Below are 72,089 nucleotides of genomic sequence, written 5' to 3' on the forward strand. Positions count from 1 at the left end.
TGACTACATTTGATATTTTTGTCCTTTTACACGTTTTTGTCCATTTAACCTCCGCCCGATCAGTTTACATGATTTAATTTCTGGGAAATAGATGGCTTTACATCAGTGTTGGGTTTAGAGCTTTTATTGACAACAGCAGGAGAAGTTAGAAGTCAGGAACATGAACTCTACATGTGTTCAGTCGTCATGTCCTCATATTGTTTTAAGCTGTGAAGGACATGAGTGTGTTTAAGAAGAAGTCCTCATATGGTAGGACCAGTGATTGTAGTGTGTGTTACAATGTCCTCATATTGTTTTAAGCTGTGAAGGACATGAGTGTGTTTAAGTAGAAGTCCTCATATGGTAGGACCAGTGATTGTAGTGTGTGTTACACTGTCCTCATATTGTTTTAAGCTGTGAAGGACATGAGTGTGTTTCAGTTGCCTTCTTCATGTGGTTGGACCAACAACTCTAGTGTGTGTTACACTGTCCTCATATTGTTGGTAGCAGAACTGTACAGTGTTAAGTTTCTTTAGAATCTGGTATAAGGAAGTCGGATCCTTCTGTAATAATGTTCACTGCTACAAATATGATCTGTAGTTGATCATCTAGTCGGGATTTATACTAGAGAATGTTTCTGACGTTATATTGTTGTCTTTTGTTGCAGACACCAAGTGCTGAGGTCCTGTCTCAGCCTCATACAGACCAATCGGTGAGTGACTTACCCACTTCATTCTTCCAACAGGTTACACATCATATTTTTGTATTTGGTATCAAGTATATGTGTCAGATGGGCCTAGTGCATAAATGAAATGTACTTTAATTGTATTAAAACAATCAGTTTCAGTCAAAGTTAACCAAAATCAACATTAGCATTAGGAGAAAGTAATTGTCTATACCAGGGTTTAATCCCAGTCCTCGAGAGCTACTGTCCTGCAGCTTTTAGATGCATCCCTACTCCAACACAGCTGAATCAAATAGTTGGATTACCAATTCGGCATGCCATCAAGTCTGGCAAAGGCCTGATAACGAGCCATTCATTTGATTCAGGTGTGCTCGAACAAGGACGCATCTAAAAGCTGCAGGGCAGTAGCTCTCGAGGACTGGGATTGGGCACCCTGGTCTATACCATTTGTTAGTCCAAACTTACCCTTAAAGCATCAGCTTGATCTTTATTCTGACTACATTTGATATTTTTGTCCTTTTACACATGCTTTTGTCCATTTAACCTCCGCTGATCAGTTTACATGATTTAATTTCTGGGGAAATAGATGGCTTTACATCAGTGTTGGGTTTAGAGCTTTTATTGACAACAGCAGGAGAAGTTAGAAGTCAGGAACATGAACTCTACATGTGTTCAGTCGTCATGTCCTCATATTGTTTTAAGCTGTGAAGGACATGAGTGTGTTTAAGTAGAAGTCCTCATGTGGTAGGACCAGTGATTGTAGTGTGTGTGTTACACTGTCCTCATATTGTTTTAAGCTGTGAAGGACATGAGTGTGTTTAAGAAGAAGTCCTCATATGGTAGGACCAGTGATTGTAGTGTGTGTTACAATGTCCTCATATTGTTTTAAGCTGTGAAGGACATGAGTGTGTTTCAGTTGCCTTCCTCATGTGGTTGGACCAACAACTCTAGTGTGTGTTACACTGTCCTCATATTGTTGGTAGCAGAACTGTACAGTGTTAAGTTTCTATAGAATCTTGTATAAGGAAGTCGGATCCTTCTGTGAATAATGTTCACTGCTACAAATATGATCTGTAGTTGATCATCTAGTCGGGATTTATACTAGAGAATGTTTCTGACGTTATATTGTTGTCTTTTGTTGCAGACACCAAGTGCTGAGGTCCTGTCTCAGCCTCATACAGACCAATTGGTGAGTGACATACCCACTTCATTCTTCCAACAGGTTACACATCATGTTTTTGTATTTAGTAATCAAGTTTATGTGTCAGTTGGGCCTAGTGCATAAATTAAATGCACTTTGATTGTATTAAAACAATCAGTTTGAGTCAAAGTTTCCCAAAATCAACATTAGCTTTACTTCTTTGTGAAGATCTTAGGAGAAAGAAATTGGCGTACCATTTGTTAGTTCTAACTTTCCCTTTAAAGCATCAGCTTGATATTTATTCCTACTAAATTTGATATTTTTGTGTTTTTGTGTTACATTGTCCTCATATTGTTTTAAGCTGTGAAGGACATGAATGTGTTTTGTAGCCTTTCTCAATTGGTAGAACCAACAACTCTAGTTTGTGTTACATTGCTCCTTTAAAGTGCTCCAGTAGAAAGCAAGGTTTAAGAACATTTTGTATTCACATTATAAACTATAAACTAGAATATTTTCTATCTTTTCTTGCATTCACATTAAGATATTTTCTTTTGTTTCCATTTATGACAGCTGGGAAGGTGAGAAGCAAGTGGACAAATGATGAAGTAAAGGTTGCTGCAAAGTACCAGGTAAAAGGAATGTGACTGCTGCTTCCAAGCAGAGCCGGCAGCTCGTAAAGGCAGAGACTGGGTTGCCATAAAGTACTACATCCACAACAGGATCATTGCATTAAAAGAAAGATGCAAGGAAAAAAAAACAACCAAGAGAGATACTTTGTTGCTTCCACAGTTATGTCAATATTGTAGTTTTCTGTATTGCATTGTTCTTACTCATAAATCTGTGGTTTATGCTGGGTGCTTTTTCAATTAAATGATAAGAAAGGCAGATAATGTTCCACGTTTTATTGACATGAACATTCACTACAAAATGAATTAATGCATTACAATATTAAGACTTAAAAAGTAGACTGACCACATTTGACCTATGTCTTTTTTAAGTCTCTACACAGCTCATATTTACTGTTTTATTAACACATAAATGTCTGATATTTCTGTCAGAAGTTACCCGACTGGTGAGCATTACTATTGTGCATCCATGCCTATTATATTGTAATCTCAAAAGGAGCCAAGCTTAAAAATACAGAACCTACCCTTACCTGGTCCTTATAAGTCATATATACTTGAAAATTATGTGTTTCCATGGGCTTCACAATTCACCTAAACATGAAATATCAGTGTGTGACCTTATGGTACTCATAAGTCACATAAACCTGACAGTGTCCTCACAAGTAGCATTAAATTCAGGTTTGACCAAAATTTCACCCTAGCCAAAATCTCAACAGATGGGCGTGTTCCTGGAAGCATGGGTCAAACTTTGTGTGATTCCCATGCCTCTAGGACCTTCAGAAAGGCACGTTCCCATTTGTCACATTTTGTCATAGGTCCTGATATTTCACGAAACACGTATGTGTGTGTGTGTGTGTGTGTGTGTGTGTGTGTGTGTGTGTGTGTGTGTGTGTGTGTGTGTGTGTGTGTGTGTGTGTGTGTGCAAAGCCAACACATTTGTTCCTGATGTGCCAGGCACACATCCCATTAAGCCTCCGCAGCCCATATGTAATTTACATCACAAAGACAGCATCCTTTCCAATTTGACGGTGCTGGATTTGAAATGTTTCAGAGCAGAACAAACTGCAGATTTAGCAAAATGCTGCTGTGTGCTGAGTTGTTACTATCAAAGCTAGGGCTGGGAGACATGTGCAAGCCAATTCAGCCTTAATTTGCCAAGTCTAAAAGCTCAGCAGAGGAAAATGCTCTTTAAGACTCTGCCATGGCTGATGTTTTCAATTTATCCCTTATTTTGCCCAAGTCCTTTTGGCCTCCTTCAGCATTAGCTTGAGATAAACTGAAGGAAAATAAACTTGTCATTCTGAAACTGTCCCCTCAATCAAAAAACATCAAGGGATTGTTGAGAAAGGACGGACAAACAGCTGTTCCTATTAGTCTTTTTTGAGCAAGACTCAGAGGGGATGTCATAAAAACACCAGAACTACCAGTTAAAGGTTACATGTGGTCAGTAAAAAAGAGAGAGAGAGAGAGAGAGAATGCCCAAGTCTTTGTATTTCTTATGTCAGTTCTCCTTCATACATCTGCTCTCAACTGTAATTTTTTATTTCCGAAAAATACAAATGCCAGCAGCTTCTAATTCAATTTGTATTATGTTTCTTTAACTTAAATTCATATCGTCTTCTTTAGTATTCCTGAAACTGATTTTTTTCAGAATTTTCTGTTTTAATCAGCATCCAAATCTTCAGTTGTTGACTTTCTGACTGTTTTGTATTTTCTTGTGAAAAGTCCGTTTGTCAGAGGTCAATGCCTTCTCATACTACTTGCCAAAAGTTTCTTAAACTGAAACTTTTGTTTCTCTGTTGTTTTGTTGACAACAAAATTGTCCTAAATGACAGATATGATCGACAAATATAATAACTTTTGTTTCTTGGCTGCTCTGGATGCTTAGCCTAGCTGTGAAGTCACAGCACTACAAACTATTCATCACACTGTCCCAGGAATGTGCATGTATTTATTTGATGATGCAGAAAATGCATAAAAGTCTCTGCTGGAATTGCAGCTACTAGAACTCACACCTAAAGCCTGGCTATGTTGAACTTCCTTTTTAGTACACCTCTTATGCTGTACAGGTTCAGCATACCCAGGATATCTTATCCACATTCACTTACCCTAACATCGGCACTCATGCTGAGCAGTCACATGAAGACGGTTATCATCAAATGATGATTAAAAACAAGCAAAAAACACAATACAGAATTGCAGGATGTTGAATACACAATATGGTCTGAAAGCCAGTAAAGTAATAATGGATCTGCAGCTGTTACAGACAGATTAAAGTATTCAAAATACAGTATAAATGTGTGTGCACTTTATACAGTATGGCAAATATTGCTGAAAAAGTATTACTATATTAATGAAGCTCATTTCTAAGAGTTATTGTTGGAGAATCTGACAGGTTACAGTGAAGTAATAATGGATGTTCATGATATAGTTTAAGCATAGGCTACAGGCTTGGGAATTTGGTATTAGACTTAGAAGTACATGTAGCTTTCCTCTTTTAGGATCAGCGTTAATGTGTATAGGACAAGCAGTTTTAAAATGTTTTAAAACTGCTTTCAGCCAACAGGAAAAAAAATTCAACGAATAAAGCTACATTTATATTTTGATATTTCTTACTGATGCTCATCGGTGAAAGACTGTCACGGTCCTGGGTCTTATGACCCAGTGTTTTGAGTTTAGTTTATTTGGATGTTTATATGATTAAGCTCATGAGTTTTTCTAGTTCTTTGTTATTAGATTCCCCTTGTGTCTTCCAACCCCTGTTAAGTCTCCCTGCTCTTCATGTGTTTCATGTCTGTGTCTTACGTTGTCAAGTTCTGGTTGTCATGTCTCGTCCTCATTAGGTTTCCTATTTTATTTTGAAGAGATCTTGTGTTTGTATATTATGGTTTATGTTTTAAGTCCTTTGTTGTACTGTCTTTGTTATTCCCTAGGTTTCAATTATGGTTATCAAAAGTTTAGTTCTTAAGTTCTGTCATATGGCTTCCCTGTGTGTTCCATGTTGCCTACTGTGCCTTTCTGTACCATGTTTCAGGTTCTTATGTTCTGTCTCCCAGTTGCTGTTAAGTTACATGTCTAGAGTTCAGTCAGTGTGTTTCCTGTTTTACTTTGAAGGTCCGTGTCTCATGTCAGTGTTTCTAGTTTTATTTCCCTTGTCTCGTCCAGCCTGATTACTCCCAGCTGTGCTCTCCTTCTGTGTCTCATTCCTCGTTATCCCTCTGTGTATTTAAGTCCTGTGTTTCTCTTTGTCAGTGTCGTAGTCTCCCTCATGGCTGTGTTTTCCTGTGTGTTAGTTAGCCATGTCCCAGTTTAGTTTTGTTATATTTTTGTGCTAGCCTGCAATAAAGCAGTGTTTTGAGTTCACGTTTGTCTCGGTGAGTTTTGCGTTTGGGTCCTTCTCCTGCCTGCACACAGCCGAAACATGACAAAGACAAAGGGACTATTAAAAGGATGCTATTAAAATGTCCACACTGATGTCCAAGGGATCTTCCAGGAACACTGGTGCTAGTTTCCTGAGAACTGATAGGTCCATATGTGGTGATTTTGCACCTGTTGTTCTCTAATCTCAAATGTAACCTGCCCTGGAACAATTTAGGTGTCCAGCATAAATCCCCATGGTGTTGAACCTCAGTAAGATGTGAATCACCTTTGTAAACCCCAACGATAACCCTGAAGGTATGTGGATAAGCCCATATCCTGCTTGAAGCACAAGCCTCTGCTTTCGCCTTAATCCTGATCGATGGCCAAGACTAGGCTTCATTATTTCTACTGTTTCTTTCGGTAGCTGTTTTCACATGAACTCTGGACAAGCTCAGGAGAGTCAGATCAGGACCAGATCAGCTACCCTCTCTTATGTATTGCACAAAATATAACACAGTCAGGAAATAGCCTGCTATACAGCTCAAGATAGTGCTATTATGTGAGGGTAACTTACAGATGTGATGGTAACTTACAGATGTGATGGTAACTTACAGATGTGATGGTAACTTACAGATGCGAGGGTAACTTAAATGCCACTAGTAGCTGGTTTGCATGCTAACTTCAGTGGCCTAACATGATATGTAGTTCTTTACATTCTCTTTTAAGTATTAAGTAAGTTTTAACACCATTTTTAAACAATCATTTTGTCCTTTTATGAATTCACTGGTATTTATTCAAAATGTGTTTTGTTATTTTTTTATCCTGTTCTACAAGGAGACGTCTGGCCATTCAAAAGGCATACTCACTAAGAACAGAACTCCACTTATGTGGTTTGACCACACGTCTGTGGTCACCGAGCGTTCACGGCACATCCCACCCAATTAGGGTACGAGTCCTGATGGCCGTCCTTTATACGGCCTCCTGCTCTCGGCATTTCCCTGAGAAAAGGAGCAGACAATTGCATAGTGTTAAAAACACACACAGTCTCACACACTTGAATGTGGCACCAAAGGCCACAAGCACTCCAGCCCGCCCTCTCTTTTCTCAGCATCCCATAATATATACAGTAAACACATGTCCGGCCCCATACGGGAGCTGAAACTATAGCAACAGGGTCACATACAAACCATGCTCTTGACAAATATATGAAAGAGGAGATGGATTGAATGTGCTTGTCAAGCAGGAAACAGGGAGTGAGAAGGAGGACACAGGAGGGCAGCCATTTTTGCCTTTGTTTGGGAAAGCATCTATTGAGTGGCATTTGGTGTCATGCCAGATTCTCTCCTCCACAGATGGGCACAAAGTAAACTGGATTAGTCATTGAGAGGGCTTTCTCCCATAAATGACAGCCAAGGAGAGCTGAAAACTTCAAACGCATTCAGGACGTGTCTACCTAAAAAAACGTCGTTTATTCAAATGGAAATGCCTTTATCATCACTCTCTGCAGGCATCCATAGCTTTCTGACTGTATGTGCTGTATGTTGTACATCTGAATAGATGAAGGATTAAAATGGTCAAGAGGGGAAGTGAACAGAGAGATTTCTCCACCTTTTGTTCAGCCAAGTCCTTCTTGGTCCTTAATCTTTGTTTTACTTGATCTTCTAGACTGACGCTGTCTGAGAGCGCAGAAAGTGCTGTGCTATTTTAGCACGCTGCTTTAAAGCCTTAGCTGCAACAATCTGTCTGATTTGTAAATAAGAGTAGTGATTATTACACAATGAGAATCATGGTATAACCTTTAAATGCATAAAACTCAAAATTACATTTCAAATATCTCATTTTTCTTATGTATCCCAGAGAAAAAATACAATTTCGTATGATCAAAAACTTAACTGTGCTTCATTTCCAGAGTAATTCTAGTTCTAATCTCTGCTTTTTGCAAGTACTAAATAATAAATCAAAAACTAAAATCTCTAAATCAAAATCTGCGCTTTAGCCAGTTTCATACATCTACCACAGCTCAGAAATGTTTTCACATATTCGCCAATGCAGTAGCGTGTAACAACGCATATAACCTGTACATTACACATTTTTTTAACCTTCGACTTCCTTTAAACAAACTCTGTGTGGTGTCTGATTGTGCACATGTGAGAATATGTCAGGTAACTGTTCAGTTAACTCAGCACCCGTTTTCTCTTCCGTCTCTGGCCCACTCTAACCATGCAGCTCCTTCTCCGTAACCAAATGTGGAATTTCCAGAAATGAAATTCATCTGAAGCTGACCAGCTCCTGTTCTGCGCTATGTGTGGGAAAGGATAACTTTGGACGCTGTCCCATCCTGATTCATCTGATGATGTCCAGAGTACATGTATGTAAATGGTTTTGGAGTTTCTTCTCAAACGGAGACATGCTTTGAGCAATACCTCACTATCTAAATAAATGAATTTCGCTTGTCAATATACAACACTAAACATTATCATTAATAAAATATTGTACATCTGAGGCTGACAGGGATGTTATTAGGCTTTATCTTGGTTTAAATTCAAAATCCATCCAATTTGAGCCATTTAACTCCAATAAATTTCTATTTTTATGTGGGACAATTTTACAACAACAAGGTAAATGTCTCTGAATGTCCCCTTCACTTTAAATAGAAACATTTGTATGACAGAAATTATTACAACCACTCAGGGCAATTCTATTTTGCACCGGGTAGCTGTTATCTCAGGTACTTGTGCCCTATTAAGATACCTTCCCATGTGTTTTTGAGCCATCTCCCTTCAACTATATTAGCCAACCTCTTTACCTTCAACCTTTTAGCTACTTTTAGCTACACCTACAATAATCCCACCACAGTTTCTTCAGAAATTGCATTTATGCTTTTATTTCCACATGTTTAGATTATTTTAATACATATTATTACAAATTTTACTTTTATCTAGCAAGTGACATGCTTTAGGTTTGAGTAGTTTAGGTTTGAGTAGTTTTCCACCCATATACATAGTTCCACTTCATTTCTGTGCTGTCATAGTTCAGCTGTCTGCAATGTTGTGCACTAATCCACTGTTTTATTAAAGGATTATTTCAGCCGCTTGTAAGAATATTTGTATCACTGATTAATGAAAACGTCATCTTGTTTAATCAGTCCTCAGCAAGAGGTGTGTGTCTGTGTGTCTGTGTGTGTGTGTGTGTATGTGCGTGTTTGTTCCTCCTAAGGAGCCAGCTGCTGAAGCTCAAGGCAGAAATGTGCTAACTGATCCAAGAACCCCTCCCAAAAAGTCACACCCATCCCCCCCCTCCCGCCTCTAGCTCCCAAACACCTTAAACCTCCATTTTATCCTGTTTACAGAGCCCACAGTTTCACACCACCACCATAAACACACACACAGGACACACACGTACAAATCCAGTATATATAAAAGTTTTTCATTAAAAATACAAATCTGATCCAGAGTCGCGATGCTATAAATCAGAATATACTGTAAGCTAACTACAAATACAACCAGTCTTTACTCAACGCCCCTTTTTATCCAGCAGCTGATATTATATTTATGCTCTTGAGAATCTTTCCCCATGTTGATGAATGTGTGTTTACATGGCACATTTTGAGCGCTCATACCGCCACAGCTGTGATTGTGATCTACTGTTTATCTAAGTCTAGTGGAGGAAAACCTTTCATCTGCTCTGCACCAATAAAATCAAACTCAGCACCAGACTCAAACTGCTGGACAAACACAATAAACTCTCGACCACAAAGGAATCTCCTAACATAGATCCTAACAGGAAAGTCGGGATCTGCCGTCACACTGGAGATTAGTGCAAAGATTAGTCTGTGTTTATTTGGCTTCAATTTTACATGGAAAGGCATGAAAGACATTAATAACATATTTGCATGAGTCTGCTTTAAGTGCTGTGACACACCTGGTGATGATAGATTGTTAATTTTCCTCTGAATCACTTTAAACTCTGGTGCTAAAATAGGACAGTATATGTATATTATTCTCTGTGGTTCTACTTTTATTCCTAATAAGATTTTAATTAGTGTTTATTTTTTTCTTCTAAGACTGTGTTATCCTGCAAATCCACTACAAACCACAAATGGAAGTACGGCAGGAAACCAGTAAGCTTTGACAGAGAGCAAAAGATATTTTGATGTTTTTCTACTCTTGCTAAAACCCCATTGGCTCTTAAATAACCACATCCTCCCATCCTGGCAGAGTTTTACAATCGCATTTACAGTGCAAAGGAAAAAGTTTATTGCACCTAATAATCTTTATTTGGACCCGTTCAAATAGGACGGGCTCGCATGTATGGCATGTGGGGCCTGATGGAGACAATCCACCAAGACCAAATACTCATCTGCTCCCCGTCGCATCCCTCATCGTGGCAGCCATTCAGGCAAGCTCGTCTATCAGGACCGGACCAGAACAAAGACCTGGCAGCTCTACCTCTTGTAACCCTATACAGGGACATGAAACGCTGACCTTTGATCCCACGTGTGATACAAGTGACAGTGTTGTCCCACAGGTCAGCAGTAAACGTGCCAATCGCATTCCCAGTCTCCTCTGCAGCAGCACTCCTGTGGCATGTTAGCACTCGAGCGGCTAAAACACTTCTGACATTTGTTTTGTGACTCACTAAATACAAGTCTCGGTGTTGTGATGAAAGGATTAACAGGATTTAGCTTGTGGGGGGGCGGGGTGTAACTAAGCTAACTTGTAAATGTTAATGATAGCCAGAAACATAATATACTTATTTTACTTAATACTTCCTACAACAAAATGCTACTGCATCCTCAAATCAGCAGTTTTGAAATTTAAGCTAGTTAAGTGTGCATGTTAAAGAGGTGGAGCACATAACAACACTGAGCTTCAAAGTTTGATCAAATCAAACAATTTGGGTTGAGACGAACGAATAAATAAACAAATTCAGCAAATAATGTGTTACCCATAAGTAATAATTTTCTTTTCACACTGTGCAAGTTTTTACACATGTAATGTAAAAGTATTAGTGGCCACTATTTGTTCTTTGTCTATATTTTCCTAAATTTGTTCATGTTTTATTCTCAAAAAAATCATACATTCTCTAAATCCATTTAAAAAAAACTATCAACATTGTTCTTGGTCAGTTTTTTTCCCAGACGTTACAACTTTGCAGCCTTTTTGCAAAATGTGATAATAAAAGCAAGTCTCATTTTTTCTCCTCCTTAATATATAACAGCCCACGTATCCACTGCTGCTTTATCCCTAAATAGAAACTATTTATTAGCAAGAAGGCACAAAAACCAAACAGACATAGTTAGAGCTAACTCTTTCATACTCTCCTATGTTAACTCCAACCAGGCAACTCAACGCTCTGTTTTGTTCCATATCAAGATTAACAGGTGGAAGATTCGAATGCATTATATTATACTTGTTAATATTATGTGGTTTGTAAATGAGTTAAAATAAGCAACCGTGTCGCTGTTTCTGAAGGATTTTTGCTGATGATCAGGACGTTTTTAATGCTGTTGGAACAAAAACAAAAATCTATTCATCTTAGAAAAACTTTTCTAGCCTAATTATAAAATAGCATTAGTAATTGTGTGATTAAGGCAGAGCATCCATATAGATAATAAAACAGGTATCTCTCTCTATGACCGTAAGCTTGTAATTGAATTCTGTGTTACTTGGGTCATAAAACAATAAAAGAAATGTGTTGTTTGTGCTTTCAAAGATAAGTAAATTCCTCTGAGGTAATTATATGTTTGTCTCTTCACAGCTCGGTTTCATCTCCCCGCCGGTAACGGCAGTTGTATAGAGTGACTCTCTGGTTAACTGTAAACACTCTCTCAGGTTTATAGCTTCCAGCAGGCCGCAGTCCTGCGAGCAGTTTCTCAGCCCGCCGCAGTGGTTAAGGCCTGTAAACTGCGGGGGAGAGATTTCAGGGTATGAATTGACAGGCAGTCTGTAGCTGTGCATGGTTTTATTACTGCTAATGGTGGTCGAAGACTGCACATGAGGGCGGGTGGGAGTTGTTGAACCATCTCCAACTCGTCTGACAGAAAAGGTGTTACGTTCTGGCATGAAGGCCAGTTTCAGTTTACCGGCTCCTGGATTCAGTGCAGGAAAGGACACAAAACATGTATAATCACAGGGATGTTTGCACACACATACAGACACACGTAACGCACAGACTAACTGCATAGCATCTGCACCCCTATTACATGCTACACTCGTAGCTGATTTCCTCCAGATGAAGCTGGAAAAACCTCCATCAGATCATCAAAGTTTTTCAGAAACATGTGTCCGAGCTTTATTTGCTCACTTTGTTGCAGGATTCCTGCCACTAGGGTTGTTAATGTGTTTCACCTATGAGTATGTAAGTATGTGTGTTAAAAAAGTAAGCTATTCTGAAAAAAATTATATGGATTATATTTTTACCTCAAAAGTTAAATAAATAAATGAAGAGATAAAAACTCATGTGAAGAAAGAAACTGGCACGGTTAACTTTGGTCATCAAAAAATGAAAAATATTCAAATCTACTGAAAGCTTCTTATCTATGATATTGATCTAGTGCTTTGTATTATTGTAAGATGAAACTCATTCCAGTTACTGATGACTGTGTTGGTTTAGCATTTCCATAAACAACATGCTGATTGCGGTTCGTTCCCAGAATCGAACCAGAATCTTTGATCAACATCAGCAAATTCTGAGAAAGCGTTCAAGAAACTCCTCGGTGAGAAGGAGCAGATCCTGACCCACTCGTACACACTGCGGTCATAATTTATCACACAATGTATTTAGTGAATAAAACAACCAAAAGAACATTTATTTCTTGGGGATATATGTGGTAGATTTTTTGTAGTTGATGATGATAATCTACTTACAATAGAATTTTCTATCCTTGACTACATTTTAATTAAAAACAGCACAAAAAGACTCACAGTTCATCACTTAATGGATCTACATTTTTCTTAAACCAGGTTTTCTTTTTACTAACAACTTTACAAACATGAAGTCTACTAATAGTTTCTTCACCGAGAAAACAATGAAAGTCCCAATAAAGACATGAAGCAGACGTCATGGACAGGAGCCCAGCCAGATGACAGAGAGTCAGCAAGAGGGAAAATGAGAAAGAACGACAGCCAAAGTGATGCATGGAGGAAAAAACAGGGCGGAGAGGGTGCAGCCTGAGTCCCAGCAAACAAATACACCACAGGCAGCTGACATATAAAACAATATTAGTCCAAATGCAGAAAGAGATGCTTCCAGCAAAAATCTACAGTGACTGGGGAGAAATGCTTGTACTCTGTATGCATGTGTGTGGCAGATGGCAAGTAAAGGTGAAGAGAATACACTGAAAAATGGAAGAGGGGAAGGAAAAGTACAACAGAGAAGATTAAATAGACACAATGAAGCAATGAAAGCGAGAGAGGCTGAAAAAAATAGCCAAAATTAGTGAAGAGGCGAAGAGAATAGCCCTCAGACTTTCTCCTTGACTCGCAGCCAAACGCATTTACAATCGAGGAAGTTTCTACTGACTGGCTGCCGCTCCCTCCTTCTCCTGCCCTGGCTTCCCTCCCTCCTCTCACGCTGGGACCCCCCCCTCTATAGAAAGTGGGACTCCGTCTCCTGCTCACTTTCTCTCGCCCGTCTGAAGATTTAACACAGCGCAGAGCGAAGCTGGCGGCCACAGTCGTGCCCTGGATTGTAACAGAGAAAGAGAGCAAGCCCTCCTGCAGCCTGCAAGCCCACCACCATGGACGTCAAACTGATGGCACTGCTGGCTCTGCTGGCCGTGGCCACACATGTTCCGACCTCCAACGGTGAGTCCAGCAGAGGGACAGCAGCCTCTATCTTTACTTTAAACGCTTCAGGAACATTGCTGACAGCATCATTTAGACAGATTTTGGCTAATTTAAACGTTTAAGATTCTGGAGCTTGCGACATTTATATTTTTCTTATTGGCTGTTTAGAACAGCATTTTTCTGGATTAAGTTTATGTTTGTTAGGTTATGTCAGCATTAATTTTAATTGTTTATGATTGATAAGTTGCAGTCGTGGTAAATCCCTTATTGCAAGACTGTGAAATTCCAGTTCTTCGATCACCTGCTTTCCTTCTACGTCGATAAATATCTAGACAGAAAATTGGGTAACAGATTGAAATGTTATTATAAAATTATTTATACATTAATTAAATAGCTACAGTATAACTTAAACTCTCTGGAGAGTAAATGAAGTACAAAATAAAGGCTTTTTGGTTGTTGTTGTTTAGGACAGGTGCCGAGTCATTGCGTTTTGCTTTGCTAGTTTTTAAAATTATTATAATTTTGCAGTTTGTATTTCGGTTTGTGGAAACAAGCATATATTTTTATACATAATTAGAAAATTAAACTTGAATGAAAATATTTCCCTACTGCAAGTTCTTGTGTGGGACGCTAGAAGAGAATATGTAGAGAATATACTGATATTAATCAAAATCTAAAAGACGGAAAAACAGCCTTTTTAAACAAAATGTTTATAAGAATTTGTTTCAATTTTGGGCAAATATCTTATATCGGAGGTGGACTGCTGCCACCGCATTGACCCCACATTTACCTCCCACATTTAACCTTGGTAGGGAACAAGACGGGTGTTGAGTTCCCCAGCAGGATTTATCCTAAGCGTATCGTTTCTGCTCCACTAAGAGCTCAGATTGAATATTCAAGAGTTAGACCTAGACATGTGTATTTGCCTTTGCTCACTTCATCCTTATAATTAGTTTCTAATTAGGGATAAATCAGTGGTGGACACATGCTTCTGGCCCCAGTGCTGCATCCTGCATAATGATCCCTTAGTTTGCATGAGAAAAGACCCTGAATGGGTGCGAATCATTAGAGCGATATTACTGAGGATTTAGGCATTTGGGACAGGACATTTGCTGTTTCTTTATGAAAAAAAAGAATACACTGAACCTTGTAAAAAAAAGAGCTTTATTATTGATGCACCTGATTTTAAGATTTCAATTACATTTAATTATATGTTAATTGTAGGTTTGAGTAATTTGGACATTTTTTTGTACAGGCAGGGCATGGCTGATGTAAAGAATCAGCTCTGTGAAATTTTGTAATTTCTTAAAGCACACTTTGATGCATTTTATTTCCATTCAAAGCCCTCTATAATGATGCAATTAAAGGCTATTCGGCTGGTTTCTTTTTAACTTTTATTGCCAGCCAGGTTTTCCTTCATCCTTTCCCTCATTTTTAACAACCCTCATCTTTTCTTTCATTTGAAAACTTTTAGGGAAGTATTTAGTCTTATTACTGTGCATCTGTAGTCCTCGGGGGCACCGACAAGCCTCCATGGACTCACATTGTAATCATTTTAAGAATGTACCTCATAGAGGCCGTCTGAGCTGCAGAGTGCTTTCATAAAAGAGGTGAATATTGGAAATTGAATGTTGAGGACCCTTCTCCTTTAGAGTGGCTTGGCTGAATGCTCCAGGAGTGAAAAGCTAAAATTCTGCAAGCGTGTGTGTGTGAGAGTGTGAGCGAGCGGGTGGTCAGAAAGGGCTAATCTCTTTTTAATGAGGATGTTGTTCACAGACATAGGAGGTAAATTTATACATTCCCATGCTTTGTTAAGATTTGTTACAGTAGATTAAACATGCCTTTAATTTGTGTGTGAATGTGTGTGTGAATGGGTGAATGACTGGATATGTAAAAGCGCTTTGGGGTCCTTAGGGACTAGAAAGTGCTATATAAATACAGGCCATTTACCATGTTTAATTTGTCCAACGAGGTGAAAGGTACGCTTAATCGCAACCCAAATGAATCAGAACCTGCTGTGCTTGGATTTGATTTAAGTTGATGTAGGTATTTAAATCCTCACTTGAACCAAAATGACCCTTTCTTTTGTTAAAGGGCAATGAAATGAAATATCAGATACTGCTGCTCATTTCATCCACTGTGATCTGAATAAGTTTTCTTTGGCAAGTTAACAGAATCATTTATCTTGAAGTCCAACGTCTGCCACACACTGCCCTGCAGAGCTCCACATGAGTGATGCTGAATGTGTCTCTGTGTTGGCTGATTTCTCCTTTGTTCACAAAAAGCTTGTTAGGCTTTTCTTGCTCTTACATATTGAAATAAGGCAGGTGCAGCTTTGTCTCTGGATTTGTCTTTGGATCCCAAAGCAAATTTTTGTCCCGTCTTTCAGTTTTCAAATTCCTCTTCCTAACTCCTTCCTAAATATATAGTTGTGTGAATGCCAGAGCTTAAGAGTGCAATGTTGCAGAATAGGAACAGTCAGTACTTGTTAAGGTTTTTAACAGCCAGGTCTCTTGAGATTTTGTTGCATTTTCTAAGCTTCATGCTAATTTGTAATCTTCCTTGTCCTCTGTTTGTAGCAAAGCCCATCAGTCTGGTTGAGCGCTGCTGGTGTCGATCCACTCTCAACACGGTTCCCCAGCGCTCCATCAAAGAGCTCAAGTTTCTCCACACGCCCAACTGCCCCTTCCAAGTCATGTAAGTAGATGAGTCTCATGTTGCAGGGGTGATTAACTTCAAGAAATGTGTTTCCTGGTGTAATTATCTGATGACTGTTTGAATGAGTCTGTCACTCCTGTGGCCTGTTTAAGTGGATTCTTTTAGATTTCAGTGTGTCAAGGTTCATTTTTAGGCTGTAAAAAGCAGGATAATGTAAAGTAACCATTTTGTGATAGATTAGCTCAGTACGTGATATCTGTGCTGTGCTTTTGCAAGTGAACCTGTTCTCCTCAAACTCCCAGACACAGTCACAGTCACAATAACCAGATGTGGGAAAACAAAAAAACAATATAGGAACACAATAAAGAATTTAAACGACACTGGCATGCATTACCTTCTCTGTTTAATGAACTATACAAATAATATATATACATATTAGTGTAATGCCAGTAAGAACAGCGCACACATATCATTCAAGACCAGTTCATAACAGTGAGTACAAACTACAAAAGGGCTGTGTTTGAAGTGTAAGCTATTTTGGGGTCTATCTAAGTCTATCTATAGTCCTCTTTAACAAGAGGAAACAGAAATAAATGTAATACACTGCTGATGTGTGAGGTATGTGTGAGATATGGTGTTAATATCCTTCTAGGCTTTCCTGAGTGAGTGAGCGGCTGACTTTAAAACAACACAATCCACTCAGAGAGAGGAAAGCGCTAACGGTCAGAGCTCGAGGGGCCATTTATGTTTAGCAAAGGAAGCAATAATTAAGGGTCAAAGTGATTACCTTTGTATTTCTGCTGACCCTTGTGTCCCTCATCTACTTTTTTTTTTTTCATTTCCGCCTGAATCTGGTCAGCAACGTTGAGAATAATTTCTCTGGTCTGGAACACATTAACAAAAGAACCTTCCTTAATTTGTTAGCTATGGAAAATCTGGACGGCAGAAGCCTCAAGGCCAAAAGGCTAAAGGACTGGAGGCTTCTTCCACAAAGAAAGGAGGGGCTGGTGATGGTTGGAAGGGGTAACCGAATGGCAAAGGTCAGGAAGGACAACCAGTCCTGTGGCTGGGCTACAAACTCCCTCTAACCTCCTCCAGAAAACTGCCAGAGGAGTCAAGAAGTCATTCAGACAAGGAGCCCGCAGAGCGGCGCTCCGATATCTCTATTGAGGAGCATGAAAGAAAGTCGGTAACATAACACCCTCTTTCACCCGCAAAAACTCCTCCCCTTCTCCCACTGTGTGCCCTCATCCCTTCACCCTAGCTTGACAACAACCCTCCAAACCAGGCCGCCACGCTGTTGGTATTAACTTGCTGTGAAGTAATTGCTACCTGCTGCTTGTGGAACTCCGGCCCCCAAATTCCAGCCAAGTCAATTAGGGTTTAGGTTCTCAGTTGGTCATCCAGACAGGCAGACAGATAAACAGGATGAAGTGAGAAACATCAAAATAACAGACAGCTTCCGAGCTGATGAGCTGGCAACCCCTAATAAAACAAAAAAGTGTGTGTGTGTGTGTGTGTGTGTGTGTGTGTGTGTGTGTGTGTGTGTGTGTGTGTTTGTGTGTAGGGAGGGAGGGCGACCCCATGAGAAAAAGCAAACACAGATCCAGTTACGGAGCTGTTTGGCCTCCTGACGTTTGAAGGATTCGGGATCAGGCTTGTGCTCCCGAACTGCTCTTTTAAGTTTGAGGGGCCATTTGCTCATCTGCCTCTAAATGCAGTGAGGAATAAGGGAGGTGGTATATCAGAGGGGCAAGCAAGAGAGGGGGGCACAAACTGAATATGAAAGCAGTGTTTAATTTACAGAGATGTGTGACATGAGATGGAGGGTGGAGAACGGGGAGCAGCGGGGCGCTACACCTCTGAGCTGTTAACTCTCATGCACGACCTTTTGCCACAGAGGTGTGATATCCACATGTTTGGAGCAGGGTAAGACCCTGTTGCGTGCCCCCTGCGATCACCCCATTGGGTCCGAAACTCACCCAGAGTCAGTGACTGACAACAGAACAAATCCTCTCCTAAATGTCTGGCTTAGCTCTCTATTAACAGACCAGACATCAGCACACACTCTGTGACCACCCTGCAGCACCCCTGAATCCTGAGGGGGAAATAATCTGGGAAGAAAAATTCAATAATTCAAGAAGAAAAATGTCTGTTTTTCTGAGTATTACAATTGTATATTTTACTTAACATAAAGTGTTGACGGTCAAGCAACATTTCACGTTCTGTAGGGCTAATTTTGATAGACTTCTAGTTTATTTAAATCTGAAGTCATTTAACAAATATGTTTAAAAACCTCCACAAAACAGACGTGTTAACATGTGCACCCAGAAAAGTACCTGGAATAAAAATTTAAAGCAACGTTTTTGTTTTTTAAGTTACACACATTGACATCTGCCTTCCCAAAAAGACTAATATTTAAAAACTCTGTCTTCAAGAGGAGCATAATCAGTGAATTACAGACAAAAACAGAAACAAAATCAAATAAATAACCAAACCCCAGACTTAAACAGTAGTGGGATTATATATATATATATATATATATATATATATATATATATATATATATATATATATATTGAAAAATATAGACTTATACCATAAGTTTCACCCTATACCACCAAAAAGGATTTATGACTGGTAGCGAAAGTGACTGATTACTTAAACAAACCTCTGATGTTGCACCTTTTAAAAGTCTTACATGAAACCAGCCCAATCAAAAGGCCTTCCCACGTATAAAGTTTGTGTCAGACTATGTGTGAAGATGTTTAGTGTGCAGTGCAGAGACAGCTTTACAAGTCATACAGGGCGGTGTGATCGGCGATACCAGCCTCCCCCCTTCAGCCGTCCTTGAGCAGAAACAGCGAGCTGTGATTTTTCACCGCCGAGCAGACGGTGACAGCCTGTTATGTGTAGTAATCCTCCAGCTTTGAGCTTGGATGTGTTTTTAGATGTGCAGAGATTTTTAGAGCTTATCTGAGGTGTATCTGAGCTCAACCCCCGTAGACCTTTTAATCCTGGCATGTTTTGCTCATTTCACTTCTGATTTATTTAACAGCCGATAAACCATAAACAGTGAGGGGCTATTTTTGTTCCCATTATGGTTAAAAAAAAGTGCTGGTTAGCTTTTAAAAATGCTTTAAGAGTTTTGTAGCTTTAGTAAAAAACTTAGATTTACTGATTTATTTCCAAGAGACAAACTAAAGGTATATACATTGCTATTAATCTATATTAGCCATAAATCAATAATATTAGGTAGCACAGCCAAGGAGCACCTATTTAAATGCTATAAACAAGGATGTTAGGTTGTGCTTCCCACTGAATAATAACGCTTGATTTGTTGTCATTGCGCAAGGACTGTACCCTGAACACAAGAGAATCAGAAAAGGAGGCTGGATGAGCTTCTTGAGGAATCCATTAAAATGCCGGTCACACTTTGTTGAGGTTACTGAGAGGTCTTGTTACAGTTTGGTTAACCGCACAGCCGAAGAAAAAGATAAAGCCTCTGTACTGTACAACACTGCAGGATGTCGAGCTACACAAGAGGGCCAAATTTGAAACTGCAACCCTTACATGTCCTTGAAAGTGATTTATTGCCTCTGAGTTTGCTTTGGGCTTAAACACTTTGATTCCTCGTTATCTCTCTTACTCCTCTTTTATGTGGAAACCAGGATAAGTGTGGAAAAAATGTACTGCAGAAGCAAATGTAAACATGCGGAGAATGTGGCAATACAAAGCCATCGCACTGCCTGCACCCCACTTTGAAAACCAAAAGTTGGGACAGGACAGTTTTGGGGGAGTTTTTTTGTTGTTTTTATTTTTAAAAACTTGCTTGTATTCTGGTAATATATAGTTTTTTTTACTAGTAGAGTTAATGCCAAATTATTGTTGTTTTTAAGCTGTTCCTTAGCTTAAATAGTTTCTATGGCTCTCCTTTTTTTGCATTTTTCACCTCCTTGGGCAGCTAGCTACCAGCATGTGCACAGGTAGACACATTAAGGGGTGTTTGGTTCCTCTCTCAGGAAATTTTGAGTATCAGAAACTTTATTTCCTGGATTCTGGTGAATTTTGTGGAACTAATTTGTACCTATTGTTGCATCAGTTTCTGGTGGAGGTGTTTCTGGTACCAGGTAATTTTTCAACATATAATGCAACAAAATGCAACAAGACTCAGATGCATTCTGTACTGCTTTCAAATAACGTAACTTTTATCATTTAATATTATCCTCCCTGATATTACACATCTATCCTCTGTCTTTAATCTGATTAAAGGTGGCCCAAGTGATAAATTCCTTTGTTTTAACTTATAAACCCCTGTTTATAATAGCTCACACAGATATCCTTCCCCCCATGTTCCAAACCTTGTGCACATTCAAACAATGTCTGTGATGCTTTTAAGGAATCAGCAGTGTTATTTAGTTTGTCTGAAAACAAGAAGGTCACGCAACATTTCCTTAAGATTAGAATCAGATTTGGCTTTATTGGCCAACTATGTGTACACATACAAAGAACTGGGCTCCGTTTTTTCTTGGCTCTCAGTTTAAACAGAATAGACAAACAGACAGTACATACAACAGCAACATGACACAGACAATAACACCATGTTGGTGGTACAATGGTGCAGAGTGCAACACTGCTGGAATAAATTACAGAATAAATAAAGGATGGAGAACTGGTTATTAAATGTACAGTATAAACACGGGAACTTGACAGTATATAGTATTTAGATATGTACAGCAAAGTGTATACAGAGCGGGCTTTATGTAGTTAGCAAACTAGCAGCAACAGTCTTAGTTATCAACATACCAGGAGACACTGTGTTGCTGCTGAATTAGTTCAGCACTGTTGCCTCACTGAGTAAAATTACAGTGTTTCTAAGTAATTCCTGTGCTTCCTTCCTTCATGTTTTCATTGGTGGAGATTTCCCCACATCCTACCTCAAATCTACACCTTGAGCTTCTGGGTGAACAAATCTGCTCCCCATTTTTCCAACTAGTGCAGTCAGAAAAAGAGGCTTAAAGTCAGCCAGTCAAAACAGCTTTGTTTTCAAGGTTGCTTCATTTTGGCAGAACGTGTCGCGTAACCAAATCAATTCATGCTTTTTTTCTTCCACAGTGCAAAGCTGAAGAGCAACAGGGAAGTTTGCATCAACCCTGAGACCAAATGGCTGCAGCAGTACTTAAAGAATGCCATTAACAAGTAAGAAACCCCCTCTATCTATCTACGAATGGCATGAGCATCGCTGACGAAGACAGAAATGAAATATGGTTCCCTTCTCCTCTAAGTTTAGAGCTTGCAAATAAACCAATGTTAAAAAAAAAGGCCGTTTCTCAGTTTCCTACTGACAATTAGTCTCTGAAATTGGTGACATGGTTGATGTAAGCCAGTGAGTTATTATCTGTGAAATAATGAGCATCAAGTAAGACCAGAGATAAATCTACCACTGGTATGTCTGCTTCCTATTTTCTCATAAGCACATCTGAGATAGTCAGCCAAATCAGAGCACTTACGTTAACTTTAAAACTTTACACATAATTATCATCACGAATTGCATATCTGTAAAAGAACGCTTCTGGTTGGGGACCAGCACAACGGGACTAAAAACTATTGATGAAAACTGCAGTAGCTGTTTCACTTTTTAATGGGCTATGCTGTAAATATGTGCCTTTCACATAAAAGGAAAGAACTGCTCCCAACATGTCTGGTGGTGATTATCGTCAGGCTGCATGCCTGCTTCTTTAAACAGTATAAACACTTAAAGTGCACAATGTGAAACAAACAATAAAGGAATATCTGAGGAGTTACAAGACATTGTTTATTATTGTAGCGAAGGACTTCTGTGACTGCAGATTTTTTTTTTAAATGTAGTCTTATTATAGGCATTGTCGTAGTTCACTGAAGCTGGGATGTGGCGCAGCAGCAAATAATCTGTCATACCCAAATATCAGCCTTTCGTGTCGCTCATGGGATTCTGCATGTTAACCTCTTAACACGTACCAGATCTTCTCTTAGACTTGGTGTTAATGCTAGGGATATCTTTATTTTTAGTAACCTTTAAAAACTAAATGCCTCTTTAACATGTAGCTAAATGCATCCTAATCCAGCTGGTGGAAGTACGAGAGGTTAAGAGTTGAATATGCGTCACACATCATAACTGTCAAGAAAAACTTTCCACTTGTTGGCTCAAAAACCATGATATTATAGCTTTTTTCCACCAGGCATTTTAAGCTGACAATTGAGGTTTTACATCCACCACTGTTATGGGTTCTGTTTTACTTTTATAGCCATTTTTACACTATATTCAGGAATTTAAAGCACATCAGTAGCCAAGTATTAATCAGAAGAACAGCATTCAGCTCTACTTACATAATTAAAACCACATATTTCTAATGATCAATTAGTCTTTTAACATGACAAATTTTTGCATTGGGGAGCAAAACGTGCCATTAGATCACCCTGTTTGATGCTAAAAAGAGCCTCTGAACTCCAATCTAGGCATTTCATTAAACAAAAACATAAATGATTTACTGAATGATTCACTTCATGATTAACCGGTCAATCTGGTAAAGCCAAAAGTTTTGTAAATGGTCTCCCATTGTTCCAACTTCACCTTTAGCCAATGCAAACTGCCTCGGGGTTGCAAGTGATGCTTCCCAGACACCATAATTCAAGCATGGCAAACACAAGCTTATAAAATCATCAGAGAAGTGAAAGATTTATGATTATAGTTAGGCATATATAATACTGCACCAGAAGGTTTTACAAACTTCCTGATCTGTCTTCTCTCATCGGACATAATTACATTTCCCTCATATGCACTTTTATATGAAAATGACCAGAAGTGCACACGAGACTTGGCATGAGAGTCGTGTTAAGTGTTATTTTATTCTAGAGGTTCTCAAAATAGGCAATAATGAATGGAAAAATCCTTTTTTATACTAATGTGTTCTTACAAACACCAGAAACACCCAAAAGATGTAAGCTGAAAGAACATAAAGTGAGTTAGATATAAGATATTCGGTGCTTATGAGAATGTGCCTTGTAAGAGCGCATTTGTTCATATATCCCCCTAAAATGAAACCAAAAATTGATCTCCTTTTAAGAGCCTATATTAACCAAATTGAAGATAATGTGTTTAGTTCCAAAACTTACATTCATATATGATGCTCTCTGAAAAAGGCCAAAAACAACTTGCTCATCCTTTATACCAGTGATGCCCAGCTCATTCCAAGAGGAGATGAATTTCAAATGACTAAAGTCACATAAAACTGGATAACATGTTTTTAACCTGTGGCTCAACAATAACCCATTATTTGTTCTCATGAATTTTTAAATGTAAATATGTAAATATAACTGTGCCAGCTAAAATGAAGTTGTTTTCAGTTACATAAACTCATCTTAATACCTTCTGAATCTTTCTCCAGGGTGAAGAAATCTAGAAGACGCGCTAACAAGATCAACTAAAAGACGAGGGGAGTCCTGTATGTCATCCAGCCTGGTATTCCCAGGTTGAACCTCTGTACCTCCCTGTCACTGCTATGGATGTATGCACACATGCTGTATGTACCGGTCCAACTCTCTGGACAGCTTGCAGAAGCTGCACTCCATCCCCAGCACCATCCACCGATCCCTCGGGACGTCCCAGTTGTTTCCCATTCACCTTATCCGCAACAAATCTTAGCACCAAGTGCAATCTCACCTTGGAATGACGGACACATGTTGATGTCAAAAATATGTGCTGAGTACTGAGTGAATGGCATGGGAGAGTGTGTGTGTGTTTGAATGTTGCATACATGAACTCTGATTGTGTGCCTGTATATAATATTTTCTTGCTTCACACAGCTATAGAGGAACAATTCTACCTTTCTGTCTCGTGCAAGGCTTTGTGAGTAATGCCACCATCATTTCAAGTCAGATTAATTTTTAATAAAAGCTGCCGACTGAGGAAAAACATTCAGATCAGCTTCATTGGAAGAATTGCGGTTGGGACTTTGTTGCCAGTTCCTGCCCTTTTATGTCAAAAAATGTGGTTTGGAAAAATGAAGAAGTGTCAAATTTGAAAACATCAAAAGTAATGTTTCCACATCAAATTGATATCTGCTCAGAATGATATGATTTATTATTCTAGTTTTAATATATTCATTACTCAAAGAAGGATTTTGGATGTAGGCTTTCCACACATAAATGCAGAAGGCCTGTTTTGATTTGAAGCGAAAGTGGCATTACTCTGAGAGTGAAGGCTCATGGGATAGATTCAGGGGCTGGCAACTGGGGAAACCATCCACAAGCTTTAGTTAACTGTAACACGCAGAGCTCGCTAGCACAGGTCTAGTTGTTTTGAGCTTGATGCAGGAATAAAGAGGAAGCTCACACAAACTACTAAAACGCACGCACTGATCCTATGGTGCTATATGTTCAGTTTAAGGGAGTCAGAGCCATTGACATAACTGTTTTTAGTGATGATTTTATGCAAGATGGGATGTCGAGAACCTCAGTGTCTTAAATAAAACGCGATATGTTTTGAAATAAAGGCTCAAAGGTCTGTTGTTGGAAGTGAAAATGAAACGGAAAGCCTATTCTAAGCTGACGTTAAGGCCGCACTGTACTGATAAAGACTGTAAAGAAATGAAACACTAATCAGTGCATCCCAAAAAGTTGGTCCTGTTCATCTGGACGTCTGAAGAAGTCACTTGGATGAGTGACGAAATGTTTCTCCCACTGAAAACTCTACATCCACATGAACAGAATCAACTTTTGGGGATTTCCTTACCAGGATGACTGAGCATGGATGAAAACACTAATCAATGCAGCTTTTGTTTTTAGCCAATTGAACTTATTGGTTAAGAGAGACCAAATATTTATGCACCACAAAGAAGCAGATGAATTCTATTTCATGGATTTTTAGGTAAAATAGGTAGGACGTCATTACAATTTACACTTTGTCAAAAGGACCAACAGAAGAAGTTAGATGCAGTGTTTTCATACCAACACCTGTCCTTAGTAGGAATGAAAAGCTACTAAATTGTCCAAATAGCTGAAAGATGAATGCCTCAAAAGGAATGCTCACGGTGGCAAAAGAACATTTTTAATGATCAGTTATTTTATATATATGTGAACCACTTTATGATCAAGTGTTTTTTTTTTTAAATGTAATTGTTTTATTTTTATATTGAATATAATCTTACAAAATGTTTTTAAATAAATGTACAGCAGGCAGAAGCTACTAAATGAAGGCCGTTCATTAAAGTGCTAGAAACAGTATCTGACTTCATTTTTGAGGATTCATTCAATATTTCACATATATGTAAAAGTCTGTAAGTATGTTATGCACAGTATGCGATACATATATTAATATAGCTTGCATTTTCTTTAGAATATAGAAATGCTGAGCAACTTAAATGTTGCCGTCTTGAGTTTATTGATATTGTTTGCTTATCAGCTGCAGAGCGCGTGAGCTGAATAAAACCCAATCCAGCCTGCAGTGATTGAAAACAAAAGCCACAAGTCAGGAAACTATTCAGCTCAGCCCACCATTTGTCCCCATCAGCCTCATGATTTGAGTTTTTTATAGTTTTACTTAAGTTGATATATGATGTGTCAAAAGAACCGCTGAGCCAAAACAGAATAAAGACTAAGAGTTTAGATCAGCCAGCATGTGCTTTCAATCTGGACACTCCCAGCACCCCACAGGCTTTCTTTTCAGGTTCACTCGACTGCTCCCACGCCGCAAAATTGCTTTGTTTTGTTTTGGGTTTCTTTTTTTCCCCCCCATAAATTGCTATGGAAGTCCAAGTGCTTGTGGTCATTGTTATCGTCTATCGTCTTGTGTTTTTTATGGTCTATTTACTGACTGACAGGTTACTGGTGGTAATCTTATCAATTTGGAGCTAATGGTGCAACAATCCTGTAAGTGTAATTCATTTCTCATTACTCTAATGACCAAGAATCTTATATAATTATACGAATTTGCGTAAACACCATTGCTCAATAAAAGTGTGCTGTTTTCCAAACACACTGATATGAAAAGATAAAGGTTAGTGTGTTAAACCACAACCCAGTTCATAATTAGTAGATTAAATATTTCACCTATCTTTAAAAAAAAGTCCAGATTTTTCATTTATAATGTGATTATTATCTAAATAGCAGGACTAACTTTGTTAAACTAATAAGAAATATGTTAAACAAACCTTCAACAGCACATGTTCTACGTCACTCCCGATTTACCTTATTAAGATTCATGTAATGTAATAAGTATTTAGTTGTATTAAATAGACTTTAAGTGCTGTTAAATTAGTCCCGTGGCCCTGTGGGAAACTTGACACCTGTGCGGTGTCAGAGCCGCTCTCGCTAACCCATCAACGGAGCATAATTTGTGGGATCAAATATATATCAGGCAAAGCTGTGTTCCAACACCGTCATCACTGTGCAATTATATTTTTCAAAGAAGCTTTTTGTTTTTTTGTATTTAGACCAGATATATATTCAGGGTCGCATTTACTTGCCATTAGTGTGTTACTAAAATAACTGAAGTGTGTTTTACTAAGGTCCCCAAGACAATGTGAAATGACTTCATTTCTTTTGAGGCAGCTTCTGACACATGTTCTTCTATACATAAGATGTATTAGAGTATTACTCTGTATTTTCACTGATTGTAAACCAAGAGGCAGTATTTTAGCTTTTATATCAACCCTTTTTCAATAAACCTATATCAAATAAAGTGCAGTTATACGTGTATTTCTCATCAACAGTGATTCTTTGTGTTTATTGTTCATTTAAAGCTGCATTATGTGATTTCTGAACAATAGTGAGGTGGAGCTGGAGCCACGTCAGAGCTGAGATTGTGTCCCCACAGATAAAGCTTAGCATTCACTCGTCTTTTTGGCTGTTTCACCTCTTTTAAGCAGCCTGTTCAATGCGGGACTGATGCGCTGCTCTTCTGCCTCACCCAACAATCCACCTCTGTTAAAAGTACTGAGATGGATTGCGGGGCATTGTTGTTGCAGCTTTAAGCCTGCAGAGCTGAACTGATGTCTGTATGAAAGGGACAGCTGGTGTGACGGAGTCGCCACACTAGTCACCAGCAAGACCTCTGATGGATCTGAAAACAATTCAGCCAGAACCAGCACTGGGATGATTTTGTCTGGTGCAAAATGAACGAGCAGTGAAGTGAAATATGAAAGTTATTTCAACAAAAATAGTATTACATGGTTGTTTCAGGCTGGAGGTTTACAAAAGAACAAAGAGCTTGGAGTTGTAGAGTAAATAAGAAATGAATGTCACTTCAAGACAGTTAGGATTTAAAAATTGAATGATGATTAGAAACTCGAGTGTAAAATTGGAAAACACAATGATGTGAAAAAATGAAATTTTAACCAAAAAGATGAAATGTTTGCAATTACGTTATGCATGATGATTATCCATGAGTGCTACTGAAAAGTTAAAAAAAAAAAATGTTTGTTTGTTTATTTGAACACATGACTAATTTTGTAGATGTTGCCTATGAACTATGCAGCATTTCTGTTTGTCTGTTTTAAATAGACAATATAAGCAATCATAGCAACATAAAAATTATGAAAACTGTGCAAAACCCCAACAATAGTGTGACATTATTGCAGTGCAAACAAATACAGTCTGAGGTTAGTCCTGTAAAATCTCATTTAATCTAATGGTGTCAATTTCCAGCGGGCAGGAGATAAAGAAGTTGTTGGGTAAATTTTAATTTTGCTGACTGGTTGAATGTGTGCATTAGATACATTAACTTAATCGGTGAAGGTCAGAACCAATTATGCTCCACTTTTCTCTTATGCCTGATTTAGACTTCTGCAGGGAGCCTTTGAAGAGTCTGTGACATAACCCAGATAAGTAGCCAACGTCATTACCCACAGTTATACTTGCATGTGGTTGTTGTAGTGTGGTCATGTACTGAGGTTTCATATGCAGACAAACTAAAATGCCGGGACTTTCTCCCTCCTGACCCCTCATTCTTTGTTATGGTCAGTTTTGTTTTGGGTTTTTTTTTTTGTAGGCAAACATATTTGTCCCTCAGGTTTTCCACTTCTTCATACATTGCCTCACATCCATTTTGGTAGTTGCCACAATGTGCCTCCAGGAAGCTGCTGACATTTGTGAATTCTCACATTTACACAGTGATTATTAATCTTTATAATGGGGCGATGATCGTTATTCTTTCACTGATAAATTAAAAGCTTTGATGGAAAAAGTAGCTGCAAATGCACCGGAGTGATCGACAGCACTGAGCAGGCCAATCAAAACAGCTGGCTGCGTTAACCCAACGTAGTTACATTTCTTGGGAGGTGCATCTCAGGTTAAGTGGAAGGTTACAGCGTAAAGGTCAAAATGGATTTCCAGTTACGCTGTTAGTTATGAGGTAGATTTCCTGCAGAAGTCTAAATCAGGCATTAGCGTGACTGTCCGATGGCTGATGACGCCCATTTTCAGTTGCTTTAAATGTCTAAAGTATCTGAAGTATGTCACGAAAATAGGTTCTGAGATGTAATTGCAGGTGTTCAGATTTGCCCTTCTCCGTATGTCTAAACCAATTTGACTAACAAATTTACAATACATATTACTTGTTGTTCTTAGAGTATTTAAAAGTAGAAAGGGAGGCAGAGACTTCGGCTTTTAGGACCCCTCTTGTGTTGTGTGTATTAACTGTATTGTTAACAAGTAATTATGAGACGGTGCATTTCAAGTCATTTTATGGAGTAATGGAACGAGTAGTGTAACAAATTGCTTTCTCTGGCGAGTATTTAAGTAATGTACCTCATTATTTTTAAGATTTTAAGTCCTGTCTTCCCCTCTCCATCCCAACAGGTCGCGGCAGATGGCTGCCCCTCCCTGAGCCTGGTTCTGCCGGAGGTTTCTTCCTGTTAAACGGGAGTTTTTCCTTCCCACTGTCACCAAGTGCTTGCTCACAGGAGGTTGTCTGATTGTTGGGGTTTGCTCTGTGCTATTGTAGGATCTTTACCTTTTAACATAAAGCACCTTAAGGTGGCTGTTGCTGTTATTTGGTATTATATAAATCAAATAAAATTGAAATGAATAAAATTTACTGAGTCCTGCATCTGGCAACCTCTCCTGCCTCTTGCCCTATGGTACCCTAGGGAATAGGCTCCAGCCCGCCCACCCCCTGATAAAGATTAAAGAATGGATAGATGGATGAATGGGTGAATTTACTAATAAGTACAATTGCGATGGTCTCATTCATCTGAATACGTATCTCCAAAAGTTGATTCTGTTCATCTGGACGTAGCGTTTTCAGTGGGAGAAACGTTTCGTCACTCATCCAAGTAACTTCTTCGGTCTCAGCTGACTGCAGGTTTCCCCAACCTTATAAACATCTGAATACATACTTATTAGTATTTTTTAATTGCAAGATGAGTTCTCAGCATAAATACAAGATATAACTAGAATGTGTACAGAAATGTCCTTTCAAATTGAGAATTTTTTTCTCAACAACTGTCATAAGTAGTTACTCGCCGTTTGATGCTAATATTAAACGGCAGCACCACACCTGAGACAGGTGGAATAAGATGAACCACAGACCACATAAATCCTCTCTCAGTGGAAAAAAATAAACACTAGAGACCAGGCTTCCTGTTGCAGGTCCACAATTTAACCCGCTCAAATGGAAAAGCAAAACCAGAACCACACACAAACAGCCTTGCATTGCCTAAAACAACCACTTTTAGTCTCAATGAATAATGCAAAGGGACTATCATTTAACATTTTCCACCTTACAACTGAAAAATGCTCTGAAAATTTGGATAGCGATAAAGAGGAGCACGGCGCATGTAATGCCCATTAGCATCCCGGTCTGATATTTTAATACCTGAGGTTTCAGAAGTATTCTTTTGTGCTGGTTCATTACTCATTTGCAGCACCAGGGAGCCCGTGTAGCTTTAAAAAGCTGTCAGCTCTAATAAAGTGGAACCATGTAGAGCGGATTAATTTCATGGTGCAGCTCTCGCCTCTGACCTCTGTGTAGATACATATGAGGAACATGAGACATGGTTTGGACGTGAACCAAGCGGTTTAGAGGGTCATAGTTACATGTTTGGGCCTTTTGGGCACATTCAGAAATGATTATGGGATTTTTATACTGTGCTTACTCAGCTGAGACCCAGGCACAATGGAGGTGGTTGACATATGAACAGAGATTTTTATAAAGATGTATTGGTCTCATTCAACCCAGCTAAAGAATTTGACAGGGTTTTTACACCAAGAAAAAAAAAATCTAACCAAACATTAAGCGGCCTCAGGTCAGCGTGTGAGATATTTTTTAATAAAGTTAGATAAAACATTACTAGCCAGTTGTGACTCATAAAATGTGTCCAGCAGGCTAATTAAATTCTGAATCAGACATGCATTGTCCAACCAAGAACAATAAAAGCACAGATTGATGGAGAGACATAGCAATAGATGAAGCAGTAGAGTAAATGTTGACTCAAATGGTTCAGGGAAAAGTGGACCTCACATACAGTTCAAGGAGGCACTGAAGGATTTTTGACATAGTGAACAAGATACAACGAACCAATTAAACCAATTAAAACTGTATATAACATCTGTAAGTGACACAGGAACTGAACTGACTCGAGTTCATGAAAATTTTGAAAGTGAGGACAAAAGATTTTTGCACTTATTTGTACCTGCTTCTCTACCATTCTCTTGTTTCACTGCACCCTCCCTTCTGTCTTCAGTAGCATAAATAGCTGTGTGGAGGGATATTAATCAGACACCGCTGTTTGTTTTTGATAATGCTGACGTATGCTGCTATTCCTTTACTGCATTTGCGGTAAATATGATGTTCAGTGAAACAGCTAAAATGTAAATATCATGACCTTCACACAACAGCAACCACATCAAAAACAGCACTCAGCATACAACAGCCTTCAACTCCAATCACCTCAGACAGAGAACATAACCAGGCTGGACAACAAATTGCTCGGCTGATTTGGTTTCGGAGGTTGCAGGTAATCCAGCGTGGTTTGAGGTTCTCATCTATTCATCTTTGAACAACTTAATACCCAACCAGCCAAGCTGGAGTTAATAGGAAACACGTTGGCTATAAATCCACTAGTGTGTGTGTGTCTATGTGTGCACGTGCATGTCTGTGTGTGTCTATGTGTGCATGTGCTGCTGTATGAAAAGAAGGCCAGAGAAAATGAGACATCATGGACGTCGTGCTGAAAGATCCAGTAAACATGCAGCACTGACTAATTAGCACATTTAGAGGCTAAATGCAATATACATCCAAATAAACACACACATGAATGTGTGCACTTTGATGTGCAAATGTAACTAAATACAGTGACCATAAAAATATATAAATGTGCTTTTCACTTTCTTCTCAGTAGTTAAACTTAAAGCATATAAAAAATGCTTCTCTTGTATCTGTGTGATAAATAGAAAACTGAAGGAGGCAGTTAGCTTAATTGGGCTTAGTGTGAAGTTAGCAATCGGAGGAAACTTGGCTCCATTCAGATTCAAAAGTTTATTTTATTTTATTGGAAGCTATGTGTTGGACAGGTGCAGTGACTAATAGGAGTCTTGTTATCATCTTCAACTTGAAAGGACACCGGTGGAGCCGTTAGCTTTATAGATGTTTTTTATAGATGTTTTATAGATGGTTCTTTCCTCTTTTCCCCCCTGTTACTATGCATCCCTACTGTCGTCTCGGAAAATCACACTAGCTGTAGCATTTTGCAAAACATCAACAGCTTTCAACCACAACTAATCAACATCAAAACCTGATGTTAAAGTACTGAATGATGTGATTTGTAGATGCAACGGTTTCTTAGAGTGATGAGGAAGGCTTACAGTTAAGTAGTCAGGTTTTCTCATAACTGTATCTAAATCAGTCTTCATCAGAAAATCTTTTTATTAAAAAAAAAAGTTTAACATTAGATATACAACATTCCATGCAAAGCAACAGTACACTGCACACTCCTGTGATTCCTTAGTAACCTGTGCTTGACTGCCTCGAGTAACTGATTGTGTCGCGACCCCCCCCTCGATGTCGCGCAAGCCTTAGTTACCCCTACAGACAATCGGCTCCAGGCCTAAATGCACAAAACCAACAAGCACTGCCTCCAAAAGACTGACGATGTTTGAACAACCGACAGTGCCACTGTGTAGGGAGAGCAATAAGGATGAAAGAGTCCACCATTCCTCCTGCCACAGAAACCACATATCCCACAAGACATTTCTTCACTATCAAATCGAAAGGCATTAGCGTAAACAGCTCGAGGGGATTCTGGAATGTCCTCAAATCCATCATGGCTGAGTTCTCAGTGTTTCTTTAACCTTACAGGGAAGAAAAAGGTCACCGGCATCACTTGCAGAAACAGGTTGATCACTCTTTCTATACAGGGACATCCCTTATGAGAGACAAAGGAAAGCAGAGGAAGAAGAGGAGAAACGAGAAGAATATAATCATTACTTGTCAGCAATGACTTCCAATTGTTCCACAGCAAAGAAAGGGATGTGATACATCTTTGTTTATTAGCATATTCTGGAAAAAAACAGCCCCAAAAGAGAAAAAAGGATGTCATCATTCATGGCTCATTTTAGAAGACATCACGTACAAAAGGCTCACAATGACCCCCGTTAAATGAGTCGTTTCACTGTGATGCAGGACTATGCAGACTGTGTCTTTGTTGCCTGGTTATCAGACTCCTCCTCTGGCATTCAGCAGACAAGCATCATTAACGGAGTGAAGAGCTGACTTCTCAGCTATTTCCTTTTGAAGGCAGAAATGCCCTGCAGGCAATTACTACTGAACCACCACTGATTTCACTGCAAAAGGATGCAAACAGTTCCACGATTTAGTCGACATCTGAGACATAAACTTGCTTAGCGTTTACATGCATTTGAAAGTGCCATTCATAGTTTAAGAATGTAAAGCGTTCTTTTTGGCCCATATTAGAGCTCATTGTTTGCTTTAACCCTGCAAATAATGAGCAAACACATTCACATTTTCATCAGATGGCAACAGTAACAAATGTTATTTTTAGTGTGTGTTATAATAACAAGATGACATTTCAATACTTTACATTCCAATATGATTTCAGTGGAAGTACTACGCTGTTCATTTTATGTTACAGATCACCAAAATTGGACAATAGAAAATTGGAAAAACATTGCCTGGTCTGGTAAGTCTTGATTTCTGCTGTGAGATTCAGATTCAGATGTTAGAGAGCTGAATTTGGCATTAACAGCTGGAAACCTTGGCTCCGTCCTGCCTAGTATCAATGGATCAGATACAAAAGCACAGATGTGTGTAATGGTTTGTGGGGTATTTTTTCACACGCTTTAGACTCCTTAGCACTAGTTGAGCATCATTTAAACACCACAGCTGACCTGAATTGTGTTGCTGGCCATAACCATCCTTTATGACCTTGTTCTGATGGCTACTTCCAGCAGAAATATGCACAAAGCTTAGATTATCGCAATCTGGTTTCTTGATCATGACAGTGAGTCGTGTAATTCTCAGTGTAAAACTCAGTGTAATTAATTGGCCTCCACAGTCATCAGATCCCAGTCCAGTGGAGTACCTTTGGGATGTGGTAGAACGGGAGATTCTCATCTGACAAATCTGGTTTTAAATTCCTGTTATTATTTTAAGTGAAAACTCACCCGTGTGAATAAAATATGATGTCTTTGCTCATTATTTGTGTTTGTAAAAAAAAGAAAAGAAAAGAAAAATGATCACCTTATTTTCACTTTATTTATAGTTGAAACTCTTTTAATCTTTTCCAATTCTAAATCTCAAGAATGTGATAAAAGATGAACTTCACATTTTTTCTTCTACTAAAAAAGCAATTTCTTACAGTGTGAATGCGCAAGAACATTTCAGATCCAACCTTTTGAGAGCAAATTTTCTCTGAAGTCTGATGAACCACTGAGAACAGAGTTCAAGCAAGACTGCCAACATTTCTCAGAAGCACATCATAATTTGCTCCAGGTCTTAAACAACACGGGCTCTGCTTTTTCTGAGATTCCTTCTTGTTTATCATCACTCTTTTTGTATTATTTAACTCACAATCTGTTGTGCTATTGAGTTTCTAACAGGATTGCAACTTTCTGACAGGGTCAGATATGATGTCAATTTTGTCTGTGGTGCTTTAAGAAGCTCTCCAGCTCCTCATCAGATGCCGTGGACGCTGCAGTCTTTCTGCTGAAAGACAGATTTTCTTTATTCTTCTTCCTTTTCTTGAGGCTGAAATGTTTTAAATGCATGGAAAGAAATGTTGTACAAGACTTAATGTAATTCCCCTTCTTAAGTAATCGGTAACTGCTATTTTGAAATGTGTTGCAAAGGTAAACCTTTAAGTGGCTTGGACTTGAGTTAGATCTGGTTTAAAGCCAAGTTAAATGAATGTTAATGTTACTGAATGTGCCAATTCCTGTAAAACCAGAAATCGGAGCAGTGTAACGACAAGCTTGATTTTTCCTGCACAGTTTTCTAAGGCTTTGGAACATAAACAGGCACCCAGCATCTTATTCTCAGTGTGGTTGTTGGAGTGCGACATCAGATTATATTGGACTGGACTTCTTTGGCTGACCCTTGAGAGGTTAGGCTTTTCTCATACCCAGTATGGAGCTCTGACTGTGAACTTGCTATACTTGGGAAAAGGGCAAAGTGAAATCCTGACATGTGTTCCATAAGTTTAGGTCTCACATGGCCTCATTTTGTAGGTGTGATGTTAAATACAGTGTATGGACTCCTAGGCAGGACGCAGATACCAAAGGAAGTGACCAGATGTAAACACATATAACAAAGCTGCCACTGGAGACCTACCAGTTATTTAATCAACTCAAATCAGAGTTCAACACATGTTGTTTTTTCATCTGGTATTACTGCTGTGGTTTGAGCTGATCTAATCAGAGCTGTAGCAGGAGCATCAAATTTAGAGATGCAGGTTTGTTAACTGGAAGGTCACCAGTTCAAATTCCCCGGAGAAATGTGGGTGGAAAACACACAGACACTTCTCCATTACCTCATCAACAATACTTTAACCCCATCTACAGCACAGCTGGTCGGGAGCCAGTGTGTGTGTCATAAAGGACGGCAGCCAGGTGTGCATGTGCTGAAAAATAATGATGAAGGCATCAAAACAATTTCCTAAAATGTAAGAAACCTTTACATTGTTGACTATTCATGATGGTGGGGTTGTGTTGCACTGAATAAAATATTTCCAAACTCAGAGAAACAGACCACAGATAACCAGGCAACGTATGCAAATCGCAAGGGTGGGTCTTCCTGTACTGTCCAGGCTTGTGATGTGCAAATGTCTTGAATGTACTGTTGGTCTTTCCCAAAGAGACTGACTGAAGCTGTAGGGATCACACTGTAAAAAACACCCACGTCTGAGGCAAAAATCCAGCATGACAAAGACACCATTATAACATATCTCATATGAAAGCGCTATTGGTATGTACACACAGGCACAGCTGTAGTGTGTTTTATATTACACCCAAAATATCACAAAAATTAGAAACCTAATTTTCAAAAAGTTGGGACACTTTCTAAAAATACGATAAAAACTCAAAACTGTCATTTTCAATTTGATTTTCAATTCAGTTTTATTTATATAGTGCCAAGTCACAGCAACAGTTGCCTGAAAATGTTTTTATTAAATACCCCGATTTGGTAAATAACTTTGACTTTCATTTAACAGGCAAATGAACAAAGAGTGTTTTCAATAAACTCAGTTCTATTTGATAAACATAAACACATTTAGAAATTGATACTATGTTCATTTTGTCACTCGTTCCATCTCAGACAAGCTTGGAACAAAACAAAAAAAATTCGCTGACGCTAACATTTCTGCGTGTGTTTCAGCTGGGTGGCTGTGCTGCCCTTCCATCGGAGCACTTGTTTGTTGTTTTGCTTTGTTGTTTTAATTTGTTGTGTTTGGTGGTTATCCTGGGTGGGGGTACGCTTCAGGGTTTGGTGGGAGACTGTACCCCTGGTCTGCTGCCTACCCTTGAGTTTGCGTTTAAAGTTGCCTCGAGCCCGGTACACCACTGAAGACTAGACAGGTAAAGTTTTGTTTGTTTTAGCATTTTAGGATGGGAGTTGCTCACAGTTAATTAGTGGCACCAAACTTGGCAGGAGGTTAAGACATTCGTTAATTATGGTCTTGTAGCTGAGGCAGGTAGGCTGTTTTTAAGTTGGCATAATGTGTACTGTGTGTGCATATGTCAGTGTTGATGGATGCTAATAAGATCCTTGTGAGGGGAGTGTTTTGTGCTGTGACCTTTAGTGTTGTGGGGAATATGGCTAGTTTGTTGGATCACTTGTGAGTGTTGTTGGCCAGGTGATGGCAATAACACTGAGGGGTGCTGAGCCGCCCTTGACGTGATCATTGTGTGGCCATAGGTCTCCATTTGTGGTTGGCCACTAGTGTGCTTGCTTTACTGAACTTTTTGGATTAAAGTAACTTGTTGTGGTATAGGGCCACTTGTATGTGACTGTTTGTGTGGTGGAGACAACAGATCACTTAGTTGGGATTATTTGCTGCTACTTTTGGTTTTGTGTTGTAGCAGGTCAGGTAATCATTTTGGGTGTGACTGTTGTACTCATTTGTGTTGGTCACATGTTACTTTGTGTGTGTTCAGTGTGCCAACTTCAGATCCTCATGCAGGGGCATCCATGCTTAAAGATGCTAACTAACGAAATGTGAGTATTTAGTTGTGTTAGGAGAACTGGTATTAAAGTACTCAAGTGTATGCTTTTTGAGGGATCAAGGCTTCAGAGGGGCTTTTAATTTGTTTAGGGGTCCTAGAGGAACCCTTTTAAGGGAGGAGGTGTTACGTCCCTCTGCAGCCTCTAATCTGCTCAGAGTGTTCAGCTGGTGCTAATTGGCCACACCTAGTCAGGTAAGCTTTTATGCACACCTGAGGCAAGCTTCCCAGGAGCTCACTTGCTTTTACCTTGGTGTCACCAGCCATTTTAGCCAACCTCCTATGCCATTTTAAGATAAGACCTCTTCCTACCTACACTCTGCTATTCGTCTCCTTTTTTTATGTTGCGGCCTCGAGCCGGGTCGTAACAACAAAATTGATATAGTTTCCTGTTTGCATGATACAGCTTTAGGATGCATTTCTTGATATTTAGGCACATTCAGCAGTGGTTTCCTTTATGCACAGTGATTTCTTCTGTCTGTCTTCCCGAATCTCTTCACAGTTTGATATATCGTAGATGATGACGGGCCTAAACTCTTTGGTGTCTCATGTTGAGAAAAACTGCTTTTTATATTGATTGTCGATTTTGTCACATAGTTCAGCACACAGTGGTGAGCTATGAACCATCTTTGCTTCCAAAGACCGATCCCTTGGTGGAAGCTCCAACTTTTTTGGAGTGCGTTGCAGGAATCAATTTCTAACTGTGTTTATGTTTAACAAATAAAACAAACACTTAAAATCTTTTCTTTGTACTTTTGTCGGTTAAATAATTATTCAAGTGCATTATTAAATTGCAGATTTTTGTTTTTATTGCAGTTTTGAACTTTTCTGGAAAGAAAGTTTCAAAGATACATAGGAATGATAAATAAACTGTTGAAGAAATAAAAGAGATAAAAAGGGGCAAACTGAACTGAAAAGCACTCAAAACACAGCTTATCAATACAAGAAGTTAGCTCAACAGTGTAATGTAAACATCCGTTTTCTTCCACTTATCCAATTCCAGGTCACGGGAGGGCCGGAGACTATCCCAGCTGCCATAGGGTGAGAGGCGGCTTACACCCTGGACAGGTCATTAGTGTGTCATGGGGAAACATAGAGAGACAGACAGTCATTCACACTCATATCCACACCTGTGGGAAATTCTAGAATCATCATTAACCTAACCCCACTAACAGCATGTCCTTGGACCTTGGGAGGAAGCTGGAGCACTCTGAGAGAATATCCAACATGCACATTCGAACCCTGGACCTTGCAGTGAGGAAACAGTATTAGACACCATGTCACCCGCTGTGCCACCATGCTGACCTAACCAAAAAGGAGAGAATGCAGCCTATATACCAGTAAAGCAAACCATTATAAATGCAAGACAACAGGACAATTACTAAATGTATTACAAATAAACTTCTTCCCACCCTTCCTTCCCCTTCTCCCATCACTTGTTTTTTTTTAGCTAGCTCCATCCTCAGCCTGCCCATTTGATAAACCAAGGAGTGGAGCAGCAGGCAGGTAACTCAAAAGACATAGAAACAGTCATATGTGCAGCTCTTGTTTCACATGATATTCTTTGAAATGCTATATTTGGGATTACCACCCAGAGACGTCTTTTTCAGTTACTGAAGTCATCAAATCTAATCTTGGGAACTTGGATACTTCTACTTAACACCTGGAAACTGTCAGTACAGTAACTTTTCAAACACAGGTTTGTAAAGCCAATGCATTTCTAATTTCTCCTGGCTATTTGGAACTAGTTGGATCTGATAATTAGAGAAACGAAGCATCATCTTTGAACAGAAAGTAGTTTCCCTATGAGCAGGTTCTCCGGAGGTTATCAGACCATTTATTTTAACCTGAACATAAACTAAACCCTCAAACTTAACCTTACCAGATGATTAATCTTACCATGAACCTTTCTTATTTTAAACCTTCTTAATTGTTTTCACCCTGTGAAATAAATAATATGAACAACTGAAGGAAACCCATAAATCAGTATTTAAAGTCAAACATCTCAACTTCAGTTCAGTATACATAAAAGATGATGATTCCCAATGTGTAGGGTCTATTTACAACCTACAGCTTCAGAGGGTTAAAACGTTTTCTAAATAATCTCAGGCAAAGATGTTGACTTTGGGCTTTGCAGCAACAATGGTGGGGCACCTCCTTACAAGGCATCCATGAAATGTTGACTATAAATAAGAATGGAGCTTTTCCCCCCCTTCAGCCATCATTCATGAGAAATTTTCTCATGACTGATGGCTTGACAGTTTTACATTAGCGACATTAAGCTGACATGAAGTGAAATACAGACCTCTGGGTCTGATGGTCAAACTTGATTCATCACATATAAATCCCTCTTCTCATGAGAAACACTGATTATAACACAGAGATGACCACACACTGTATATGCACATGAAATGTACCAACATAAATACTGTGTTCGTACTATTTTATGGTGCAGAGTTTAGCAACCTGCAGCCAGTAGGTAAATAACTTGCTCTATGAAAACAGGCTTAGATGTGTCTACCTACTCTGGTTAGATTAGACACAGAATTTGACAAAAAGAGAGGGATGTCATATAGGTCAGGGGTTGTGGAACAGCCCTGGGTGGCATATTTTTTTTGCTTTTCTCTGCAAAATCATCCCGCGGGAAGCCATAAGGAGACCTAGAATAGATAGATAAACGCACACTGACCTCTCAGTACACCACTGCGACCTCAAATCTACACACTATTCCCCTGCTGAACATCAGTGTGCACTGGGAAAAAGCTGGTGAGAGGTTTTATGATGAATTTGTAGTTGCAGAGATAGGGGCAGATGGTGGTTTAGGGGTTGTAGGCAACCATAGCCATGGGAGAAATTCAAGGAATGTTCTTGCCGGTGTGAATCTAGTTAAAAACTCATTTTAAATGTCTGACATTTTTATTACTCATTTTCCACTTATTTTACTCACTATCCATTCTTACATCCCTACATCCATCCGTCCATCCATTTTCTTGACCAAATATCCAAATTAGGGTTGTTGGGGAGCTGGAGGACGTGCCAGATGCTACAGGGTGACGGGTGGAGTACAGTCTGGACATTCAGGAAGTAATAAGTATGTTTTTGGACTGTTGGAAGGAGCCCACACTGGCACATGGAAAACATAGAAACTTCAGTCCTGACCACTGTTCATTTTACTCTGCTTTTGATTTGATGGATGTCTCCTGGTGAAGAACAAAATAGTTCATTAGGAGTACTGAACAGTGTTGGTCAAGTTACTTGAAAAAAGTAATCAGTTACTAATTACTGATTACTTCCCCCAAAAAGTAATCCCGTTACTTTACTGATTACTTATTTTCAAAAGTAATCAATTACTTAGTTACTTAGTTACTTAGTTACTTTTTAAAAACACGATTTACAACCTGAATAGGTGATAAAGTGATAGATCTTTCAGCCCAATTCTACTTTTTCTGCATAATTCATCATACAAAATGTAATCAAATGGAAAAGTCTCTTTTTAAAACTTGTTTTATTAGTTTTAATCTTTTAACTTTATGCATCAAGCAAAATTAAATTATATGCAACATTCTCTGACTGGAAGAAATTTGTTTAACATTTAAACCTATTTTCTGCACATTCCAGCACATAAAATAAAATATTTTTTATGTTTACACTCACTCTTTCAAATAGATGAAAGTAAAACACAGCAGAAAATAAATAAAATCAAAGACTCAGCGGTCCTGTTGCTCTATTTTCACCTGTAAAGCAGGACTGGGGTAGGCGGAGGAGGTTTACCCTGGTGCAGGTGTGCCACGGCGGTCAGTGGAAGAATCCGCGAGTTTCTCTGTGAATTTCACATTACGTCGTAGTACACTCGGTGCTTGCTTGGAAGTTTAGGGGTTTTTCGCTGTAAAAGAAGTTTTCTTCCACGCACAAACGGACACTAATGTTTTTGTCACTTTTTATGGAATCAAACTCAAAATAAGGTCAGTACTTCCACGCTTTAAACGCTGCATGCTACACTCTGTCCCGCACTCCATATATTATGATCTGCAGACAGCTGTTGTCACGAACGTCGCACTCGCTTACGTCACTGTCATGAGACGTTCTCAAAAAAAAATCACGGTTTTAGTAACGCAGTAACGCAGCGTTCCTACGTGAAAGTAACGGTAATCTAATTACCGTTTTGCAATAGTAATCCCTTACATTACTCGTTACTTGAAAAAGTAATCAGATTACAGTAACGCGTTACAAGTAACGCGTTACTGCCCATCTCTGGTACTGAAGGTAGGCTAGATGGATGTTCGGCATTCATCTTCCTTTTTTCCAATTCAGTAGCATTTTATTTTATTCATATAGCTTCAAATCACAACAACAGGCACTTTATAAGGGAAGGACCCTACAATAATATATACATCTCATCCAAGGAAATGCACAGAATTCCTTAGCGTGGATTCTCTCATCTCTCTCATCTCTCATTCACTTTGAATTGGATGGTTTGGAATGTGGATTTAACATAAGTTCAACTTTTCAAATGCCAGTGCAGGTGACACCCAATCAAGTCACACTGAAAATAGTCCAAAAGACTAAAATTATTTATTTATTTATTTATTTTTTTGTGCAGCCTCATCAACGCTCATCAATAGACATCCAAATAAAGCCAAAGTTGATCTGTGGCAATGAGGAAGCCGATGAACATTCCTGATTATTGAAGCTTTGTGTGTATTACTCAAAAATCCTCCATTATATAAAAATCACATCTGTGGAAAAGGGTGTTTGTGGAAATTTCTCCCAGAGGGCAGGGATAGCTCAGTATTTGGAGCGGGCACCCCATGATCAGAAGGTCGGGGGTTTAATTCCACCGCACGGCTACCCTGAGGTACCCCTACGTGTGGCACTATATCTTTAAAAAAGACAAAGCTCATAATGACTATACACTGGCTTTGTAATGTGTCTGCAATGCAGTATTATTTTTGCAGTTTTTGATTCCTTTTAGTTCTCTCTTGTGTTTTTAAAGTTGGAATCAGAATGAATGAAGTTTAAAAAAAAAGCTTCACAAATGCCTAATAATAAGGCCAATAGTAACTCTGGGCCCTCTGCATTTTATAAGTAAAATACCACTGCAGTGTGCAATGATAACAACACCACTATCAATGCTTGACCTAGTTTGTTCTAACGTGGATTATCTGAAACTTTTCTGGGTACTTCAAGTTCCCAGTTAATGTACACATGAATGCATGCAATTAATTTGTAGTGTGTGTGTTGTGTATGGTTTGTATTTACTGCATGACTGTGTACGTGAGTAAACTGAGCAGTTGGATGTATTTATAAAGCACTTTTAACAATACAGCACAAAACAAAGTACTTTTTAGAGAACACGGGACATAAACAGAACAATTATCAGACCATCTCTCAGATATTGAATAGACATGAAGGGGGGGGGGACTCTGCAAGCAGGGTAAGGTTGGCCTAAAGGGGATGTCAGAAGGCCACAGGAGGCCACTAAACCAAAATAAAGACTGCTGGTGTTTTCCCCAAGCCTTCAGCCCTTGTGCAGTCCTCAATAGATGGTCACTTGTAAACAGCTGGTAGATCCATAACTTTAATCACAAGCCGTCGCTGGGGCTAGACAGAGACGGCATTTCAGATGTTGCCTGCCGCTACCACAGGAAAAGCACTTCAATAAATTCAAGGGAGGACCAGATCAGGTTGCGACCAGCAAATAGAGATGGAAATCTGAATGAGAAATGTGAAAGGTCACAGCTGTGACAGTCATGAAAACAACGCATTCGTTGTTTTGAGAAAAAGTGTTTTGACATGTACAAGTTGCATCAGAGTCAAAAGTGATTGTGTATGGTGAGCAAAGACAGGTCTGGGAGTCTTGCGGGGCAGTATGGTACTCATCTGATTGTAATCATAAATCCTTCACTTCCATGAGAATATTGAGATTATATTGCAAATATTTTTCTGATGATTCTATCAGCTTGTGTTGCCAGGCTACAGTCACAACCTGAATTATGGTATCTGGGAAACATCAAATTGTAAATCCAGTGCTGGATGGAACGGGTCAAATATAAAGCTGAAGCACTGGGAATCTATACACAGGACATCCAAGTTTTGGATGTTGTTAAAAACTTTTATTAGTATAATTAATTGTTACTAAACATAGCTAAAACAGCTCAACCGAGCTGTTTTAGCTCAACCGAGAAAAAGGGCAACAGTTGAGATGATCGCTGTGCCAAAATCTTAAATAAATAGCATTATTGATAGCACTGCTGTGGAAAACTTTGGGATGACTTACTTCCCTTTTTATTTTTTGCATTTAAGTGATCTACGCAAAGGCAATGTCTTTATTTTCCCTTAAAATCTTGTAGCTTTACTTGAAGAAGGAATTTGTACTTTTATAAAAAAAATTCCTTTTGGTCTGTTTTTGGATTTGTGTTAAATGGTAATATGTCCACAGTCTGAAAGCTAGTACACTGACTATAATATGTGCCATGTGCTGCACGCAACCAACCAGCAACTGGCATTTGCAGCACCTGGTAAAGGTTACAAAACGATTCTGATCAAGTCAACAGTGTATCATGCTACATCTGTTGTTAACATTCGACCAAACCACAATCTGTCTCTCTCTATAAGCAAAGTTCTTTTGTTGTGCTAGCCTAACCTCAGACAGGTGTAAGAATGCAAATCTTATCTCAGTCCTTTCAAGCTGCAGATCGCTGAGCTGTCATACTTGTTTTGTCCATTGCTGCTTCCCAGGCCAATTACACAGTTATGTCTTCATGTTGTGTCTGGTATAGTACATGTGTTAAGCATGTCACTGCTAGTTTGACAGGAAATTTAGCTAAACATTGGGTGTCTGCCCAGGCTTCGGTCTGTCTGTCGACCCTTCTGTCAACAGAACATTGCCACTGATGCCGCATTTTATCTGTTGACTGAGAAGGGGGCGGTCACCTCTAAAGAGAAGCCCCTGTGTTTAAAAAGTCATTAGTCTTGATTTGATATCTTTGTAATTTGCAGGTGTTGACCTCATAAATCAACAACGCTATAAAGCTCAGCAAACTACACACAGGCTGGCTATCTAAAACCAGGCAAAATGAGAAGATGAGCAAGACTTTGAGGTATCTGTTTTGTTAAATCTAACTGGCTCTAAATATTAAAGTAAGGAATGAAAATAACTAAAAAGTGGATGAAGAGGAAAAACAGAGAGAAAACACAGAGTAAGGTTGGTGGTGACCATAATGGGTATTATTAAGAAAGAAAAACAGCTGTGTGACTTAATTTTATGCAAAAAAAAAAAAAAAAGCAATCAGATAGAGATAATAACTGTAGTTTTCTCATGCAAGCCTTTTTCTCAGCACAATAATGTTTCCATGTGTGGGAGTGTTTGGCTGACAAATTAAAGGAACACTTTAGACGAAAAGGCAAATCAAAGACCAACAATGTAAGCAAAGATTCAAATGAAATTGGACAATGAGGCCCCCAAAGTCCACAAAAAGACACAAGACAAGTTAATTGGCTATTTTTTCAATTTTGTACCCACAGAGGTCATGCCATAGTGCCGTGCCAAAGTAAATGTGCGCTCTTGACACAAGCATTACAAAGAAATAGTCCAGGAAGCCAATTCAAGCCAATTACAATGTTGACAAGGAAAGATAAATTATTTTTCTATTACTAAATACAGCAGTATGGATGTTTTAATATATTCCTTTGCTTTACATAGTATCAAATAGAAGTACAAATAGCGTAAGAGCTATGAGATAATTGCTGAATACATTCTGACATAACCTGAAGAGTTTTCTCAGACAGAATTTAGGTGCTTATAGCCCAAATATTCCCCGGCAACTATTTTGAAATTTCTCCCTTAATAGTAAACAACAGCTATAATAAACAGTTACAGGTATTCCCTTTAAGCCCTTGTGACTTAAAAGTCATTTTTAGTCACTTTTGTCGTGGTATTCTGACCTTCTCGTAGGAATTTGTTTAGACAGCACATCTTTGCATCTGACACATTTCTGTCCTTTGCACAGCTTCAAATCACACCGGGAGCATTTCAGAAACAGATCATTAATCTGCACAGGATCTTTTATTTTGAAATTTGAAGTTGCTGTGTCTGAATTCCTGCCGTCCTCACCTGTTGTGTACAGCCTGTAATAAACAGTCATGGCAGTATTTTAAACATGGCTAAGCAGAGAGTTGATTCTGGGATGCTTCTGTGATGCATCTAAAGCATTGTTTTGAACAGACACACTGTGATTTTGTCAGACATAGAAACCGACACAGACATGCCTGTATGTGTATTTTTGATGGCAATACGTTACTTAAAAGGGGATTTTTAATGTCTGTATTAAATCTAAGCCATAGTTATTTCATACCAGCAAACCCTTCTGAGCTGTATGGCTTAACCACCTAGTGGAACTTCTTCAACACAACCCTGAGCCCCTGTGATTGGCCCATTCAGTCTTCCTAAGCATTTTCCACTTTTCCACCATTTTCTTTTATATTCTGGTAGAGAGTCTGTCAACAGATTGCAATTTCCAGATTCTTCATAGATTCCATACAGGAGTATAAATTAAGCTTAACTGTATAATACTATCATGGAGAGCCTGTTGCCTCACAGCAGGAAGGTCCTGGGTTCAAATCAAGGGTGTGGTCTTTCTATGTGGAGTTTGCATGTCCTTCTCATACTTGTGTGAGTCCTCCAGTATCCACTCACAGTCCAAAGAATGCATTGGTTAGGTTAATTAGTGAGTCTAAACTTGCAGTGGGTGTGAATATAATGGTAAATGGTTGTGTGATGCTGCAGCAGACTGGTAAAAGCCCAGAATCTACCCCAGTTCTCCCCTATGACAGCTGGGATAGGCTTCAACAAAAGACAAAACATGGACTGCAGTCAAATCTCTCTCAAAGCAACACAGCTGTATTCACAGTTTCTGGGTGAGTAATAGCTTTATACTACATGGTTATTAAATTTCAAAATTGATCCAAAATGATGGCAGAGCAATGTGATATCATGGGATTATGTATAAATTTCACACCACATTTCACGTGTCGTAAGTTTGCATTTCAAGCTTTTCACTTGTCCTTTTAAGCATTAAGTGAGACACTAAATGGGTTAGAATCAGTTTGAGGGTTAGGGTGTTGTTCGTTTAGATTACATGATGTGATATGACCCTGACAAAAGCAAACATTGCATAGTGACAACATACAAAATTACTTGAAGTATTACTCAAATGCCTTGGAACAATGGTAAATGAGAAAATGCCCATTCACTTAGTGTCATGTTATTCAAAGCCTATAGAGTTACATTTACTGTACCAACACGCAAGGATGACAAGTACAGTCTATTACAGTTAAATGATCCACTTCAAATATGGTAAAATATCACAAGCACAACCTTGACTTTTCTTTCCACCATCCCAAAACAGTCAGGTTTACAAAAACAGCCTCCCTACACAGCAGCCTTTGTTCCTATATCCCATGGGAGTGCTGCACCCTGCTGATAATTCAAAACCTCTTTATTCAAACAAAGACTAAAATCTGCCAAAAGCAAAGAGTTCAGGTCCCTGTTAGGCCATTCTGCACCTCGAAGAAGCGATTTCAAGCTGTTAGAAATTAAATTCATAGGAGTTTTATGGGAATTATTCTCCTGAAAGGCTACAACACATGCACTACGGAAATGTGTATTTGTCTTCATTTATTATGAGAGCCTTTGTAAGTAATCCATCATTTGTTTGACATGCATTCATCTGAGCTGTATTTGTGATTTTTCTTGATTAAGGTGACTGATCCGAGGTCACTCGAGCCTCACTGCTGGAGGGTGTGAGACCTCAGGAAATAGTCCTGTTCACTGTCAGCCTCAAGACAGACAGCAGAGTGTTAACTAAGCTGAAGTCGTTGTTAATGAAGTTCAGGTCTGATGTCAGATATAGTGTTGGTCTGTGTTTTTTTTACAGAAAAGTATAACAGGTTTCAATAGATGTCCTTATAATCATATGATCATAAGTTTCAAAGATGTCAAAAAAGGTAACTGGTGTAACCGGTCACTTATTCAGTCTAATTTTCACTGGCACTTTGCATCTGGCACATTTTTGCACAGTCGAAAGCTGTTAAAAAAAAAGTCTTTGTATATTTTAAGAGGAATAATACTCACAGCAGTGTTTTCTGAAGAGCAAAACCCTCTCCCTAAAACTGAGATGAGTTGCTCATGTCTGCTTTGAGATCATGAGGAGATTTCTAATGTCTTAGTAAAAACAAGCCACCTTATCATGACTGGAATCTATCACTAACACTTTGCCTCTGTTTGGAGAAACTCATAACCTGAGAATAGTGAAATAACCGGCTTTACGTAAGGCTTACGGTGTGTTTCTTTTCGTCATCAGGACCAGATGGCACCAGCCATTAGTTAAGAATTTGATCTCAGCTGGAAAATGTTGGATTTCGCGGTCAAAGCCAATGCTCTGTGTGACTCAGCTACCTGCAGTCGATGCCAATGTGACACAGATGCTTTTTACACCTTGTAGTGAAAATAGAAAATAGCTAAATGCCCTAAAGTGTTTATAGTAGTGCTATTAATTATCTTTGTGACCATTTTCCCTGAAGCTTAAGCTGTTTATTTAGACACATTATATATATACATTAAAAACATGGCACTGTGGAAGTAAACCTTTTGCATTATGTGATTTAAACTTAGTTTAGATGTGTTGAGGGACAGGTTAAATATATAAGGAAAAACATGAACTCCTGACCCACCACAGTGGTGGATGTGGTGCTGTGTGGTGCATTTTTTCTTAGTTAGTTAGTGCAAATTAATAAAAAGTGATAGAAACCTTTCTCTTCCAATAGAATTGCTCTCTTCCCCATTCACAGGACACAGCGGGGGTCGCTGAAGGATTTTAAACATATGAAAATTTTAGTAATTTCATAATCCAGCTGAACACCTATGGAAGATTTTGGAGCAGCATGTTTGACAGCACTCACCAGTCATCCAACACAGAATATGAGAGAAATATCTTTCTAATAATGTTTAGACTGAGAACAAGAGCTCCAGACACTAGAAGCAATGCCAATGTGCTCTGAAGCTGTTTTGTGGTGCTCCAACACCTTACTCAGAGACTTTATGGAGGATTTGCTTTCATTTGTCACTCTTCTGTATTTATTTGGCAACTTAAAATGAATCTATGCGTGTTAAGGGCTGAAAGAAAATATAAAATTTGAAAAGTAGCAACAACAAAGCCGTTAACATGTCAATCAGGATAACTTATAAAGCCACCAGGGACTTGGAAGTCAAGGCGTCGGCTACCAGCTGAGCAAATAACTCTGCAGGAGAAAAGCAGGGTCGCAGGACAGAAAACACAGAGGATGTGGAGGGAGATAAAGGACATTTATATTCATTGTTTGCTTTGGGAAAAACACATGGATGAAGGAGTGAGTAGTACACAATATAATTTGTGTACATTACACAGATGCAGGTCTGTGGACACCTGAACATCACGCCAGCTTAAAAGCATTGAACATTTCAGAGTCATGGCCATTCATCATCGACTACAACGCCCCAAAGTCCTCTGGGATGGCTTTCCACGAGATTTTGTAACCTGGCTGAACTTCAACCCCAGCTGCAACACCATTAGTGAGATTAGCAAGGCGCTGATTTCGGGTGATAAGACCAAGCTGGCAGTCATTGTTCCAGTTCACCCCAGAGGTGTTTAATGGTTTAAAATCATAGCTTTTTACTGTTCAGTTAAGGTTTTCACACATAACTGCGAGTGTATTTCTTTACTGGCCTGACTTTGTGAACACTCTTGTGTTCAAAGAGGCGAAAGCCTTTCATGAAAGCTGAGCACAATCTGTTATTATATGACTGCATGCTGAGTGCACGTTCTTTTGCAGGAAAAATTATTGAAGGTAAAATTGAGCAGATCAAATTTATCACCTCTGCACAAGCAGTACCACAAGGTATATTATTATCGGTTATACAGTAAATCCCACAGTTGATCAATATCAATATTCTAAATGGGATATTTCTGCTCTGATTTTTCAGTGACACATGGCTTCTGCTTTCATCACGCATGTAAATCCTTGAACTTTTGCAATCATGTAAGTGTTACACTGCAAGATTAAACAAGCAAAATATTATGCACTGAATACATTAATGCAATGTTCTACCATTTCTCCAATAAAAGCCAGTAATCACCTGCTTCATGGCCACACATGTAATGCCGTAGACTGCAGTTAAATTGGCGTCTCCCAGATGTGAGCATGTAAACTGAAACAATGTGGTCAGAGCAGCTTCCTTGCATAAACAAATGTTTAAAATGTAATTTATGACATACTTTATGTAAGTTGATCCCAACTCAGAAGGCCTCAGTGATGCTGCTGTCATAATGATACACAGCAGAGATGAATTTTGCAATCATGACAGGCCCTTAACGCTCAATTAACAAACTTATCGGGATGATTTCTTTAAAAAACAGTAAATCATGACCCATCGCACTACCACACCGAAAGCATCGGATTTACGCGCCAGAACAAATACGGCGATTTGATGAGAAAATTCCCCCAATTTATGCTTTCTGTGAGGTGAGAGGACTGTATAAACATGCATTTTTCAGTCCTACAGATGTGCCAAGACACAGCCGCTCAGTCAAGTCCATATTTATTGAAAAATCAGTGCTGGATTTTGCCCAGATATAATTCTTGTCAGGCTTCATATATTTCTATTGTGTAATGATCTGCAGATTACAATGATAGTGCAGCTGACATTTCATAGATGATGAAAACAGCTGAATGCAGAGCAAAAAGATAATAAACTTTGGTCTGCCGAGCTCTGGTGTAATGTGGACTCGGCAGCTACATCATTGTAAAGAGGGACGCATAATGATTGAAACACTGGTGCAGCACAGTGCTGTAAATGCATGAGATCTGCTGTCATTTAAAGAATGCAGAACATGTTCCAAAAAGTCTGGGTAATAAATATGATACAGAGCAGTGTGTAGAAAAAGAAGCCAGTCAGTGGTTGAGAAAAGTATTAGAACGAATCAGAAAACAGAAAAGCAAAAAAGTGACCCGAGTGGTACCGAGTTCAATAAAATCAGGTGAAGTGCATTGTGAGTTCAGCCCAGAATAATACAGTAGAAAAAAACCCACCCACTTCTAATCTCAATGTGCCAGACAGGGAGTCTGTTTACCTGCGCAGTGTTTACAAGAAACCTGGAATCCCCCTGCTGCACAACAAAAGGTGGACGTGTAAATGTGTGAGTGAGCTGTGTTTGTTACTGTGTGTGTACTACATGCACGATTAGAAGCAACACTTGAGCTCAGCAGCCCATTCTCCAACTGTATCTCCAGTTCATTTAGGTGTGACCAGCTTTGTTTGGAGCCTGGCCTCCTGCTCTCTCCCGGCTCCCCCTCTCTGAGCCGGGCCGCGAGGTCGAGCGAGAAAGAGCCTGAGCGAGAGAGGGAGCAGCCCTGACCTCCGGCGCTCGCTGCGGAAACAATGGCGACGCGCCTCACAGTGACAGCGGGAGACAGGAACAGGCACAAACACAGGAACTGTCCATTCTGCCACTGAGACAGACCTGCCGAGGCCTGAGAATCTGGGAGAGAACTGTCTCTGGCTCGCCTGCCTCTCTCGCCTTTTCTTGATATGCCCTAATATGACAAAAAGTGATGCACTTGTTGATTGTATGCTGTTATTAGCCAGTGGTCCCTAAGGGAGACGCTCCGAGCGCCACAGAGTCGTAGGGAATAGCACAGGGATATTTTAGGACACAATGATGGTCTTTTTTCTTTTGAGCTTATGTACCTTGCGGAAGAATTCAGAAGCTCAATTCACAAATAAGACAAACACGTCCATCAGAGATGATTTGACCTATATACTACTGGATTAGGCTGCTGACACACCAATGTTCTCCAATATAAAGTAATAAGGAGTTTTCATAACATCTTTTGGAATATGTCAAAGTTAAATACTGTTTATCAAGTATATGAATCATAATTAGGTCTGTAGAGTTACTGTGAGGACAAATATCCAAGCCGTGTTTATACCCGCTTCTTACCTATAGATAACTACCTGACCATTAAAACACACCTAACGTGACTTCTAAGGTAACTTGTTTGCAGCAAAGGACTTTCCTCCCAAAATCTTTATTACACACACAAACGTAGAAGTTATTATTGAGGAAGTCGGACATAATATCAGCCATTTCCTCAATTTCCTCAATTTTGTCTTGTTTCCATTAGTCCATTCTTAACTAAAAGTTGAGTGTCTGTGTGTGTGTGGGCCTCACACAGATGTGTGTGTGTTTATATGGTGGCACATGGAAATACCAGCCCATATTCAATCAGTTCATAGTAGAAATAACGATAACAGCCTCCAGCTGATAGTTAAATAAGGGCGTGGGCATTCCTGAAAGGGCCCAAGAATTTGAACTAAAAGATTTTATCTGATCCCACACAATTGAGTTTTTTTTGCTTTGTTTCTTTTGCTCGACTTAGAAAAAGTGAAATATTCAGTTCACCATAAAACACTGCAGTTGAAGTTTGCTTATTAATAACTTTTATTGCCTCAGAAATTTGCCACGTTTTCCTCTGAACCATAATAATAAAAAAGGCATTACTGATTCTAAGGAAATTATAAAAATTTAAGCTTCCATTAGAATCTAATAATATCCTGTTATTACACTATACAGAAAATTTTAACCATTTCTCAGCTATATATGAGGTGCATGTAGGCATTAGAATGATTTTATACCTATGAAATCTGTTATGAAATTACACCTAAATGAAGGGAAGAGCTATACTGACAGGAACGGTCGAGATAGATGACAGGAAAGCAGGGAAGGACGCACAGCAAATGTCCCAGTGTGGATTCAAATCCTGACCGTTGCATTGGCCTCACAGCACATGGGGAACCTTCTTAACCCAGAGACTTAAATAGCACCCCACCCCGAGACTAATTAATCACACATGCAACATTATGAAGCCGTATTGGAGCCCGAAATTAATCATCTCTGTATCACCTTGATAGTCTTCTTTCCTGAAGCCATGGCTCATTTGTCAGCACCTTCTCTTGAGTTTAAGAGGAAAGGGACTAAAAGTTTAGTTGTTGTCTTAAACAAAATAATGAGAAGGATTACATTTTCCATTTGGTCCTTTCAGCTGCGCTGTGTCATTAAGAGTAGGTTCTGGGAAAGCTAACATGCTTTTGAGGAATGATTTTCTGGCAGAGATTTAGATTTCTCTCTGTGGATGTCACATGACTAACAGTAAGTGCAGTGTACAAAAGTACATGCACTGAAACTGAACTCAAGCTAACACTAAAAGGCAGATTCATGCCGGACAATGAGAAGGAGCTTTATTTCAGTAGTGAGAAAAGAAAATGGAACCCTTTATTCAAAAACATTTTAAAAATGTAAAATCACAGAGGTAGGAGGTAACTGAGGGGACCTGCCTGGACAACCTGGATGTAGTAGAGTTGGAAAGGAGGAGAGTTGTACAACAGACAGCCTGAAAAGACAAGGCACACAAGAGGAAAGATCTTCCTCAGTGAGCTTGTGTACAAACTTCATTCAGTAAACAGTGGCTCATCATCCATCATCTGAGAGTGAACATTTGCATTCAGGTCAGAGTCGGTTTCCTGGTCACTTAAAAATACAAAATTTTCTTCTTCTTTTTCTCAAAAGGTCAGCTCTAATACTCTTATACAGAAAAGGGCATTGATATGATTCTGCTGCAGGAAAAACGATGCCAGAGTCTTGGACTCACAAAGGAAGCAAGAAAAAGTATATGTGTGACTGAAAAGCTGAAGCTGCAACAAGCACAGGCGGTGAAAAAAATGAGTTTAAAAACTTAGGGTCAACCATCCAAAGTAAAGGACAGTGCACAAGAGAGGTGAAGAAGAGAATGCAGGGTGATGACTGTCAGGGGTGATGTGTGACAGAAGAATACCAGGACGAGTGAAAGGGAGGTTTACAAGACCTGCTATGATGTATGAATTGGAAACAGTGGAACGGACAAAAACATAGGAGGCCGTGGTGGAGGTGGCAGAGCTGAAGATGTCAAGCTTTTCATTGGGAATGACCATAATGGACAGGATTAGAAATGAGTACGATGGAGGGACATGTCATGTTGAGCAGTTTGGGGACAAAGTTAGAGAAACAAGGCTGGGATGGTTTGGACATGTGCAGAGGACGTGCAGCGGATACGCTGGACAAATGATGCTGAATATAGAGCAGCCAGACAAAAGTGAAAGACGACAAAGGAGGTCAATGGACGCAGTAAATTTGTACATGCAGAGGGTTGGTGTGACAGAGGTGGGTGACCGAGATAAGCCGAGGTGTAGGTAGAGAACACTATGAGAGGATGTTGCATAAAAACAATCCACTGATTACAGGAAAGTGCACAAAATGTTTTAACATGAAAGCCACACACTACAGCAAAGCTGAGCAAATATTTTAATACGTTTTTCTCAACAAATTGGACCAGAACGAGTCATAAAAGTTTCAATTTGCCATAGAATGAATATTTTAAAAATGGATGAGCCAATATAATGAGCTAGGTTCTGTTATGAATCTTTAGAATGAGTGAAACCAAGAGAAACTGCACAATAATATGGTATAAAAGTAAAGTTAAGGGAGAAGCCATGAGGATTGCCAGGATTTATACATCGGGAAACCAAACAACCTCATGCACAACACAGAAGAGCTACCTCTTTAGGCCAGGACCCTGCAGTCTATTTACACCTACAGGCCAGTGGACATTCTTTCAATGATGAGGATGTACACATCCTGGACAAGAAGGAACGCTGGTTTGAGCGAGGAGTCAAGGAGGCCATTTACGTGAAAAGGAAAGACCATCTCTGAATCGAGGAGGGGCCTAAGGGTACATCTTTCGCCATCTTACAATGCTGTGATTGCAGCCATTCCCCAACTCTCTGTGAATGGTATTGATCAATGGCCTTTCATCAGCGGGCTTTGATCAGTGGTTGTTGATCAATGATCATGAGAATTTGCATATTGATGATCAAGGAACTGACTTCCCCATTGTTTCTTCAGTGGGCTGGTTTCAGTCATTATGCAAATGTACTGTTTATAAGATTGGGGAAACCTGCAGTCAGCTGAGACTGAAGAAGTTACTTTGATGAGTGATGAAACGTTTCTCCCACTGAAAACGCTGCGTCCAGATGAACAGAACCAACTTTTGGGGATAAAGTTAATGCTGTTTGCCATCTGTTTACTGTTCTGAGGACTCTCATTTTTTGCATGCCACACAAGTGCAGTGTAGGCAACAGAACTAAAATGAGCAATGCAACTGCACAACAACCTCATCTGACTGTTTACTCTTATGCACACGCATGTAAACCCAGGATCCAGGACCCTTGCTAGAACCCAATAAAAAGGCCACTGACACTGAGATTTAATACATTTTTCATTCTCTATATGCATTATGTTTGAATTCATTCAAACAAATTACTAATGCCACTAAAAGTTGTTCAAACTTATGAAAAGGGACAGTTGTATTGCCACCCTTTATGCAGCGTGGTAATAAAATACAGACATTTTTGGGGTTACTTACTGCAGCCTTCTGCTTAAAATGCATGATATATGGGTTTTTTTGCATCATTTGCATGCTAAGTTCTTTATTGCCTGTATCTACATCTATAATAATTCCCAGTCTATTCTTTCTGTGTATATATATCAATACTGTATGCTTCATCTCATAAACTACAGTCTACACAATGGAGCTGCTGATAACAGTACTTAAGCTATAAACCTGCCAACCATTGATATACACCAAAACCCGGACTTCCTCTCTTGCACATTGTGCTGTATTCAATGTAAGTAATTGAAGCCACGAGTGGCAATGCTACAATAAGTGACCAGATTACATCACTCAGCACCCAAAGGGCACTCGACACCCCACCTCACCCCACCCTCACACCCTCCTGCTACCTCCTTTCCTCATCCAGTAATGTGGCATTGTTCATTATTGATGAGATTGACCTTGAGGAAATCCGCTTAGCTCTAAAGTGGAGACTGTCAGTCTGACATGTGCTGCCAAGGTAAACAGAGTTAATCAACCAAATCGGTCATCTTTATGCCCGTGTGACACCTTTCTAATGTGGATTTAGGCTCTTAGTCCCCATCAGAATTCAGGAATGCAAAACTAAGACTGGAACTGGCACTGGGAACACTGGGGACATAATGTTGGGAGCAGCGTAGTCTTCCTCCCTCCATCCTGTATTAGTCTCTGAGGCCGAGCTTGAGTCGCTCTCCTCTTTTCAGCAGGAACCCCCCACTGGGTGAGGCATCGCTTTCAAAGAACTCAAATGTACAGCGTGACCCACAATTCTTTTCTCTGTGGGTCGGGTGTGAGAACGGGCCTGCAAGTTGGCTTCAATGTGTTTTTGAGGGAGGGAAAGTGTATAGAAAAGATTCAGCCCAAAGAGGGGAACCGCCGACCCAAGTGTCTAATGGCTGCTAACGGTTAATGATGTACATTTAACCCATGAACTCTGCTGGGCTTCCTGTAGGGTGGTGCAGTGTTTCGTGCAGGTCTCGTCCCATATGCATTGTGAGTACCTAATTAACCTTATAAGGACAGCTGGAGCATATAGCCAATCCAATGCCATTTGGGAATACTACATGCAGAATAAAGAGTCTCCATCTCTGCACATTTTCAATTTATCCTTAAAAGAAATTCATTTTTACCCCTGGTACTGTCTGAAGATTCACACACAGAAATAGAACATTTTTTGTTGTGGATTCCCTGGTGAAAGAATGCTGCTATGTTATCAGAAAAAAAAAAGAAAAACAATTTTGGGTCCAGCTCAAAGTGGGAAATATTTGGACTCCACGAATTAAACTAGGAGACATTTTACCCGAGTACACAATAGGTGTTGTGATGCGTATTACCCATTGTCCATTGTCATATTCTCCCAGCTTCACCCTCTGTTACCCAACAACACATCCATTTGACTATTACTGGAAAAAACATGGAGTGAACCAGAGAATCTCTAACGTTTTTGTTTTCATACACATCCCTCCAGCAAGTTCTTTGTCTGGCTTTGGCCTGCATTGGCAGGGTGGTGACACTCAAGGCTTCGTAAAAACAACTGATAAAAGAGAAGATGGCATAAAGCCTGTCAGTTAGCTTCCCAGTACAACAGAGGCTGTGCAGAGAATGTCTCCTCTTACTTTGCCTTTTTTCCCTTTCTTTCCTGTTGATTCTTTTATTGGCCACTGGTTAAATATATATTTATATAATGGCATGTTTAGATGTTAAAGCCATCTTTACAACCTGAGAATTTGATGTGCACTCTAAAGCAGTTTAAAAATAGGACACATATATATATATATATACTGAGTCCTAATATGTCTGTGTTTAATTTTGATTTCCTAATAACATAGACAAATGTTTGCAAACTGAATACAAGCAGTAGATTCAGTTTGCACAGGGCTGATATGATATGATATCAGAAAGCCCTGGATGTACTCCTTGTTAGCAGGGATCAGTTGGATCTCCTGTTTTTGTGGCTTTCAACCAAATGTAACTGTTTTCAATTACAAAATGGGATTTCCATTACTAATATATAATGTTTCTAATCAGACTTAAGGTCATCACCATATGTTTTAGATTTCCTTGGCGACAAGGTGGATTAAGATATACACAGGATCAGTAAATGTAAGAGGCTAAAAAAGCAAATATCTGAGATTTGCAGACCAAGATTCAGTGATTGTGGAAGGACAAAGAGAAGTTGTGATTATAGAGGCAAATCTAAACTCTTATTCAGTTTTTTTCGGGGGTGGGGGTATCATTTGTTCTTCTTCTGCACTAAACTCACAGATGTGCAACAGTGCAGCCTTTGTTTCATGACTACTACTATTATGTGAGTCAAGCTGCAGAGCTTTGTCTGTAGCATAACCTCACAGTTCATTGATGACTATTTGAAACATACAGTAGAAGAATGACTGTTTGCTTCCCTTGTCTCATAGGCTTTCTCCATCCTGCCCTCTCATCCACCTGCACATTCTAATGAGGTGATCACAGCACTTAAATACCAGACTGTGATCACATTGCATGCTTGCCCCATGTGTACACTTTCCTCTCTTTGTTAGCCCACAGCCTCGCGCACACATGGAGGCCTGGGCTGTTTCCTGCAGCCAAACACAGGGATGTATGTTTCTAATTATAAACTTGATCTCAGGTTAAACACACTCTCTGCTGGCCACCGCAGTAACCAGGATTTATGGTGCCAACGTTTGGGCTCTCACCCCAGAAACCAAGCAGTGAAGCTGATCTGTTGTTGTGTCATTCACACGGGGAGAAAATAAATCTAAGGCAACAAATCTAGTAAGACGTGTGAGTAAGATTTGTGTTGGCTTCTCAAATATAAACTTAACCTGTCTAAGTGTGAGCGCAAAATGTTTCTTAATAGGTCATTGAAGGGAGGCCGGGAATGCACTTTGAGTGGCAGTTACTGTTTGTTAGTTGGAAATGTGCTAAAAACAAGGTGGGGTGGTTTTATTTCCTTTCTAATGGTAAGATTAAGATATTTGGTTAAGGCCATGCAAATATTTTAATACTTGTAAATCAAATTAAACTAGAAAAATTTGCATTTCCTGCGAAAATGCAGTGTGGATGCTGTAATGCTGAAGCTGTCTGCTGAAACTAGCAGAAAAAGCTGAAAAGTTGCAGAATTTGTAAAAACTTTTGCAGAAACAAAGGAACTTTGCTAAAATGTAGTAACTTAGCAGAACTGCAATATCTTAGAGGAAACATAATACTTGGCAGAAATACAATAGCATAGCAGAACTTAGCAGAAAAATTGTAACTTACCAGAAACACGATAACTTCTCAAAAATACAAGAATTTAGGAGAAATAGTATAAGATAACAGAAAGAATATATTTAGCCAAACATTCTTAAACATTACAGAAATACTATGATTTAGAAAACAGTACAACATAGCAGAAATGCTGTGATTTACCAGAGACACTGTAATTTACTATTAATATTGAATTTTTTAAAAATACTATGTTTTAGCACAAATACTGTAATTTGACAGAAATACTATCATTTGGCAGAAATACTATGTTTCAGCAGAAATACTCTGGTTTAGCACAAATATTATAACATAGCAGTAATACAATTATATAGCAGAAATGCTATATTTAGAAAGAAAAAATATAATATAGTAGAAATACTATGATTTAGCAGAAATACTGTAATCAGCACATATAGTGTAACATGACAGAAATTCCTCGACTTAGTAGTAATACTATAACATGAAACAAATGTTATGATTTGGCACAAAAACCATAATTTGGAAAAATACTATGATTTAGCAGAAATACTATGATTGAGCAGAAGTACTAAGATGTAGTAAAAGTACTTTGATTTAACAGAAATACAATTATGGAGGAGTAATACTTTAAAATGGGAGAAATATTGATACACACACACACACAGAGCCTAAAGGGAACAGTATTTGTGCCATGGAGTGTTAACAAGAATCTGAGGTCCATATTAGAAAAGCTGCTAAAATCATAAAAGTTTGCAGAATTGTAATAAATGATGAATATGAATTAGTGGTCTGTGATAGTGTATTAATTTGTAGGAAAAAAAACATGCTGCCCAAGGTGTAATTGAACCCACGACCTTTGGATTGCAGACCTGTGTCATTACCAACTGCGCCACTGGGAAAGAGAGCAAGCGCCTGGAAAACAGGGTGATGAGCAGTCAGAATTAGATTGCGGTGAGAGGCGAAAACGCTGTTTTTGGAGTTACAAAACGTCGTGTAACTCAAAAACTAGGTGGACTAGAAGCATAATTCTTGTACTGGGTGAATCAGCGTACTTTCGTGTACTTTGACTGTGATTTGCATTGCTCTTTGTACATCTGTCGCTGAGATATGACGAGAGAAGAAAGGGCAGACCTCAGATATGATTGGCTGGCTGGGAAGCCGTGCAGGCCCTGATATGTAAATTTTGTATGTATCAGTCCTCACAGAGGATTAGCTGCCTGGGGACCTGGCAGAAATATATACAAATAGTATGATTAAGCATAAATACTACATTTAGTAGAAATACTATGTTTTAGCACAAATACTATAAAATGGCAGAAATACTATAATTAAGCAGAAATACTATATTAAGCAATATAAATATCCTCTAAAAATCCTATAAAAAGCAGTAAAACTGTACTATGATTTGGTAGAAAAACCTAATTAATCAAAAATACTAAATTTGGCAGAAATAGCAGAAACACTATATTTAGCACAAATCTTATGAAATAGCAGAAAGAGTATGATTTAGCAGAAATGCTGTATTTAGCACAAATCTCATAAAATAGCAGACATAGTATGATTTTGCAGAAATGCTGTATTTAGCACAAATACTGAAAAGCAGCAGAAATGCTATGACTCAACACAATAGTAATAACTTAAATAGAAAAATTGGAAAAGCAAAATGGACAGCTGAAAGAATCCTGAACATGCTAAGGGTCCCTAAAATGTAATTGTTAAATGAAAAAATCAGCAAAAAAAAGTATAACAGTGACACAATCACAAATATGGACACATATGGAAACACACATGCACAGAGAGACACACACAGGACCAAATTCAGTCAACCAGTCTAAATATATTGAATTTAAATCATATAATAAGATGCTCCCATAAAAACTCTCTCGCCCTCCCTTTCTCTCTCTCTCACACACACACACACACACACACACACACACACACACATATAGGGAGACAAGCAAGTTTCTAGGTCAGTCAAGCAGCCTGGGAGCTGCTAAATTTGAATCCACCAATCAGAGAGGCTGTGTACTTTTTCCCGCCAAAACAGGTGCAGCCGTTTTACACACTCAGCACAGAGAGAGACAGATTTCTGCAGTGTATTTCTCATAGTGAGGATTCCTCTCAAACAAATGGCCATAATTTCCTAACCAGAGGGGCTAGAACGGTCATTCTTACACCGTTTTGTTCAGAAGAGATGGGGAATCTTCAAGTGTTGACAATTTATCATTACAATATGAATTATTGAAGATATTTGACTTCTAATGCACCATAACTGAGTAGAGGCAAAGCGAAAACTGCCTTGACTTGCCCTCAAATAATGCTTTCTAACTCTAAATCTATTTGGAGTATCGATATCATTCTTTCACCGTAAGAGACAGCAGGCTTTGGTGAACAATCATGGAAATTTTCAGGTCTGTGTGGAAATCCATCAAAAGATATGACGAGAGAAAAAAATGCCTCATTTCCAGAGTTTGAAATATGAAGAAATGTGAGCGAGGGATGAATTTCCTACCCTCAAACAAACCCAATTCATGGCCAAATGGTAATAGGTGAGAAAGAAATTCTTGAATTGTGGGCGTCAGGAGTGTCTGAAGATATATTGGCACAAGCCTCATGTCTTAACTTTGCTGCGTTGAGATATGACGATTTGAAAATGCCTCTCATTAGAGAAATCCAGTGGTGATTTTGAACAAGCTCTCCATTGACTTTCTATGCAGTTTTCAGACTTTGTGTTGGTGTGAGGAGATTTGCCAAAATTCTATTATACAGAAATACTGTAATCAGCACATATACTGTAACATTTTAGAAATTCCTCCACTTAGTAGTAATACTATAACATAACACAAATGTTATGATGAGTTGAGCGGCTGGTACTCTGGTGCAGTCAGCACAATCTGAGCTGAACACTCTTAAAACTGTAGAGATGACAGTGGACTTCAGGAGACATCCTCAACTCTGCCCCCTCATCATATCAGACAGCCCTGTGTCGACTCTGGAGATCTTCAAGTTGCTGGGTACCACCATCTCCCAGGACCTGAAGTGGGAGACCAACATCACCTCCATCCTCAAAAAGACCCAGCAGAGGATGTACTTCCTGAGACAACTGGGGAAGTACAGTCTTCCACAGGAGCTGCTGATCCAGTTCTACACTGCAGTCATTGAGTCTGTCCTGTGCTCCTCCATCACAGTCTGGTATGGTGCAGCCACTAAACAGGACAGGTGCAGACTGCAGCGGACTGTACAGGCAGCAGAAAGGATCATCGGCGGCCCCTGCCCTCCATCCAGGATCTGTACCTCTCAAGAACCAGGAAACGGGCAGGGAAAATCATCACAGACCCCTCACACCCTGGACACAGACTTTTGATCTGCTGCCCTCTGGCAGACGGTACAGAAGCCTGCAGACCAGGACCACCCGACACAGGAACAGTTTCTTTCCCTCGCCATCTCCCTTCTAAACAGTTGAACTGTCACACTGCTCCCACTGCCAGACTGCAACTGCACCTTATGTACATTCTGTAGTATTCATTCCACCTCATTTCATTTCTGTATTTTATGTATATACGTTTAGATTAGTTATTTATAGTTGGTTTACACAGCTTTGTGTATGTATGTGTATGCATGTGTAATGTATATATAGATACGTGTGTGTGTGGGTGCGTGTGTGTGTGTGTGTGTGTGTGTGTGTGTGTGTGTGTGTGTGTGTGTGTGTGAGATTTACATTGCTGTGCTCGAGAGCCACCATCTACCGGAACGAAATTCCTTGTATTTGTCTGCACATATACTTGGCCAATAAACACGATTCTGATGATTTGGCACAAAAACCATGATTTGGCAAAAATACTATGATTTAGCAGAAATACTATGATTGAGCAGAAGTACTAAGATGTAGTAAAAGTACTTTGATTTAACAGAAATACAATTATGGAGGAGTAATACTTTAAAATGGGAGAAATATTGATACACACACACATACACAGAGCCTAAAGGGAACAGTATTTGTGCCATGGAGTGTTAACAAGGATCTGAGGTCAATATTAGAAAAGCTGCTAAAATCATAAAAGTTTGCAGAATTGTAATAAATGATGAATATGAATTAGTGGTCTGTGATAGTGTATTAATTTGTAGGGCAAAAACATATTGTCCAAGGTGGAGTTGAACCCACGACCTTTGGGTTGCAGACCTGTGTCATTACCAGCTGCGCCACTGAGAAAGACAGTGGGCTCTTGGGAAACAGGGTGATGAGCAGTCAGAATTAGATCGCAGTGAGAGGCAAAGAGCGCCGTTTTTTGGAGTTACAAAACGTCGTGTAACTCAAAAACTAGGTGGACTAGAAGCATAATTCTTGTACTGGGTGAATCAGCGGACTTTGGTGTACTTTGACTGCGATTTTCATTGCTCTTTGTACATCCGTCGCTGAGATATGACGAGAGAAAAACGGCAGACCTCAGATATGATTGGTTGGGAGCTGGCAGAAATATATAGTAATAGTGTGATTAAGCATAAATACTACATTTAGCAGAAATACTGTATTAAGCACAAATCCTATAAAAAGCAGAAATACTATATTAAGCACAAATCCTATAAAAAGCAGAAATACTATATTAAGCAATATAAATATCCTATAAAAATCCTATAAAAGCAAAAATAATGTAATATGATTTGGTAGAAAACTATAATTAATCAGAAATACTATATTGGGCAGAAATACTATATTTAGCACAAATCTTATAAAATAGCAGAAATAGTATGATTCAGCACAATAGTAATAACTTAAACAGAAAAATTGGAAAAGCAAAATGGACAGTTGAAAAAATGCTGAACATGCTAAGGGTCCTTCAAATGTACTTGTTAAATGAAAAAAAAAACTCAGCAAAAAAAAAATGTAACAGTCACACAATCACAAATATGGAAACATATGGAAACACACATGCACAGAGAGACACACACAGGATCAAATTCAGTCAACCAGTCTAAATATATTGAATTTAAATCATACAATAAGATGCTCCCATAAAAACTCTGTCTCGCCTCTCTTTCTCTCTCTCTCACACACACACACACACACACACACACACACACACACACACACACACACAGGAGAGAGGAGCAAGTTTCTAGGTCATTCAAGCAGCCTGGGAGCTGCTAAATTTGAATCCACCAATCAGAGAGGCTGTGTACTTTTTCCCGCCAAAACAGGTGCAGCCGTTTTTACACACACAGAACAGAGAGGCAGGATTTTTGCAGTCTATTTCTCATAGTGAGGATTCCTCTCAAACAAATGGCCATAATTTCCTAACCGTAGGGGCTAGAACGGTCATTCTTACACCGCTTTTGTTCAGAAGAGATGGGGAATCTTCAAGTCTTGACAATTTATCATTAAAATATGAATTATTGAAGATAGTTGACTTGTAATGCACCATAACTGAGTAGAGGCAAGCGAAAACTGCCTTGACTTGCCCTCAAACAACGCTTTCTAACTCTAAATCTATTTGGAGTATCGATATCATTCTTTCACCGTAAGAGACAGCAGGCTTTGGTGAACAGTCATGGAAATTTTCAGGTCTCTGTGGAAATCCAAAAAAAGATATGACGAGAGAAAAAAAGTTGTTCATTTCAGAGTTTGAAATCTGAAGAAATCTGAGCGAAGGACGAATTTCCTACCCTCAAACAAGTCTAACTCATTTCAGAACGGTAATAGGTGAGAAAAAAATTCTTGAATTGTGAGCGTCAGGAGTGTCTGAAGATATACGGGGACAAGCCTCATGTTTTAACTTCGCTTCGTTAAGGAGATATGACGATTCGAATATGCCTCTCATTACAGAAATCAAGCGATGATTTTGAACAAACTCTCCATTGACTTTCTATGGAGAGTTTTCCGACTTTGTGTTGGTCTGAGGAGATTTGCCAAAATTCTATAAATCTCACAACAATGATGGTGACATTTTCTGAAAGCCAGCAAAAATACCTACGTTTTGATGTATAATTTGTGGAAGTTGAGTGAAAATTGAGCAAGTAGCAAGAAGTTGTTCGGACATGAAGAGAAGACTGCGAAACCTACAGTGGCACACTGGAAGCCAAGTGCATAGCAACCATAACAACGCATGTATTTTGTGAAAATCACAAAAATGAAAATCAAAACTTAAAGAGGGATAAGATGAAAACGGTAACAGATATGAAAAAAGCTGAATCATTCATGAATAGCCCAATAATTTGTGAACATTTTAAAATTTGAATGGTTGTTCTAGGCGAAAGTATGAGAATGTAGTTAAGTTTCAAAAACAAGCAAGTTTTAGCAGAATTGTGGAAGTTTCCCATTCATTTCAATGGGACAAATTAAAGGAAAAAAGCTTAATATTTTAAAAAGTATAATAGCATAAAATACCAAAAGTCATAGCCATCATTAGCAGAAATAGCAGAATAGTTTAAAATTTGAACGGTGAAAATCGGCTGAAAATTGTTAAAGTAGTTAAGTGCCAAAAAACGTACAAAAAGTGGCAACTAGAATAACTAGAAAAACTAGAAAAATTTGCATTTCCTGCGAAAATGCAGTGTGGATGCTTTAAAGCTGAAGCTGTCTGCTGAAACTAGCTGAAAAAGCTGAAAAGTTGCAGAAATTGTAAAAACTGTGCAGAAGCAAAGGAACTTTGCTAAAATGTAGTGACTTAGCAGAACTGCAATATCTTAGAGGAAACATAATACTTGGCAGAAATACAATAGCATAGCAGAACTTAGCAGAAATATTGTAACTTACCAGAAACACGATAACTTGTCAAAAATACAAGAATTTAGGAGAAATAGCATAAGATAACAGAAAGAATATATTTAGCCAAACATTCTTAAACATTACAGAAATACTATGATTTAGAAAAACAGTACAACATAGCAGAAATGCTGTGATTTACCAGAGACACTGTAATATACTATGAATATTTTAATTTTATATGAATACTATGTTTTAACAAAAATACTCCAGTTTAGCACAAATATTATAACATAGCAGAAATACTATTCTATAGCAGAAATGCTATATTTAGAAAGAAAAATATAATATAGTGGAAATACTATGATTTAGCAGAAATCCTACAATATAGCTTAATAACAATGATTTAGAAGAGATACTATGATTGAGCGGAATAGTAATAACTTAAGTGAAAATATTGGAAAGGTAAAATGACAAGCTGAATAAAAAGGAACATGGTTAAGTTCGATGAAAACTATTTGTTATTCACCTGTGAAAAAATAAAACAAAATTACATTTAGAAGAAAAACAAATAAGAACAGTCAACAGATTTATTATTATTATTATTATTATTATTATTATTCTCCAGTTTCCGCCTGAAATTTTGCAGCGAATCTCGCCTCGCAGTTTTGAGACAAGCTTCATATATGTTACCTCATTTTGTGCGGCCGGATCTGGAATGGTGTGCTATGACTTTTGGTGTTTATGAATTTTATAGTTTTTTAAATATTAATATTTTAGTGAAAATTTTCCCAAGCCTCTGCCAAACAGTTTTGACATTAGGGTTACATATGTTAGATCATTTTGTGCGGCTGGAGCTGGACTATTATGTTATGACTTTTGGTGTTTATAACTTTTATAGTTTTTAAATATTAATATTTTAGTGCAAATTTAGGCCAATTCATCTTTTGGCGCCAAATAAACAGACTTCATTTGTGGTGTCTTGGCTCTCTCTAGTGGTATGCCGGGAGTGGTACAGCCTGTGTACCCTTATTTGGATTACCGTAATGATGACAATTTCAACGGTGCGCACAGCGTCGCTGCTTTCAGGAGCCCTTGGAATTTTTAAGGTTGCGCAAATCATTCAAAAGTTACGGTAATGCTTGGTGGAAAACTCAATATCCCACAATTCATAGCACGCCTCTACAGAGTGAACAATGGCGGCCACCACTTCGTTTTATATGTCTTTTATTCGTGTTTCTAGGTCACAAAATAAGCTTTTAAGATATTTTCAGGCGAGAATGTAGGTGTGTAAACTTCAAATATCTGCTTGTTTTATCAAGACATCCCATATTTAGCGACAGTGCTCTGACTACGTCGGTCCTGCCTGACAGCTAGCCGGCTACCTAGCTGGCTACCTAGCTAGCTGCCGCTTGGCTGCAAATGGATAGCGAGGGACTCTCTCTGTCGTTTCACCTCCCTGGTCTCTCGCAAATGCTCGCATAGAATCGCAGTTACAGCTGGATGTGGAAAAAATAACTGAGTTGTTTGGTGGTGGAGCTACAACAGAGGGCAGCTACCCACCGGTGTGTGACAGAAAGGACATGCCGCCAACGAGACATATGAGGCCGGGCAGGCGATTGCTAACGCGGTGGTCAATCATGGATCAGGAAAGCGAAGGCAGGAGCGTGAGGTGAACTGAATTTCAGGTAAGTTATGAACTGCACTCTATTTGGGTCAGATATAAACCGAGTTTAGGTGTAGTTTATTTAGCAGCAGTTCTCTTATGTGTTGCTGATAGCCGGCTTAGCTAGCTAGCGCCGCTAGCATAGTTAGCTCAAGCCCGCTAGCAACCCTTCGTGAAAAAGCACCCAGGCTTGGCTTATATTGAGGCGGGTGAAACTCGTGTCAGCACCGGTCGCTCTCTATTTGGGTCAGATATAAACCGAGTTTAGGTGTAGTTTATTTAGCAGCAGTTCTCTTATGTGTTGCTGATAGCCGGCTAGCTAGCTAGCGCCGCTAGCATAGTTAGCTCGCGCCGCTAGCAACCCTTCGTGAAAAAAGCACCCAGGCTTGGCTTATATTGAGGCGGGTGAAACTCGTGTCAGCACCGGTCGCTCTCTATTTGGGTCAGATATAAACCGAGTTTAGGTGTAATTTATTTTCGTTGACCTTTACAATCGTAATGCCACGGGAGTTTATATACAGCTGTGTGCGTACTAAGTTACTGACGTTGGACTTTATTTTATTCATTAGGGTTAGTTCATAGAGTTGCCGTGCCGTACAAACGGAATCGTCCCACATTCAGAGAAAACATTATGATTTATTCTGTCGTTACGAAGCCTCCCCTGTCATTCTCTCGCGTGTTGAAACGTCAATCATGAAACTGATCAATGATCGGCTGTTCGCTCTTATTTATCGCGCTAAACAACAGCAGCACGTTTAAGCTTGATCAGCTGTTGTTAGAATTCTTTTGATTTTAATTTCTAGTATCAGCTGATGTTTGCTGGAGCATGAAGATGAAATCAGGAGATGTCCTTACTGAATCATCAGAGCTGAACTGGTGATGGAGAAACAGGTTTACACTTTAGGTGACATGAATGAGTTGAAGGGAAGTTATGAGTTGTTTCTGAGAGACAAAGACCAAGCTCCTTTTTTGTGTAGCTGACAGCTGGTAACTGTGCAGGGGCGGATCTAGCAAAGCTTTTAGGGGGGGGGGGAGCTAGGGCATTAACAGAGAAAGGTGGACACAAAGATATACTTTTCTTTCTTACTCTCATATAAAATATTTAGCTTTTATTAAATAGTTATCTGAATCTCACAACCAAAGTTTGTATAATAATACACAGGATTGGCTGTAGACCATTGTTCATAATTCAGAACACTGTGTAAAAACTAGAAAAATTTGTGGATGCTTTAAAGCTGAAGCTGTCTGCTGAAACTAGCTGAAAAAGCTGAAAAGTTGCAGAAATTGTAAAAACTGTGCAGAAGCAAAGGAACTTTGCTAAAATGTAGTGACTTAGCAGAACTGCAATATCTTAGAGGAAACATAATACTTGGCAGAAATACAATAGCATAGCAGAACTTAGCAGAAATATTGTAACTTACCAGAAACACGATAACTTGTCAAAAATACAAGAATTTAGGAGAAATAGCATAAGATAACAGAAAGAATATATTTAGCCAAACATTCTTAAACATTACAGAAATACTATGATTTAGAAAAACAGTACAACATAGCAGAAATGCTGTGATTTACCAGAGACACTGTAATATACTATGAATATTTTAATTTTATATGAATACTATGTTTTAACAAAAATACTCCAGTTTAGCACAAATATTATAACATAGCAGAAATACTATTCTATAGCAGAAATGCTATATTTAGAAAGAAAAATATAATATAGTGGAAATACTATGATTTAGCAGAAATCCTACAATATAGCTTAATAACAATGATTTAGAAGAGATACTATGATTGAGCGGAATAGTAATAACTTAAGTGAAAATATTGGAAAGGTAAAATGACAAGCTGAATAAAAAGGAACATGGTTAAGTTCGATGAAAACTATTTGTTATTCACCTGTGAAAAAATAAAACAAAATTACATTTAGAAGAAAAACAAATAAGAACAGTCAACAGATACATAAGAAATCAAATATAGATACACAAATGTACAGAGAGAGACACACAGGCAGGGTCTATGCCAGTCAACCAGTCTGAATATATTACATTTTTGTCCAACAATGAGATGCTACCCTAAAAAGGGTCTTTCTTTGTATCTCTCTCTCTCTCTCTCTCTCTCACACACGCACACACACACACACACGCACACACACACACACACACACACACAGCAGCAGCAGCAGCAGAAAGTGAACAGGGGCTGTTAACAGCATGTTTCTAGGTCAGTCTTGCAAGCCTGGGAGCTGCTAAATTTGAATCCACCAATCAGAGAGGCTGTGTGCTTTTTCCCGCCAAAACTGGTGCACCAAGTGCAGGCTTTTACACATGCAGCACAGAGAGAGACAGGATTTTTGCAGTCTATTTCTCATAGTGAGAATTCCCCTCAAACAAACAGCCATGAATTTCTAACCGTAGGGGCTAAAACAGTCATTCTTAGACCATTTTATTCAGAAGACATGGGAGAATCTTGAAATGTTGACCATTTAAAATAAAAATATGAAATATCATAGATATATGACATAGATGATTGGTTGTCTTAGAAGCCATGATTGCCCCAATATGCAAATTTGAATGTGCCAGGCCTCAGATATGATTGGTTGTCTTAGAAGCCATATAAAAAGCAGTAAAACTGTACTATGATTTGGTAGAAAAACTATAATTAATCAAAAATACTATATTTGGCAGAAATACTATTTTTAGCAGAAACACTATATTTAGCACAAATCTTATGAAATAGCAGAAATAGTATGATTTAGCAGAAATGCTGTATTTAGCACAAATACTGAAAAGCAGCAGAAATGCTATGACTTAGCACAATAGTAATAACTTAAATAGAAAAATTGGAAAAGCAAAATGGACAGCTGAAAAAATCCTGAACATGCTAAGGGTCCCTCAAATGTAATTGTGAAATGAAAAAAAAAATCAGCAAAAAAAAGTATAACAGTCACACAATCACAAATATGGACACACATGGAAACACACATGCACAGAGAGACACACACAGGATCAAATTCAGTCAACCAGTCTAAATATATTGAATTTAAATGACAGACAGACAGACAGACAGACAGACAGACAGCAGCATCAGCAAGTGAACAGGGGCTGTTAACAGCATGTTTCTAGGTCAGTCAAACAGCTGTGAGCTTCTCAATTTGAATCCACCAATCAGAGAGGCTGTGTGCTTTTTCCCGCCAAAACTGGTTCACTAAGTGCAGGCTTTTACACATGCAGCACAGAGAGAGACAGGATTTTTGCAGTCTATTTCTCATAGTGAGAATTCCCCTCAAACAAACAGCCATAAATTTCTAACCGTAGGGGCTAAAACAGTCATTCTTAGACCATTTTATTCAGAAGACATAGGGGAATCTTGAAATGCTGACCATTTAAAATAAAAATATGAAATATTAGAGATATATGACATAGATAATTGGTGGGCTTAGAAGCCACGAAGGTCCCAATATGCAAATTTAAATGTGCCAGGACTCAGATATGGTTGGCTGGCTGGGAAGCCATGAAGGTCCCAATATGCAAATTTGAATGTGCCAGGACTCAGATATGATTGGCTGGCTGGGAAGCCGTCCAGGTCCTGATATGTAAATTTGAATATTAGGCCTGACTCCTTGGGGACCTGGCAGAAATATATAGAAATACAATGATTACCCAGAAATACTGCATTTAGTAGAAATACTATGTTTTAGCACAAATACTATAAAATGGCAGAAATACTATAATTAAGCAGAAATATTATATTAAGTGCAAATCCTATAAAATAGCAGAAATAGTATGATTTAGCAGAAATGCTGTATTTAGCACAAATACTGAAAAGCAGCACAAATGCTATGACTTAGCACAATAGTAATAACTTAAATAGAAAAATTGGAAAAGCAAAATGGACAGCTGCAAAAAGTCCCACAAGCACAGAGAGACACACACAGGATCAAATTCAGTCAACCAGTCTAAATATATTGAATTTAAATCATACAATAAGATGCTCCCATAAAAACTCTCTCTCGCCCTCTCTCTCTCTCTCTCTCTGTCTCACACACACACACACACACACACAGGGAGAGAAAATCAAGTTTCTAGGTCAGTCAAGCAGCCTGGGAGCTGCTAAATTTGAATCCACCAATCAGAGAGGCTGTGTACTTTTTCCCGCCAAAACAGGTGCAGCCGTTTTTACACACACAGAGCACAGAGACAGGATTTCTGCAGTGAATTTCTCATAGTGAGGACTCCCCTCAAACAAATGGCCATAATTTCCTAACCGTAGGGGCTAGAACAGTCATTCTTAGACCGTTGTGTTCAGAAGAGATAGGGGAATCTTAAAGTGTTGACAATTTATCATTAAAATATGAATTATTGAAGATATTTGACTTCTAATGCACCATAACTGAGTAGAGGCAAAGCCAAAACTGCCTTGACTTGCCCTCAAACAACGCTTTGTAACTCAAAATCTATTTGGAGTATCGATATCATTCTTTCACCGTGAGAGACAGCAGACTTTGGTGAACAGTCATGGAAATTTTCAGGTCTCTGTGGAAATCTATCAAAAAGATATGACGATAGAAAAAAGTGCCTCATTTCAAGAGTTTGAAATCTGAAGAAATCTGAGCGAGGGACAAATTTCCTACCCTCAAACAAACCCAATTCATGGCCAAATGGTAATAGATGAGAAAAAAATTCTTGAATTGTGAGCGTCAGGAGTGTCTGAAGATATACTGGGACAAGCCTCATGTTTTAACTTCGCTTCGTTAAGGAGATATGACGATTCGAATATGCCTCTCATTACAGAAATCAAGCGGTGATTTTGAACAAACTCTCCATTGACTTTCTATGGAGAGTTTTCAGACTTTATGTTGGTCTGAGGAGATTTCCCAAAATTCTATAAATCTCACAACAATGATGGTGACATTTTCGAAAAGCCAGCAAAAATGCCTACGTTTTGATGTATAATTTGTGGAAGTTGAGTGAAAATTGAGCAAGTAGCAAGAAGTTGTTTGGACATGAAGAGAAGACTGCGAAACCTACAGTGGCACACTGGAAGCCAAGTGCATAGCAACCATAACAACGCATGTATTTTCTGAAAAATAACAATTTTGCAACTCAAAACTTTAAGAGGGATAAAAATAAAACTGTAACAGATATGAAAAAGCTGAATCATTCATGAATAGCCCAATAATTTGTGAACATTTTAAAGTTTGAATGGTTGTTCTACGTGAAAGTAGGAAAAAGTAGTTAAGTTTCAAAAACAAGCAAGTTTTAGCAGAATTGCGGAAGTTTCCCATTCATTTCAATGGGACAAATTAAAGGAAAAAAGCTTAATATTTTAAAAAGTATAATAGTTGAAAATACCAAAAGTCATAGCCATCATTAGCAGAAATAGCAGAATAGTTTAAAATTTGAACGGTGAAAATCGGCTGAAAATTGTGGAAGTAGATAAGTGCCAAAAAAAGCACAAAAGTGGCAACTAGAATAATAACTAGAAAAATTTGCATTTCCTGCGAAAATGCAGTGTGGATGCTATAAAGCTGAAGCTGTCAGCTGAAACTAGCTGAAAAAGCTGAAAAGTTGCAGAAATTGTAAAACCTTTGCAAAAAATTGTAATAACTTTGCAGAAGCATAAGAACTTAGCAAAAATGTAATTACTTAGCAGAACTGCAATAATGTAAAGAAAACATAATACTTGGCAGAAATACAATAACATAGCAGAACTTAGCAGCAGAAATTAGAATAAATATTGTAACTTAGCAGAAACAAGATAACTTTTCAGAAATATAGGATTTTAGCAACCATGGTACCAGATTACATAGATACTTTATTTAAACAAAAATACCTAAACATTGCACAAATACTGTGATTTAGGACAAATACTACAACATAGCAGAAATGCTGTAATTCAGCAAATATACTATGCTATGGCACAAATAGAAAGAATATGCTCAAATACTATGATTTTGCTCAAATAATATAATTAAGCAATAATACT

At 38.8% G+C, this 72,089-nt stretch overlaps 1 protein-coding gene across 1 annotated transcript; it reads left to right on the top strand.

Annotated features, from left to right (window-relative positions):
* Nucleotides 1-13,412: 13,412 nt before the first annotated feature.
* LOC120440579 (stromal cell-derived factor 1-like) lies at nt 13,413-23,876 on the top strand. Its single transcript, XM_039613291.1, has 4 exons — nt 13,413-13,599; nt 16,161-16,278; nt 21,355-21,438; nt 23,664-23,876. The coding sequence occupies exons 1-4, from the start codon at nt 13,533-13,535 to the stop codon at nt 23,701-23,703; spliced, it is 309 nt and encodes a 102-aa protein (XP_039469225.1). The 5' UTR covers nt 13,413-13,532; the 3' UTR covers nt 23,704-23,876.
* The last annotated feature ends 48,213 nt before the right edge of the window (nt 23,877-72,089 follow it).

Source organism: Oreochromis aureus, linkage group 6, assembly GCF_013358895.1.
Source record: "Oreochromis aureus strain Israel breed Guangdong linkage group 6, ZZ_aureus, whole genome shotgun sequence".
In the NCBI taxonomy this organism is placed as follows: Eukaryota; Metazoa; Chordata; class Actinopteri; order Cichliformes; family Cichlidae; genus Oreochromis; species Oreochromis aureus.

Bases quoted from the DNA above. Each gene is read 5' to 3' on its own strand.
- LOC120440579 (XM_039613291.1), top strand. From the start codon at position 13,533: ATGGACGTCAAACTGATGGCACTGCTGGCTCTGCTGGCCGTGGCCACA. The intron at 13,600-16,160 runs GTGAGTCCAGCA...CTCTGTTTGTAG, and splicing joins ACATGTTCCGACCTCCAACG to CAAAGCCCATCAGTCTGGTT. The intron at 16,279-21,354 runs GTAAGTAGATGA...TTTCTTCCACAG, and splicing joins AACTGCCCCTTCCAAGTCAT to TGCAAAGCTGAAGAGCAACA.